The sequence below is a fragment of the Haliotis asinina genome, chromosome 11 (genome assembly GCF_037392515.1).
Source record: "Haliotis asinina isolate JCU_RB_2024 chromosome 11, JCU_Hal_asi_v2, whole genome shotgun sequence".
In the NCBI taxonomy this organism is placed as follows: Eukaryota; Metazoa; Mollusca; class Gastropoda; order Lepetellida; family Haliotidae; genus Haliotis; species Haliotis asinina.
This window is the reverse complement of record NC_090290.1, coordinates 41,912,876-41,984,964: the sequence shown is the minus strand read 5'-3', so window position 1 is coordinate 41,984,964 and position 72,089 is coordinate 41,912,876. Positions and strand designations below refer to the sequence as shown.

At 38.9% G+C, this 72,089-nt stretch overlaps 1 protein-coding gene across 1 annotated transcript; it reads left to right on the top strand.

Moving 5' to 3' along the window:
- Nucleotides 1–30,741: 30,741 nt before the first annotated feature.
- LOC137256263 (sodium- and chloride-dependent glycine transporter 1-like) lies at nucleotides 30,742–71,629 on the top strand. Its single transcript, XM_067793993.1, has 13 exons — nucleotides 30,742–30,856; nucleotides 34,923–35,054; nucleotides 47,283–47,604; nucleotides 47,883–48,015; nucleotides 48,145–48,279; nucleotides 61,929–62,032; nucleotides 63,185–63,309; nucleotides 65,678–65,790; nucleotides 67,520–67,648; nucleotides 68,044–68,143; nucleotides 69,802–69,902; nucleotides 70,364–70,534; nucleotides 71,085–71,629. The coding sequence occupies exons 1-13, from the start codon at nucleotides 30,742–30,744 to the stop codon at nucleotides 71,163–71,165; spliced, it is 1,761 nt and encodes a 586-aa protein (XP_067650094.1). The 3' UTR covers nucleotides 71,166–71,629.
- Nucleotides 71,630–72,089: the final 460 nt, after the last annotated feature.

Sequence of the window (72,089 nt, the reverse complement as noted above, 5' to 3'; positions counted from 1 at the left end):
TTAACATGTTCATATGCAACTGCGATATTTGTCCCAGCATATTGAATATTGAACATCACAGAAACTAAAGCACATGTTGCAGTACATGTACATGTGTCGTTGGCTTCGTGTGATCTTCTAACAATTGGAGCCGTTAAGGTCCCAGGGCAAAATAGGCCTTCAGCAAACCATGCTTGCCATAAAAGGCGACTATGCTTGTCGTAAGAGGCGACTAACGGGATGAAGTGGTCAGGCTTGCTGACTTGGTTGACACATGTCATCGGTTCCCAATTGCGCAGATCGATGCTCATGTTGTTGATCACTGGATTGTCTGGTCCAGACTCTATTATTTACAGACCGCCGCCATATAGCTGTAATACTGCTGAGTGCGGCGTAAAACTAAACTCGCTCACTAACTCTGATGCAGATCAATTTCATCGAAGTTCCTCATCATTAGATGACAGCTCAAGTATACAAATATATCTGGTTTTCTGCTTGGTGATGTTGCAATTTCCACACACACATGTGACTGACAGGGAGATATTAATCACAATGGATACAAATGAGACGTGCATCCTCATCTGTTCAAGCATAAAACCCAATGTGGCCAATATGACCACGTTGTAAAATGACCTCATAATGTCTTAGCGGACAGCCTCAGTATGAAGCAATGTAGGCCGTGGAATTCAGTAGGTGTCGCGCTTACTTACATATATCAGACTTTGATATGAAACAATAAAGAATATGCTGCATTTTAACAGACCGCCACAACGAGGTCACTGCTCTCTGGTGCCAAATCTCATCAATGAGTTGGTTAAACATAATACTGCCGTATTATCTGAAGGAAAGCCGCATGTCACTCAGTTCACAGATTTATTCTTCTAGTCGACTTAATCTTAGACAACAGAGAATGATGGTAATCGAATGCTGTTTTCAGACTTCCACCCACCTTCCTAGCGGAGAAAGGCAACCGACATACACTGTACCTTAAATTTGCACAAGAACGGATCTACTTTAAATGAATCAATTACATTCGCAACTTGTGTTAGTTTTCAATACAACAACTTGTGTTAGTTAGTCTTAGGTCCTTTGCTATGGCCATTGTATTAGGTTAACATAATCAAATCAGATCATCCTTTTAGGTCTATAATCCTTCTAACGTCGTTTCATGCAATTTACATCTGTATATGGGATTATCGCATTGGTACAAAGTTTGATGCCAGCACCTAGCCCAACTGACAGATTTCACAAGAAACAGTTTTGCGATCGCGTCTGAAAGGTATCTGCAGCTCGAGAAGCATCTAAAAGTGACGCTATAAATTGTGTATTAAATAAAAAAATCAAGTATATATTGTGTAGTATTGCCGATTGTGTAAATGCATTCGCAGAAAAATACTGAAATGAACACGGAACAATTTATCAGCTAAAATCAGAATGTATGACATCAAGGGTGAAACACTTGCTCCCTATAAGCGTTAGAAATTACAACTTGGTGCCGAAAAGAGACGATGTTTCATCGCCTGCAAATATGTAGGATATATGGTATTTATGTAGCTCCAATATCCACGCACTATTGCATGCTCAAGGCGCTAGTATATTTTCCTCGATCACTGGATGTCAATCTCAACAGCACATCGTGTTATCAATCTCACCTCCATGGGGAGTACAAACTCTTGCACTAGGCGCCCCGAGTTATTGTGGCTTTCTCATCCTAACAAGGTATCCATTAACCGCTGGGTGGACTGGGACACATAGTCACAGTACTTTGTCCAAGTTTACCGCACGTTGCTGTAGGTGTATGCGTGTATTCTTGTGGCCATCTGGTCATATACCAACGGATTCGTTGGTTCTTTTAACCGCACAGGGATGTGACAACACTGAAAGAGTCTGCACACAAAGTTGACTCCAAAGCTTTTACACCCGGTCACAGGTGGGCTCGATTTCGACACCTCAGCCTCGCTGGATCACTGGCCTGGCGCCTTACCTAGCTCACCCACTGCGAGCAGCTGCATTCGTAACACATATAATGCACACATATTCGCTGTCTGTTTCATGCATATTCACTACCAGCAATACGCATCTGTGCACCTATAAATACATATGTTACTCTTGTGAGCCTTTCATTTCCAACAAAGATGGAGCACGAGAAATGGGGGTCCCATGTAGACTACATGATGACACTTATTGGTTACTCAGTCGGAGTGGGATGCGTGTGGAAATTCCCGTACATGTGTATGAGGAACGGTGGTGGTAGGTATGAATGTCACCAATCTAGTTAACTCGCTTGTTAGAATCGTTGTCTCGTGTGCAAGGCATGTTACATGAATATTCGTACATGAACATATAAGATGATACGCCATATGAACTACTTACTCGGTAGCAGAGACATTTTGATGAATAAGACAGTCTGAGAAGCCTACATTGTATATGTTAGTGTCAATCTGTGTAACCAGTCATTTCGCGTAACGACTCAATGCATCAGTCATTTCTTGAGTCCCCGTGAGCACTAGGCAATACGTGCAATGACTTCGTATTCCACTAATTACACGAAACGACTAACAGTCAGGAATTACGTCAAATGACTGAAATATTGCCAAGACCACAAAACTTCAATGCAAAACATTTATAGACGTTTTGTTAAAATATACATCAAGATAAAGTAGAAATGTTATTGAAATATTAAAATATACTGAGTATATTGTACTCATGCACCACCGAGTCAAATCAAAAGCTAAATCATACATAAACAGATAATATAGTCTTTCATCACACAAATTAATTACATGTCACAGAACTTTGTAAAACACTTACATCTATTGGTCCCAAATCTCCTTGAACCCACAGGGTGACATTGCGTTACTGTCTTTGTACAGTCTACATAAGAGCCAGTAACGCTAGATACATAAATCAAATTGAGTGAAAACTTCCCTTTCAGAACCCCCGCTTTAGCAAAATTTGTGTACATGCCATTCTCATCACGATCCATGATTATTCCCAGAATATTACGTGGAACACCACATTGCTTATCCACCGGAGGGATAGGTCGAGCTACATTGTCTCCCAGCTGGCTCGTTCAGCGTGACTCCTCTTGACCATAGGCTGCTATCTGAACAGACCATTTCTCTCACTTAGAATATTTTGTAAACTGGCATGGGCTATATCCGAGCAGGACCCATTGTTGGTGGATCTCTGGTGTCAGGTGTGGACTGTAAAATTGCTGTTAGCTTTGACATTGGCACCGTCAGTGTTCCCCTGATCAACTAAGGCTAGCCGGAGGCGCAAAGTCAAAATGCAGACTGGTATTTGCTGCTGCTTTAAGATCCTGTATATCCTCTGATCCATGGTGAAACACGCCTCCTTTGCATTAACATTTCATATTCCTCGTAATGTCATAAGATTCTGACGTGGTGATGTCACGCAATGATTTTAACAGTATGATTTGTGACAAAAGCCAGAAACAATGCTGGTTTTAAAAGAAACCTTCTTCGACAGGTTTTAGTATGGTATACATATCTTCCACTTAATGCCAAATATGTTCTCAAAACGATATGACTGACGTATTGCCGATGTGACGTTAACTCACTCACTTTAATATAGACATTCTCTGATCCTATGAGCACTTGCCATGACATCGAGGATTAAGAAGAAGAAGACGTCATTTCTTGGTAGTCACCTGTGGGAAGCCATGAGGGAACCATATGGTTGCACTTGTAGTAAGGTTTTAATAACCACAAAATGCACAAACAAAGATTTGCTATAAAACCACCCCCAGAAACAATGCTATAAACACACACAGTCACTCAGGCATGATGTTCTCAAAACGATATGACTGACGTATTGTGACGTTATATATTACCATTCTCTGATCCTCTGAGTACTTGCCATGACATCGTTGATTAAGAAGAATAAGAAGTAATTTTTTCGGAGTCACCTGTGGGAAGCCATGAGGGAACCATATGGTTGTACTTGTAGTAAGGTTTTGATAACCACAAAATGCACAAACAAAGAGTGAGTGAGTGAGTTAATATTTTACGTCACATCGGCAATATCTCAGCCATATCGTGACGATAACATTTAAATGAATTATATGCATGTGGAAAAATCTGTCAACGAAGGACAGTAAAACAACTAGAATAGCACAATTTTAATTACAACTAGCACGGAAAGTTAAAACTAATATCACTATTTAGACAATTAGACAATACAATATAAAAACAGACTATAGATCGGCAACAACAGAACGTAGATCACCACAATAGGGACCATGGGGACTTACAGTACCTTTGCTACCTACGTGGACCCAAGTTGGATTTACATCATCCCTTTAGCTGTTGGCGATTGTACGAAAGGTTAGCCAAAATCAAAACAACATGAATACTACGATTAAAAACCTGGTAGACTTAAATTTACTGTGAATGTTTGTGGACTTACGTACCCTCTCAGGAGGACAATACTTTTACAATACTTCCACCCCCTTTGAGGGTACAGCCACCAACAATTCAAGTTACTAATTCAAACTACCAATCATTAAAATACGTCTATTTACAGAAACATACTTTTCAAAATTCAACCAAAAAATCAATTTCTTTTAAAAAACCTATAATAAAATGAGAATTGACGTTGGTAAAAAGATCCGTCATTGTTTTAACTGTAAAATACTTATCCCTTGTGATGGAGAATATGCTTGACTGTGACTCTCTCATCACAAGGGATGCAAAATGGAGGATCCTCACCTTTCAACAGGTACGCATGAGTATATCTAGTGTGACCAATACGACATCGTCGTAAGATAACCTCTTCAAATCTGGACTCACAACCCAAGTGGGTATAACCAATGTAAGGTTTTATCTCATGTAATTTATTGATACCCACTTGGGTGTCCCACTTCTTTTGCATCAGATCACAGATATAAGATCTAATGGTGGCTTTGTAATCACTGTAGGGAATAAGAAGTGGTGTCACAGATTTGTTGAGTGCTGCCTTGGCAGCAAGATCGGCCATTGTGTTACCAGAAATGCCTACGTGGCTGGGTAATCAACAGAAGACGATGTCGTATTGGCTAGTAGCAAGATTATTATACAATTCAATAATATCAATTAAAAGTGGATGTTTACATGACAAACGTTTAATCGCCTGAAGACAACAAAGAGAATCTGAATAGATTATATATTCTTTACGTTTAGGGTGTCTTTGAATATATTTAAGAGCTGTTAATATGGCATTAGCTTCAGCTGTGAAAATAGAACTATTATCTGGTAATCTAGTCTTCCCCATTATCAGAACTGAAGTCAACAGGTTTCTTTTCTTCTTGTTTTTGGTATTGTTGGAATTTGGGTATATAATTAGAAGAGTGTTTAGCAAGGGTTTCACCCAGCTTATTTGTAATATCTGATTTATCTGTATGTCATTCCTCTCCATGTTTAAGATGATGGATAGTAGATTTAGTACCTTCACCTATATTTTTCTGGACCATGTTGCATACTTTGGACATGGGTGTCCGAGAATTTATTTTGGATACATACTTTTGCCAAGATTGGCGTTTGTTCTGTTTAAAAGTATGCCGCGCTTTAGCATTTAAAATTTAAAATTTGTTTAAATTATGCACTACAGGATGGCGACGGAAATAATGTTTTGCTTTTTTTCCTTGCCTTCCTAGCTTGTTTGCATTCATTGGTGAACCATGGTTTTCTTATGTGTGGAACTGCAGACGACCTTGGTATACTCATCAGCTATGGAATTCAGTTCATCAAAAAAAGCATTTAATAGCATCAGGAACGTCAATAAAATGTTCAGGTTTAAGTTTTGCAGGAGACAGTGTTTCATATAAAGCCCAGTTAGCCTTTTTTAAAAATTCCGCCTTGATGATGGAGGAACATCAGATGGAATCACAGAGTTTAGTATAGTAGGAAAATAGTCACTTCCACAGAGGTCATCGTGGACTGACCATTCGAATTCATTTAGTTGTTCTGAATTTGTGAGTGATAAGATAAGCAGAATAGGTTCATGAACCAGGGTGTAAATATGTGTTTTAACCATCATTATAAATACATAAATCATTATCAGGACAAAAGTCATATTGCTGAAGGTGCAAAATCTTGGACTAATAGCTGTAATTCATGTAAATTAGTCCTCACTCCTCTGCAGTTCCACTGTGCAATATTATTGGAATAAATCTTTTGGGGGGGATTTATTGGGAATCTACCCCGCACTCTTTTAGAGGGCGACAGGCTATGTGCCCTAGAATGGGCGTTGTCGATAAGTCCAAATAACATTTGTGCAATCACATACATATATAATCCATGCACAGGGTTTGGCGTGACTAGCCGATTGGTTGAATCGGGCCCATTCAACCACCCGTCTAGGTGAAGTATGGGCCGAAGTGATGTGTTAGGTAAACAGAACATGGTTAAAGGTCCAGTTACCCTCAACCACCAGGATCCCGTCCTCCACCGACACGGGACGCAACCCACGGCAAACAAGTTGCCCAATTCGGCCGCTCCTTGCGACCAGCAGTGGGATGCTATGGACCTTGCTGGCCCGGGTCCACACGGGGGTTGGCGAGCTCTTAGCGTTACCCAGCATCCACCACGAGGAGGTGGCTCGCCACGGGTGCCACAATGGTGAAGACTACAGCGAAGTATTTTCCCTACATGAGCTACAAACTGCTCTCGTGTAAGCTCACGAGATAATATTCACTATCAACTCCCGAAGCATTTACCTGATTCATGTCTTGAGGTACTTTTAGACTTATTTGATGAAATTTGGACTTCAGGAACATTCCCTCACTCTTGGCGGAATGCTGTTATGGTTCCTATACCTAAGCCTGGTAAAGACCATTCAGATGCATCTAATTATCGACCTATATCATTAATTAGCTGCGTTTGCTCAACGATGGAACGAATGGCAAATAATCGTTTAGTGTGGTATTTGGAGGCCAATAAACTGATTTCTAACATTCAGTGTGGTTTCCGTAAAAATAGAAGCACTACTGACCATTTGGTTCGACTGGAATAATTCATTACGAATTCTATTGTCAATAACCAGCATGCTGTATCTATATTTTTTCGATCTTGAAAAGGCTTATGATACCACATGGAAACATGGTAATTTAAAAGATTTACATGAATTTGGTCGTTTACCTCATTTCATATCACAGTTTTTAATGGGGTCTACCCTCTCTGATCATTACAAACAGGATCAGGGTGTTCCACAAGGGAGTATTTTGTCTGTGACTTTATTTAGTATTAAAATAAATAGTATTTCAAACGTTTTAACAGATTCAATCAATGGTTACCTTTTCGTGGATGACTTTAATATTTCCTGTCGTGGCACAAACATGCGAACCATTGAGAATTGAGAAACAGTTACAAATCTGTCTCAACAAAATTCATAAATGGTGTCTTGAGAACGGGTTCAAATGTTCGCAATCAAAAACAAACTGCAATCACTTCTGCCGAAAATACCAACCTCATAAAGACCCTGACTTTTAAATGGTGCACACATCAAAGCTGTCAAGGAAGCTAAGTTTGTTGGTCTTATCTTTGATTCACATTTAACCTTTCTGCCACATATTAAATACCTAAAAAACAAATACCTGAAGGCGCTCGATTTGTTGAAAGTCGTTTCAAATACAAAGTGGGGTGGAGACCAAACAACCCTCCTACATTTATACAGGTCACTCATCAGATCTAAACTGGGTTACGGCTCCATTGTCTATGGTGGAGCCTGTAAAAGCAACATCAAAATACTTGATTCTATCCATCACCATGGTCTAAGACTTTGCTTGGATCATTCCGAACGTCTCCTGTTGACACTCTATACGTTGAAGCAGACGAACCTTCTCGTGACCACCGTCGTATTAAATTATCTTTACAGTATCTCACAAAATTTTATTCAAATAAGTCCAATCCTGCATATAACTGTGTCTTCAATCCTCCGCATGGAGATTTGTACAATAAGAAGTCTTCTCTTGTTCCGCCTCTTGGATTAAGAGTAAAACATTTTCCTTCAGCTGCTGGCATTGAGCTAGATAAAATAGCTCCATCTCGCTTGTTTTATTCTCCTCCTTAGCAACTGGTTAGACCACAAGTTGACCTTACATTAAGTAAATATAAAAAGCCAGAAACTAATGAATTACAATACAAACAACAGGAGTATAAGCAATTAAAAAGTACGTATAGTACATATAAATCCATATTTACAGATGGGTCCAAGGATATCGGCGCAGTTGCTTGTGCCACTGTCATTGGATCCAGAACAATATACCAATATTACCAAATAGCAGTTCCATTTTTACAGCAGAAGCACATGCTATATTAACAGCCCTAAACTATATTGAAAAAAACTAAATATAAACAATATATCATTTATTCAGACTCTCTTTCTTGCCTCCAGGCTATTAAAATGTATCTTCTCAACATCCACTTTTAACCGACATTGTTGAATTGTATAATGATCTTGTTACTGGCCAATGTGACATCGTCTTTTGTTGGTTTCCCAGCCATGTTGGAATCTCTGGTAACACAATGGCCGCTGCCAAAGCGGCACTCAACAAATCTGTGACACCGCTCCTCATCCCCTATTCTGATTATAAGGACATCATAAGATCATATATCCAAGATCTAATGCAGAAGACGTGGGACACCCAAGTAGGTATCAATAAATTACATGGAATAAAGCCCTACATCGGTTATACCCACTTGGCTTGTCAGTCAAGATTTGAAGAGGTTGTTATGCGACGATGTCGCATTGGCCATACACGATATACTCACGAATACTTGTTAAAAGGTGAGGATCCCCCGTTTTGTATCCCTTGTGATGAGAGAATTACGGTTAAGCATGTCCTGCTTGACTGTGTTGATTTTGCCATCACAAGGGATAAATATTTCAATTTGTAAACTGTAAAGCATTTTTTATAATGTTAATTATCATTTAATAATTGAATTTTTAAAGGAAATAGAATAGCTACATAAATTTTGAATACGTTTTTACATAGATTATATATCTTTCAAGCATGGTATTGTAAATTAGCAACTGCGATCGTTAGTGGCTGTGCCCTCGAGGGTGGTTGAAGTAGCGTAAAATTATTGTCCTCTCAAGAGGTACGTAAGTCCCAACAACTTTCAAAGTCAATTTTGCTGAACCATACATTTAAGTCGTAGTATGTTTGTTCTTTTAAATACTGGCTACATCTGCTTATCATCGCCAGTGTCTGAAGCGATGCTGTAAATACAGCCAGGGTCCATGCAGGTAGGCAAGGTACTGTAAGTCCCCATGGACCCTGGCATGGTGATCTACCTGCTGGTGATGTATATAGCCCGTGTTTTATCTTGTCTTGTCCAAATAGTTCTATCACTTTTACCGTTCCGGACTAGTTTTATCCGTAACTGTGATATTTTAGTTGTTTTACTGTCCTTTGACGACAGGTATTTTATAATATGCACATATCCCATTTCAATTTCAAATCTGTTCTCGTCACGATATGGCTGGAATATTGCCGATGTGACGTTAACTATTAACTCACTCACTCACAATTACCGATAGTTCTTTTTCCATAATATCCACTGTCTTCCCATGCAACACGATGCTAGTTGATAAACGAATGGGGAGATTGAGCCTACTGGACCGACTTAAAGTCTCCATGTCTCGACTGTGCTGAAACCCTGCACGTATGGGTGAATGAGTGCATGTTGTCCCTGTTTTGAGACGGGAATTGTATGTGTACGTTATCCTTATAAGTGTATTATGTGGTTGATTGTATAATGTAAGTTCAAATATTTTCCGCCCCATTGTAAACACACACCAACGCACACAGCTATATACACACTACCTCATACCTGTATATATGTGTGTGAAAAGGTACTTTACCCAAAAAAACGTGTATATTAACAAATCTTAAAATCTGCAAAGACAGCATTATCCAAAACATTTGAAGGCAAGAAAAAGCCTACACTTTTATATGGAGCTGAAACTTTCTTTATGGGAAAAGTGTAAACCAATAATAACAGTCCATTTCTACACTACATATTGATTCAGTGGAATCAAGTAAAGCAGCTCTGGCATGGAGGTGCATTCGGTACTGACTTTGAATCGTGAAAAAACACACAAGTTGATATTTCAAATCTTCACGATCACCAATAATTTCTATACCACACATTCCAGCTCCATACACGTATGGACTTCTTTACGGTTAACAATTTACAGTGACAAAAGGTATAAGAATTCCTCTGAGAACCAGCAAATTATAGCACACACGTCTAAAAACATCAATAAAATGTATTGAGCAGACAAGAGCAAGATACAAAGATTCACAAAGGAGGTTTCCAGTACAATGCAGCTGAGGCAAACCTAAAATAAAGGGTCACAAGTATAATATCAATTCACCAAAGTCTTGATTTTCAGTAGGAAACAGTTCAACTAAATCTTTAACAGAGAGTGATCTTGAATGTAGGTCAGCTTTGGCGAAGAGGCAGGCAGATGTAGATGGCACGAATGATGACACTCTGGATGTAAGTCCGTGACTGTGTCCCGTCAAGACAACAACCTGCCTTATATATGCCTAGTCACTGATTCTTGCGCATTCCAGCAAGGTATGGAACCTTCGCAATCGGCCTCGTTTACCAAGTCAAAACACACACCCAAGGGAGGCGCTACCGCGTGCCACTGGCACACAATTACCGTGTTACGAAATATTACCCATAATAACTATCACTCACAACTCTAAACATATATTGTGACCCAATAACAACTATCACTGAATGGACAATGTACACAAATTACTGTAAACACAATCTTGTAACACCATAGTTTTGTTTGAAATTCAGGTGTTTGTTCTCAAATGAGCAGTTACAATCATAAAATCTACATGGATTCCAATCACTGTATGTACGTGTTGAAAACCTACCATTGCAAAACTAGGGGAGTGCATAATTAAGTGTTTGTGTATATATACGATGTCGATAATACACTGTGTGGATGTCCCGTAATTTTATCACATACTACACGCATGGGTTAAAATCGTCTTCATATATGAAACTAAATAATTTTAATGACCGACCACCTCCTCGTGTTGCTTTCCAGACTTGTATTTCTTATTGTTATGTAGGACATCTCCACCGTAACGTGTGACTGGGATACAAACTGTCTTGCAGGAGCATTCGTTATACCGTTCACCTTATTCATGATCATTGGCGCAGTTTCCTGTGTGTTTCTTGAAATGGCGATCGGTCAGTTCTCACAGAGAGGACCAGTTAAAGTCTGGAACCTTTGTCCACCGTTCAAAGGTACTGTAGATCAGTGAGCATCAATAATTGATACTCCCGTCACTACATTATTCTGTGTATATAAACTAAAATACATGTTCGGTTCCCGGAAGCTAAAGTGGTCACATCTAAACTACAGATGTGCCGTTGACATAGTGGTGTCCATCCATAAACAAATAACTTAATTTCTGTTCATGATTTACCCAAATCCTGCATCCTTCTCGGGGATTGGTTTAATTAACTCATTAAGGCCGAGAGACGCGTATGTGAGGCAACGTAATAAACTTCTCACAGCCAGAGCCGCGTATGGGTGGTAATAAGAAGCATCTCGTATTCAGCGCGAGCCGCAAATGTACGTCAGCAGAAAGTACCTCTCATTCAGCGAGAGACTCACATATGCGTTTCACGTTTTAAATTCGTACTGCACCAATTATTTCAATCAGTTTAGCAGTACTGATCAAAGATTAGCTTTTCTTTTGAGAGAGATTACCCTTTGTGTTAATCAGAAGAAGTATTAAAGTGTTTTGATAACAACTGCTAGCAATGTCGGGGGCTTATACAGGTAAATGAACACATATCTGCTAGAAGGGGGATTATGAGATGTTGTTACAGGAGGTAAGTGTTTGTTACTCGTCATTGGAAGTGAATACTAAAATAGTGTTTTTTGCACATTTTTTTTTAATTTGTTTTGTGACAAAGTTACAAAACCTTCTTCTAAATGCAAATACTACCCAATGAATATATAAGAAGATGCGAAATGACAAGGACATACAAAGCGTTCACTATTGATTTTTCTAAAGTTACATAACTGAATATATAAATTACATAAACCATACAGTTTTTTTCATGCTGTTGAAAGTTTGTGTTGTTGAATGTTGATTTTAAACGTGATCTTTCAATGCAATTTACATGAGCATTGTGTTAGTATTTGATGTCTGTAATTATCTGATCCAGTGTAATTACCACGTGTATCAAGTTTCTATTGGACGCATCGTCAATAAAAGCAGGATAATACATCAGCCACTCATGCGTATAATCATTCAATAAGACAACAGTAATGAGATAATTGAACAGCCTGTGGCGGAATGCATGTCCAGTACGCCCTTGTTGAAAGTTTTGTCCCGTGACAAGTGTAAAACAAACTAATGCGTTGTTATATCATCAATCTTCTGAACCTCGTTTGCATTCAAAATAAATATAGGCATGTCCATGTTCATAAATATTTGAGGGGATTCAACTGCAAGTGTATGCATTATAATAAATCAGTATCGTGTCACTTGTTGAATTCTTTAATACACGTATTTCAGTTAGGATATTCATTCGTAACAATGTGCAGATTATATTTAAATGTTCAGCAAGCCATTATGTTTGATGTACTTCTGAATGGTTGGATTGGGTTAGCCTAGTTCATATGAATAATCTCGTATTCCAGCCAAGGCCTACATCGAGTTTATACGGCGAGTACATGTTCTTTGACGCACATTTCCGCAAGATATTTGAGCGGAACAGTTTAAGGCAAAATCAAGACTGAAAACTCTACCTGTCGACTGATATTTTTGCAGGTTTTGCTAAAACAAACATCCATCGTAAAAGCGGGACACTTACCTCCAACAAAATACACTCATTTTATTTCTGACAGGTCTTGAAACATATATACCTCCCTTGACTCCCGGCCATTGTGGATATGTAAATGATTTTTTTCAGACACATTATCATTGTGTCACATGTCTCATGCTACTACATGTGCCTTGAAAGAGACTAAAGTTCCTATAACGTTTGAAGCCTAGGGATTAAGTCGGTGGTGAAAATCAGGGTTCGAATACCAATTTGTGAAGTTCATTTCTGGTGTCGCCCGTCTCGATAGTCCTGGAATATCGCAGAACACCGGGGAGTAAAAGTGAACTCTATCACTCACTCTAATACCCACTTGCAATACGTAAGGTACACACGTGTGTTATTGATGATCTATTAGAATGTGTGCCATTTACACATGTTGGACACATATTTTCGGAAAGTTATTCGAAAACTGCCAAGGTTTCTAATATGCGACACTTTAGGAAGACTTCTGTCACTTGTACGGGGAAGAGCCGTATTATTTCAGTTGACTTTGTTACATTTTTGGTGGACGTCCTGCCCTAACGTCTATAATGTCCCTCCCCTCTAGCGATAACCTAGCCCCAAGTTAAGTGTAAATATACAACCCTTCCTCCATCAAACAGTGATGCGTATAATTAGTTATTATGTTTATATAGTTATCTGTATGGATATTGATCTAAGAATGTAGAGTAATGCGTAATTAGTGCTCAAATGATTCTCAGTACTTGATGTTATGTTTTATATAGAGCTATATGTATGGATGTGAACGTATGATGTTTACGTCGTTTCGTGAAACTGTAGGTGTGGTTTCTAGGAGACATCTTGCATGTAACCATGTCCCCGCTTAAGCACCTCCGAATTGTATTTACTGAAGCGTAATTAAAAACATTTTTCGCTGTGTTAATTTTGTTAAGTCAATTGTTGGGCCTCCCCTGTTAACCTTCTGGGAGAGGGACGTGAAGTGAATGTGCCCGCATATGAAACACTATCACATTATTCTTCAAGAAATACAATCCCAAGAGCGTTTTTCTTATCTTGGAAATACATACACCGATTTGTTGAATATGTCTTCTTTCGGCGTCATGTAACTTGCGCAATGACGCCACTTTATTACTGAATGATAGGAATTGTATGGAGTAGAAATGTAGAACGTAGGGGAAAGGAAACATTGAATGAATCAGTGAAAAAATCCTAATTTGTCAACTTTACAAAGTGCATGAAAGTGAAAACTGTCATCTCGATACTACATGCACACTGCCATTATGATAATGGTGTAGAATTATAATTACTTACAGTGATTCATTGAATGGTGCGATGACATATGGGATCCAGAAATGTCTACAAATGATGAAAAATGCCTTAAGTTCGTTTCCCCGCAACCACAGTCAATTTGTCGCTAACCGTTTTAGTGCGATTCCACATTTTAGTTAACCAATCAAAATGTCCGTCAACTGGTGATAAACGAGGGTGGTTCTGTATAAGGGCTGATATATAATAAAGTGAATAGATGTTAGTGGATGTAATTATGCCGTTTTGAAAATGAGTGTTTGTTTTAGTAATCCATGCACCTGTTCTAGTCGATAGGTTGGATTTTTGCCTTAAACCGCTGTACATCTCTGTACAGCGCACAGTGCGTCAAAGAAAATTCACTCGCCGGCTAGACGTCGAGCACACCTTGGTATAGCGCGAAGTCGTCTAGTTATATGCTGGACTACATCGATGGTGCACTTTCCCAGGATGACATTACTGGACGATCTGACATGCAGACAATTATTAGAGAGGTGGGTAAAACAAGGTCTTTCCGCTTTCATTGAAGACGACCGATTGTGACTAGAGACAAGGAATCAGACCACTTGCGTTTCGGCTGTTGGAATGTGGGTGAATAATAGTGAATTCCGGCAAAATATTATCAGTGAACTTAAATACGATGTATTCGGTGTATGTCAAACATTCTTGAGAGAAAAGTCCATTTTATCAGTCAAGGGGTACAAGTGGTATGGCCACAATCGATGTAATTTGGATAAAAACGTAAAACGTGTCTGCGGAGGTGTCGGTGCCTTTTTCAAGGATATTTTTTAAATTGAGTTTACTGTAACTATTTTAGATTGTGAGGATGAAGACATTATCTGGTTTAAACTTACTTCAGTTCTCGATGAAACTTTAAACATTCTCCTGTGTGTATGCTATTTACCCCATCGTGTTCCACTAGACCTAATGATGCTGAACACCTTTTCAGTAGACTACTAGAAAAATATTATGTTTTTTCAGAATGAAGAATCTTGTGTTTATGTGGCGATTTCAATGCCCATGTGGGTGAGGAAAATGATTACATCCAAGGTGTCGACTGTGTTCCCGAGAGGGAGGTAATCGACTTGAAGGAAAACTCTCACTGCAATCCATTCATAGACTTTTTAGTTGATGGTAATCTTTGCATACTAAACGGTCGTTTGGGTACACACGCCTATACTTATGTAAAATACGGAGCATCATTTGTAGACTATGTGATTACGGCCCATGAACATTTGAGCTACTTTACAGATTTTAATATTACCACTTTGTCATCCATTGTTGATGGCTGCAATATGCCGGACAGTCTACCGGACCACTCCATCTTGTCTTGGGAGATGTGTATTCCTGAATATGTGAAGCTCGACGTGGATAAAGTTGTCGATTGTGATAATAACGGCGTTTTTACACACAAGCAGTATATTCCTAATAAAATTACAAGTACTTTCTTGCAGGATTCAAATATAACCAACATGTTAAACCAGGTACTAGTCAAAATTGAAACTCAGCTGAATTCGCAACAAGACATTAACGGGACATTCGATGATTTTGTTAAGTTTATGCACAAAGAAATTGATAAATGTGCTCTGGCTAAACCTTTAAGACAAGGGGGTTAAAATGTAAACAAAATGCTAAACCTTATTGGTGCCCAGAACTACAAACTTTGTGGGATAATGCTTGTTCAACTGAGCGGCAATGGTTGAATTGTAGGTCCCCATGTAAACGCTATAACATGCGACTTTCCTATGTTTCCGAAAGAAACTGTTTTGGTAGAAAACTACGTAAATATAAACGCTCTTATCAATTGGATAGGGAACGACTGCTATTGGATAAATGTAATGATAAGGATTCGCGCAGTTTTTGGAAAACAATCGGTAAATTAGGCATTGCTTCAGTACTATCCCATGGGAGGTAACTGTAAATGGTGTCGTGTCCAGAGAAAAACTAACTGTTCTCAACACGTGGAGACGTGACTACTGTTCGCTGACAACTCCTCTTACTTTGATAATGCTCACTTGCAACGACTTCGAGACGAAATGGACAACGGTCACGTGATGGGACGTGCGACCTAGACAGACCCATAATATTGACGGAGGTCGAGTGTGCGGTCGCCCGTGCTAAACGTGGTCAGGCCACCGGTCCAGATTGTCTCCCTGCTGAAGATAAATAAAGTGGAACATGTGTTGATTTATTATTTAGACTGTCCACATTTTTTTGAAAACAATAAATGCCCGGATATTTGGCGTTTCAGCATTATAGACCCGATCAATAAACCAGAGGAGTGGGTGATCCACGAGACCCACTGGACTACCGCGGTATTTCTTTGCTTTCAGTACCATGTAAAATATATTCAGACATTCTTAATACTAGACTTACAAAAAGCTTAGAATTGCACGACGTGCTGTTTGAGGAACAGAATGGCTTCCGTTCCAAGCGTAGTACACTGGAACATATTTATAGCCTATATTCAGTAATCAATAACAGAAAGCTAACTAAGAAATCCACTTTTGTGTGCTTCATCGATGCAATGAAAGCGTTTTATAAGGTAGATAGAGATTGTTTATGGTATAAGCTGTTAAAACTTGGAATCAACTTAATTTTTTTTATGCTGTTCAATCGATGTAGAATAATATTCTAACGCTCGTGTACGAATAGACAACCGTTTCACCGATATATTTGATGTAAATGCCGGTGTTAGACAGGGCTGCGTAATGTCACCGACCCTGTTCTCTATTTATGTTTATGACCTGGCCGAAGATATTAACAACCTGAATCGTGGTGTTAATATTGATGGAGCTATGTTGAGTACACTACTGTATGCTGATGATATTGCTTTGACAGCAGGAGACGAGTTGTCCCTCCAGCAAATGTTAGATTGCGTTGATAACTGGTGTAAACATTGGCGTTTAACTATTAATAAGAAGAAAACTAATGTCGTTCATTACCGACTCCACTGTTTCAGTAGGTCACAAGTTCAATTCCAAATTGGTGGTAATACTATTGACTATGCCAGTGCGTATAAATATCTTGGTGTTTGGTTACAGGAAAATATTGATATGAACTTTACGGCTAAAGAAATTGGTAAATCTGCAAGCCGTGCACTTGGTGTTATGTGTAAATTTAAATGAGGTGGTTTGGCTTATAACGTCTTTAATACGCTATACAATAATCTTGTCCAGCCTATCTTATCCTATGGGTCAGCCAATTGGGGTACAAAACAATTCAGTTGTATAGATGCAGTACAAAATAAGGCCTGTAGATTCTTCCTAGGTGTCGGCAGTCAGAGGAGAAATGGGTTGGACGACTCCTTTCTCTAAACAACAAAAAAAAATGAAATTTTTGGCGTAAGCTCTGCTGCACTGAAAAGTCAAGAATACCGGAAGTCATATGTAGAACGCTTTTTCGAAATCCTGGAATAAAATTGCAATTACTATTCTTAACAATTTAGACCTCCCTGTAGTGGACTTGTATATATAAAACGGAAGCTTATTATGTCTCATAGTGGGTACGATCTTTAGATTGTCAGAATTGGAATAAGAACTTTGGAACGACCGAGGGAACCCTAACGGGAATAAACTCCGTACTTACAGAAAGTTTAAGAAATTGTTAACAGCCGAACCATATGTCACTGAAATTTTGCCTAGATCTCACCGTAGTATCCTTAATAAACTACGCTGTGGCATCCTACCTCTGGAAATAGAGGTGGGTAGATTTACACGCCCCCAAACACCCCTCGAGGACAGAATTTGTAAATTTTGTAAAAGCAATACGATTGAGGACGAAGTCCACTTTTTGATTAGCTGTCCCTTATATTCGGACTTACGATATAACTTGTGGGAAATTGTACTAAATATTAATCCTCTTTTTTCTCTCTTGGAGCCTACCGACCAGGCCGCATTGATACTAAGTAATGCTAAGCTAATTAAACCTCTAGCTGCATTGGTTATTAAAATGTTTAATAGACGTAAACGCATATTGTAGTCCTGTAACTAAATATCTTTACTGGTGAACATGCAACTTTCGATACTTATCACTGGTGCTTGTAGATTGATTATTCACTTCACGCACCACTATACGTTCTACAGTGTCTTGTGTCTCGTAGACATATGTCATATTTTAGCAACGTTTTAGACTATGTATGTATATTTTAGATATGTATAACGTGTGTGTGTGTGTGTGTGTGTGTGTATATGTGTGTACAAGGAATAGTATTATACAATATGATAATGTATGTTTTCTGCACTAAATCTAGATGAACCAAAGCGACATTCTGTGAATCTGCTCCATGTAAGTCACCGACTAGCATGTTAGTACTTTCCTTAAAATATTCAGTATACACTAGCAATGCATCAACGAAATTTCTTCTTTCATAGAAAGCATGTAAGTAAATTCTTTACGGCCACTGACAGATGTTTTGTACAATTTACCCTCACACAATTTAGAGGGACAATTTGTTTAAGTATGTCTCATGTCTTACATACAAAGAATACAAAAAAGTCATACATATGACAAGAAAATATATCTGTACACGCCACCAAAGTTCTACAAGAGAAAGTGCAATAAAATTGAGTGATATATGATATGTATTCACACCTGCGTTCCTTCAACATATATCGTTACAACATAATTAAACAATTAAACAATCAGGACTTGCTAGTATGACTAGACAGTTTCCTGTAATCTCGGAAACCTGCCAGGGATATCTGGCGTGAATAGCCTAATTAGTCTCGCCACAGCCAGCCAGGCAATCACCATGGGGTTCCAGGTGTTGAGCAGTGAAGTGGCTCTCGGGCTTATTGAGGTAACTGAAATACTGAAGATGTTTACTGTAACAGTGACCCCTAAGGGTGTGACCATGTGTTGCATATTTAAGGTTGATTTTTCACACGAGTAGAACATTTGATGCCTGCCAAAAATATGTGAACAGGGTGTGCGGTGAAAAGATTCCTTCACGTAGAGGACATCTGTAAATGTTATGTCATACAGATAACTTGACGTTCCATCGACCACTTCATACGCATGGAATCTTTCAATAAAAAATTCGTGATAAATATACAACATGTCTTGTCCTTTATTCCCATCATGAAAACGCTTACCATTTGACATGGATGTATGGCATTTGAAAGATCGCCATGATTTTGGTTTGAGGGGTCCTTTTACTTCAAGTTATATCCCAGTTTTTAGTAGACAGACAAGTTTCAAGTAACAGTGGGTTATACCCTTTACGACGATTGCAGCCAGGATCGGCGTGTCCCTGAAAGCAAAATTTTGTCTGTAACCTTACTTACTATCAAAATCAACAGTCTTTCGAAGGTACTAATAACTGGATTGATGTGTCCCATTTTTGTGGATATTAACAGGAATGTCGACATTGTAATGAATTCAGACAGACTGTCCAACACCTCGTCAGTGGATGTTCTTCCTTGTCACAATCAGCATACCTTAACCATGCAACTAAATATTACCCATGCACATGTAAAACTAGCATGCCAATTTAAAGCTATAAATAATGCAAGGCATAAAACGCTATAGATCGAGATCAATAGATGGTACATCACCATCCTTCGATGACCATTCCGTCTAAAGGGACGCTAGACTCCCGCGTGAACATGGTATTCCAGTTTAGCCACCCATTAACACAATATACCTTACTTCCGGTCTCAGTCACCCTATACAACACTTGCATTGTGATTTCAAGACTCACATTGAAATTTCAGTTGCCCTGTCTACTGTTATTAAAGTATGAATGCGGTTATTAACTGTTCAAATTCACTACAGATTGGGGCATTTGTGGTTCTAAATATTCCAAGAAGAAAGATCAGGTAAATATGATTGTCATCATTTCCCTGGAGTGCTGAGTCACACCGTAGCATCACGTGACCATACTGTGCGCCTAAAAAGTGTCTTGAGCGGAGGTTTCGTACAGTGTCTTCGGTTTCGGTGGGTTTTTCTGCACGTGGGGCCCCCATGATACTGAATTTTACCACACAGTTAAGTAGTTGTTTAATAATACTGTAATTGTTAAGATTTTAGAGTTACCCTGTCCACAAAACACTTAATGGTTTAGTCAGTAATGTCCACTCCTGATGATAAATCCGTACTATATCCTATGCGGTTATCATACTACATAGCATTTGCGACTGAGATCCTCATCTTGAACAGTTAATGTCTGAAATTACATAAAACTTGACAGTGGATTCACTTGATCATTATTCTGGCATCTACTGGTGAAAATATCAGCTCGTTTCAGTAGTTATGTCACGAGATGTAACCTGTAAAGTTTCAAGCCCCATAATGTAAATTTGTATATGTGTAGATGTTCAAGCGTGTCTTGCTGTACACACTACAGTGTCTGCACTGGTAACTTTGCACTTGTTTTCGGTTTCCAGATGAAATGGACCCTAATCGGTGCTGTGCATGACTTATTTGATTGCATTTCTTCAGAATAAGTGGAATAAACACCCGTGCGTAAATAAGCACATGTTGAAAACTTTGGAATCAAAATTTTGTCGTGGTGGGGAGGTTTGCGTTTCTCAATGACCATTTGGGTTATGTCAGCTGGAACACAGGTTCCTGGCGGGGCTTTTCACCTTCTTTGATTTAGAATGTCGTGAAGCTGCAGTCAATGATAATATGTATCTCGTACATTTTAACTTATAGATGCCCTTCAAAGATTTTGTTTGACACCATTCGGATACATACGCCAGAATGCAAATGCATGGATCACATATATTTGGCCTATCGATGAAACTTTGCTTGTGCAGTTAGGAAATTATGAGTCATATTCTGATCATCCACAGGTTCAAGGAGTGGTCTACATGACTGGAGATGTAAACCTAGAGCTGTAAACTCCAGCTTAGACACAACATATAAGTGTATGTTCAAGTAAAATGATGAAATATTCGCTTTAGCTTATTTGATGTTCCAGACGTCAAATCAGTGTAATACCCAACTGAGCTGAAGCCCATCGTTAATAATATCGCTTCATGAATCTTGGATTCAACACTTCTGCTTTGTTTGGTCTGAGACGTCTTCAAGTCAAGATATTAGTTAACACCATTCTCTTCCCACAGAGGTTACTTGTCATATCTTCCTACGAACGTGTTACGTAGGAAGATGTGACAAGTAACCACTGTGGGAAGAGAATGCGTTCACACAGACATATTGTAAGTGAGTGAGTGAGTGAGCTAATATTTAACGCCACATCGGTAACATTTCAGCCATATCGTGCAAGGACATTTTGATAATGAAATGAAACATGCATACATTATAAACACCTGTCGTCAAAGGTCAGTAAAACAACTAGAATATCACAGTTACAACTAAAAGTAGTGTGGAGAGTTAAAACTAATACCACTTGAACAAAACAATATAAAACACGGGCTGTAGATCGCCAGCAAATGAAGGTAGATCACCATACTAGGGACCATGGGGACATACAGTACCTTTGCCACCTGCATGGACCCTAGCTGGATTTACAACATCCCATCAGCTGCTGACGAGTGTAAGAAATTTTAGCCAAAATTAAAAGTACACAATTACTACGCTCCAAAATCCTGGAAAGTATAAATATACTTTGAAAATTTTGGGACTTACGTACCCTCGCAGGAGGACAATAATTTTACAATACTTCAACCCCCTTTAAGGGTACAGCCACTAATGATCAATGTTCCTAATCTATACTACCAACCCTTAAAATACAACTATCTACAGAACATAGCAATTATAATTCAACAAGGAAATCAATTTTACTTTAAAAGTCCAATAATTAAATGATTATTTTCTGTGCTAAAAAGATCCGAAAGTGTTTTTACAATAAACTATTTATCCCTTACGATGGAGATTTCAACGCAGTCAAGCAGGATATGCTTGACCGTGGTTCTCTCATCAAAAGGGATGCAAAACGGAGGATCTTCTCCTTTCAACAGGTATGCATGTGTATACCTCGTATGACCAATACGACATCGTCGTAGTATGACCTTTTCAAATCTGGACTGACAACCCAAGTGGGTATAACCAATGTAATCTCATGTAATTTATTGATAACCACCTGGGTGTCCCACTTCTTTTGCATCAGATCACGGATATAAGATCTAATGGTGGCTTTGTAATCAGAGTATATATGGAATAAGAAGTGGTGTCACAGATTTGTTGAGTGCTGCTTTAGCAGCAAGGTCAGCCAATGTGTTACCAGAGATTCCTACATGGCTGGGTAACCAACAGAAGACGATGTCGTATTGGCCAGTATCAAGGTCATTATACAATTCAATAATTTCAATTCAATCAAAAGTGGATGTTTACATGAAATATTTTTATAGCCTGAAGGCAAGAAAGAGGGTCGGTGGAATATATACTGTTTATGTACCTTATGCACCCTCCTTGGACCCATCTGTAACTAAGGATATATAATTGCTATATTTATGTTTCAATTGATTATATTCTTGTTTATACTGTAATTCATTCGTTTCTGATTTCTTAAATGTAGTTAATGTTAGGTCAACTTGTGGCCTAACCAACTGCCAAGGAGGAGAAGAAACAAGACGGGAAGGAGCTATGTTTTCCAGCTCAATGCTGGCAACAAAAATAAATGGTTTTATTCTTAAACCAAGAGGCGGAACCAGAGAAGATTTCGTACTGTATAAATCCTCATACAGAGGATTGAAAACACAGTTGTATGCGACTCATTTGAATATAGTTTTGTTACATACTGTAAAGCTAATTTTATACGTCGCTGCTCAGGAGATGATGGTTCATCAGCCTCGACATACAGGCTGTCAAGAGGTGAAGTTCTAAAGGAGCCAAGACAAAGTCTTAGACCTTGATGATGGACTGAATCTAATAGTTTTAAGTTGCTTTTGCAGGCTCCACCATAGACGATGGAGCCATAATCAAGTTTAGAACGCACGAGAGATCGATATAGATGGAGAAGGGTACCTTGATCCCCTCCCCATTTCGAATTTGAAACCACTTTCAAAAAGTCAAGTGATTTCAGGCATTTGGTTTTAAGTGGCTTAATATACGGTAAAAAACGTTAAGTGTGAGTCAAAAATGAGACCCAAGAACTTAGCTTCCTTCACAACTTTAATTGGTGTGTCATCTAGAGATAATTCAGGGTCTTTATGTGGTTTATATTTACGACAAAAATGTATGCAGTTAGTTTTCGATTTAGAAAATTTAAAGCCGTTCTCAAGACACCGCTTATTAATCTTGTTTAAACACAACTGCAGTTACCACTGAAAGGTATGCACATTTTTACCACGATAAGAAGTATTAAAATCATCCACAAATAACGATCCATCTATTGAATCGTTTAAAACTTTGGATAAACTGTTTATCTTTATACTAAAAAGTGTGACAGACAAAATACTGCCTTGTGGAACACCCTGATCCTGATTGTAATGATCAGACAGGGTAGAACCAATGCGGACTTGAAATGGTCTGTTATTTATGAATTTATCTATAAATTCAGGCAAACGACCTCGCAAACCGAAGTCATGTAAATCTCTCAGAATGCCATATTTCCAGGTTGTGTCATATGCCTTCTCAAGATCGAAAAAGATAGACACAGCATGTTGTTTATTAATCAGCGCGTTTTTCACAAATGATTCTAGACGCACTAAGTGTTCGACAGTACTTCTGTTTTTCCGGAAACCACATTGTATATCTGTTATAAGGTTATTTGTTTCCAAGTACCAAAGTCGATTATTTATCACGCGTTCCATGGTCTTGCAAACACAGCTAGTTAGTGAAATTGGTAGGTTTAGGTATTGGTACTAATATGGCGTCACGCCATGAGGGAGGAAAGTTACCCGATGTCCAAATATCATCAACAATATTTAGAAGAGTTTCTAGGCAGGATTTTGGTAAATGCTTCAGGAGTTGATAATGTATGTTATCAGCTCCAGTAGCAGTATCATGAGCTTGATCAAGAGCAATATGGAGCTCATGAATAGAAAAAGTTTCATTATAATCTTCCCCATTATCTGAGTTGAAATTAATAGTTTTCTTTTCTTGTTGTTTTTGATACTGCTGGAACTTAGGTAAATAATTAGAGGAGGAAGAGTGTTTAGCGAGTTTGCCAAGATTGGCGTTTGTTTTGTTTAAATGTACGCTGTGCTTTAGCATTTAAAATTTTAAATTTATTTGAATTATGCACCATAGGATGGCGACGGAAATAATTTTCTGGTTTTTCCCTTGCCTTCCTAGCTTGTTTGCATTCATCGTTGAACCATGGTTTTCTTATGTGTGGAACTGCAGATGACTTTGGTATACACTCATCAGCTATGGAGTTCAATTCATCAAAAAAGCACTTAATAGCATCAGGAACGTCAGTAAAACGTTCAGGTTTAAGTTTTTCAGCACTCAGTGTTTCATATAAAGCCCAGTTAGCCTTTTTAAAATTCCACCTTGATGATGGGGAAACATCAGATGGAGTTACAGATTTTAGTATAGTAGGAAAATGGTCAATTCCACAGAGATCATCGTGGACTGACCATTCAAATTCATTTAGTAGTTCTGAATTTGTGAGTGACAAGTCGAGAGCAGAATAGGTATCTGTACCGGGGTGTAAATATGTGTTGGAACCATCATTATAAATACATAAATCATTATCAGAACAAAAGTCCTCCAACAACTTACCTTTAGTGTTTGTAGTTACACTACCCCAGAGTGGATTATGCCCATTTAAATCTCCCATTATTATACAGGGCTTCAGGAGTTGGTCATATACAGCTTGAAGATCGATTTTGGCAATCGCCGAAGACGGCGAAATATAAAGAGAGCATACAGTAAACGCTACATGTAAAGTAATTCTCACTGCAACAACCTGCATATTAGTAATAAATGGAACAGGGCTTTGAATAACGCTTTGTCTGACTAGAATGGATGATCCACCAGTGGATCTATCACCTGGAGGTGGAAAACAATAATGCATTAAAATAACGAAGGTCAAATGTATCTGTTTGTTTTAAATATGTCTCTTGGAGACATAACGCTGAAGGTGTAAAATCTTGGACTAATAGCTGTAATTCATATAAATTAGTCCTCAATCCTCTGCAGTTCCACTGAAGGCTGAGAACTATTCATCTCTTTGATCTTGCTCGCCCACTACGTTTCGGCGACAAACCTCTTGTTCTCTGAGGGATGCTCTCTGAAACATCAATCTCTTCAAGTGATCCAAACTTGTTATAAAGGTTGATGGGATAATCAGAGCCTTTTGATACTCTACCCGTTTCATTGTTTCGAGAAGAGTCAGTTTTACATCTGGATAACGTAGTTTTTCCTTTCTTAGGTTGTGAACTTTGTGACGAATGATTCTGTGTCCCTGTTCGTTGAATTGGAGTTACAGAAACAGTAGATGATGATACAGGAGTCTGTTTACCTGAAGAAGGCTCAGTAGTAGTTTGTGTGCAGGAATCCGAAATGCAGGATGGTTCAGGATTGATGGAATTCATCCATGTCAGATCTGTTGACAGCCAATGGAAGATGTTACCACAGCTGGTCTTTTAGGTACAGAAGCATATGAACCATTTGGATCGCAGGAAGGTACGAGTTTTCTAGCCTCATTGTAACTAATGTTCTGATTAGTTTTGATTTTATTTATCTGCATCTCTCTTTCCCACATGGGACAATCTTTTGAAGAGGATGAATGTTGACCAGAACAATTGACACATTTCTTAAAGTCGCTATCGCAATCTTCGGTGACGTGTGTTTTCTCACCACTGTGTACACAAGTAATAGTATTTTTGCAAGAATTTACCCCATGGCCAAACTTTTGGCATTTAAAACACCTCATTGGGTTTGGGATATATTGTTCAACTGCAAGGCTGCAATATCCTGCTTTGATAGTTGTTGGTGGAGATGGAGAGATGATAGAAAAAAAATAAGTATTTGTTTGAATTACTTCTGAGTGCTGACGCCGAGTAAAACGTTTCACATATGTTACCCCTTGATCTTTTAATTCACAAACAATGTCAAGCTCAGACATATCATCTAGGAGGTGATCACGGTCCTTCACAATGCCTCTGCTTGAATTAAGTGACCTGTGGACTGACACTGAAACAGGGAGTCCAGCCAAGGTATCAACAGACAGTAAATTGGTGGCTTGCTGTCTTTTGGCACATCCAATTAGAAGTGATCCAGATCTCATACGCTTGATATTCTTAACATCTCCTGCTATACCATACACTCCTTTTGAAATCGCAAATCTATTCCATTTGATTGGTTGCCTGTCCGGAGATTCTAAAATCAGAAATCTTGGCCAGTATACAACTTGATTAAGAGGTAGACAGCCTTCATTAGCATCATGATCATTGTCAAGTTGACGCTTCTTTTTCATTGGGGTTTCCAGAGCCATGTTGAAGTATTATAGATTCATCATCCCAGCTCCCCACCCACCACGGAGTATCATAAAGACAATGCTATATACAAGTGGATCTCCGACTTGCAGCACCAAGGATACTGGGATGATATACTCCAGCAGAAGGATTAAACAAGTAATCAGTCTACCAGATTGGCCCATGAGCCATCGCCTTCTGGCATCTAGGCAAATTTTATCAAGTTAGAAAATTCATGTATCATACAATATATACTCGAAACCAATTATGTCAATATTGTGTACAGTGAAACCAAGCCAAATAGTTATTGAGCAATGAAATTTAGTGCTCAGGGCTCGGCATGACCAGCCGATTGGTTGAACCGGGCCCATCTAGGTGAAGTAAGGGTCCAAGGGGTGTGTTGAGCAAAGGAAACGCAGTTACAGGCTCCCAGTGCCCTCAACCCCCAGACTCCCGTCCTCCACCGACATAGGGCCGCAACCCACGGCGAACAGGCTGGTGGACCAAATATGCCTCCGGATCCACACGGAGGTGTTGGCTCTTAGCATTACCCAGCATCCACCACGAAGGGATGGCTTGCCACGGGTGCCAGACATATTGTAAAATGAGAAGGATATATTATTAACACCAAATTGTACATACTGAGCCTTGTATGAAGAATAACGACACGTCGTTTAGTTTCGAAAACTAAGGCGTGTAATCCTTAAAAACATAAAACAAGAAAACGTTGGCACTCTGGAATTCCGTGATTATAACGAAGAATATCACGGATAATAATGTCTCTAAAATTACACTAAGAACTGAAGTAAAACAATGCTGACTTCCATCGCAATTCAAATACAATACATAAACAGGATTCATTCGACTTTCATAAATCTCATGCAGACATAATATCCGCTCAGTTGAGTGGACAAGCATTTTTACGGTGGTAAGAGAGACCAGACCGCCATTTGTACCTACAGGCGCATTCACAGATAAGTCATCTTCATGTGCAGCCTTGTCGTGCTCTTGCATTGTCTTAGCTGAGATGTAGCGCCTGTTGCACACTGGACATGGTACATGGGCCTTGTTTTGTGCATACTTTCGCATGGACTTTAACGGTGGAGGGACTAATGAAGTTTTTATCACATTTATTACATTTGTGCGTCTTAACAATCAGCGTCTTACCAAGCAAATACCTGTGGAAGAGACTAATTACCCACCGAATTACTACAAAATACAGCGCTGAATGGAGAAAACGCACTAACTATGACCCAGACTTTGCACGATTCAGAATCTAATCATGTTCCGGGACAGTAGGGATCCGAGCCCGAAACCGAGAGTACATAAGGCAATATACTCACCTGCCTTCTGTATGGGTAGCAGTTTTACAACAAACCGAGTCACGATGTAGCCAGTGCAACACCGTGTATACTGACCTACTGAGACACGTGATGTTATCATGTAGCCATCTCAGGCACCATTATGACAACTTTTGGTCTGTAATCACCGACAAATTCCCACGTCAGATCACAGTAACTTTAAGTAGCATTGATGGCGAGTCTCTTCTTCAGCACCCAATCGGACGACCCTGCGATCCAATATCCGACTCTGATTACAGTGAACCTTTCGATGACCTAAGCGCATCATTTGTACTGAAAATCATGACCATCTACCAAAGGGAACTTTCCATTCATAATTACGAACAGTGACAGGCGTTATGCAGATGTCATACACGTATTAACTATAATAGATACATGTATCATATACATATGTGTCACTGTGCTCCGCAATTCCTAGTCAAACCCAATCTTCAATTATTACTACCTCTTTTGAAAACATGTAAATGTCTATCGTCTCTCCAAATCTGTAAATATCTGCGCTGTAATCTCCTAATGGAGGAAATTAAGATGAGGATGCGCTGGTGGTACCACAAGCCCAAGAAACTCTTCAGGGAGATCCCACATGAGCTGCACAGAAACGTTTTTTCCATCAATGCCTTGAATTCGCGAGAGGTAACATAAGGGATATCTCACCATCAAAATTCGAAATTCCGCTTACATCCATCTTCTGTAAAAAGCGTAATGATTTTTAGTAATTAACATTCTTTCTGAAGTCAAGACATCGTACAGAAAACGTTAGGTGTTACTGAAGACATCATACAAAATTATCTTGACATCGTACACACATAGAATTACTTGATGTTTATTTCATCGTAGATTGCGCAACTATTATGTGCACTATCTGGATGAGACTTTGACAGTGCCTTCGGTAACTGTTCTTCGTGCGATATTTAGTCGAAGCGAACATTCAATATTGTAACATTAAGTGTTTTGTGGACAGAGTACATCTAAAATATAAACAGTTACAATATTATTAAAAAAACTAATTAACTGTGTGGTAAAAAACAGTATTATGGGGGCCCCACGTGCAGAAACACCCACCGAAATTGAAGACACCGTACGAGACGTGCGCACAAGACACTTTTTAGGCGCACAGTATGGACACATGATGCTACGGTGTGTGAGTGGTATCCATTAACGTCTTGAAAGCAACCGAATTGTATCTGTTTTACAAGAGTAATCCTTTCTGTTGCCAAACACACAAAAAAACCCAAGTTATACTTAAATCACGTATATATTTACAGTTGCTGATACAGATCAATTTCTTCGAAGTTCCTCATCATTAGATGACAGCTCAAGTATACAAATATTTCTGGTTTTCTGCTTAATCATGTTGCAAATTCCACACACAGATGTGGCTGACAGGGAGATATTAATCACAAGGGATACAAATGAGACGTTCATCCTCATGTGTTCAAGCATAAAACCATGAGAAAGCCAATGTGGCCAAGATGACAACGTTGTAAATTGACCTCATAATGTCTTGATGGACAACCTCAGTATGAAGCAATGTAGGTGGAATTCAGTAGGTGTCGCACTTACTTACATATTTCAGACTTTGATGTGAAACAATAAAGAAATTTCTGCAAAACAGAAACCAAATATTTTTATGTTGCCGACAAATGGCCCTCACAACGACGCCACTGCACTGTGGTGCCAAATCTCACCCTTGATTTGGTTAAATATAATGCTGCTGTATTATGTGAAAGAAAGCCGCATAGCACTCAGATGACAGATATTTTTACCTAGTCGACTTAATCTTAGACAACTTAGAATGATGGTAAAAGGCTGCTGTTTTCAGACTTCCACCCACTTTTCTGGCGGAGAAAGGCAACCGACATACTCTGTACCTTAAATTTGCACAAGAACGGATCTACTTTATATAAATCAATTGTATTCGCAACTTGTGTTAGTTGTGTACTTGATGCCAGCACCTAACCCAAATGACATATTTCATAATAAACAGTTTTGCGATCGCGGCTGAAAGATATCTGCTGCTCGAGAAGCGTCTAAAACAGTGACGCTATATACATGGTGTATTAAATAAAAAAATCAAGTATAATGCAGTATTGCCGATTGTGTGAAAGCATTCGCAGAAAAATACTGAAATGAACACAGAACAATTTATTAGCTAAAATCAGAATGCATGACATCAAGGATGAAACACTTCCTCCCGATAAGCGTTAGAAAATACAACGTGGTCCCGATTAGAGAAAATGTTTCATCGACTGCAAAATATGTAGGATATGGGATAGGATATGGGACATATATATAACTCACATATCCACGCACTAGTGCATGCTCAAGGCGCTGGCATATTTTCTTTGATCACTTGATGTCAATCTTAACAGCACATCGTATTATCAATCTCACCTCTCTGGGGAGTATACAACTCTTGCAGACACCATTCGCCCCGAGTTATTGTGGCTTTTCATCCTAACAAGGTATCCATCAACATCTGGGTGGACTGGTCCCAGTACTTTGTCCAAGTTTAATGCACGTTGCTGTACCCGCAAGTAGGTGTTCACACGTATTCTTGTGGCCACCATCTGGTCATATACCAACCGATTCGTTGGTTCTTTGAAGTGCACATGGTTGTGTACTGCACGCTAGGGTTGTGACAACACTGAAAGAGTCTGCACGCAAAGTTGACTCCAAGGTTTTTACACCCGGTCACAGGTGGGCTCGATCCCGACACATCAACCTCGCTGGATCACTGGACTGGCGCCTTAGCCAGCTCACCCACTGCGAGCAGCTGCAATGTGGGCGTTGCAGCTTCATTCGTAATTCATGTAATGCACAAATATTCTGTCTGTTCATACATATTCACTTCCAGCAATACGCATCTGTGCACCTATAAATACATCGGTTACTCTTGTGAACCTTTCATTTCCAACAAAGATGGAGCACGAGAAATGGGGGTCCCATGTAGACTACATGATGACACTTATTGGCTACTCAATTGGAGTGGGGAGCATGTGGAAATTCCCGTACTTGTGTATGAGGAACGGTGGTGGTAGGTATGAATGTCACCAATCTAGTTAGCTCGCTTGTTAGAATCGTTGTCTCGTGTGCAAGGCATGTTACATGAATATTCGTACATGAACATATTAGATAATACGCCATATGAACCACTTGCTCGTTAAGAGAGCCGTTTTGATGTATAAGACAGTCTGAGAACCCTACATTGTATATGTTAGTGTCAATCTGTGTAACCACTCATTTCGCGTAACGACTCAATGCATCAGTCATTTCTTGAGTGCCCGTGAGCACTAGGCAATACGTGCAATGACTTCGCATTCCACTAGTTACACGAAACAACTAACAATCATAGTCAGGAATTACGTCAAATGACTGAAATGTTGCCAAGACCACAAAACTTCAATGCAAAACATTTATAGACGTTTTGTTAAAATATGTTTCAAGCTGCACATCAAGATAAAGTAGAAATGTTATTGAAATATTAAAATATACTGAGTATGTTGTACTCATGCACCACCGAGTCAAATCAAAAGCTAAATCATAGGTAAACAGATCATATAGTCTTTCATCACACAAATTAATTACATGTCACAGAACTTTGTAAAACACTTACATCTATTGGTCCCAAATCTCCTGGAACCCGCAGGGTTGACATGGCGGTACTGTCTTTGTACTGTCTACGTCAGAGCCTGTAAGTAACCGCTAGAGACATAAATCAAATTGAGTGAAAACTTCCCTTTCTGAATCTCCGCTTTAGCAAAAGTTGCGTACATGCCATTCTCATCACAATCCATGATTATTCCCAGAATATTACGTGGAACACCACATTGCTTATCCACCGGAGGGATAGGTCGAGCTACGTTGTCTCCCAGCTGGGAACTGGCTCTTTCAGCGTGACTCCTCTTGACCATAGGCTGAGCTTGAGCAATCTGAACAGACCTGTTCTCTCACTAAGAATATTTTGTAAACTGGCATTGGCTATATCCGAGCAGGACCCGTTGTTGGTGGATCTCTGGAGTCAGGTGTGGACTGTAAAATTGCTGTTAGCTTTGACATTGTCACCGTCACTGTTCCTCTGATCAACTAGGGCTAGAGGGAGGCGCAAAGTCAAAATGCAGACTAGTATTTGCTGCTGCTTTAAGATCCTGTATATCCTCTGATCCATGGTGAAACACGGCTCCTTTAAATTAGCATTTCATATTCCTTGTAATGCTCTGCTTTGATTTTCATAAGATTCTACCATGATGATGTCACGCAATGATTGTAACGGTATGATTTGTGACAAATGCCAGAAACAATGCTGGTTTAATAAAAGAAACCTTCTTTGACAGGTTTTTGTATACTATACATATCTTCCATTTAATGCCAAATATGTTCTCAAAACGATATGACTGACGTATTGCCGATGTAACGTTAACTCACTCACTTTAATATAGACATTCTCTTATCCAATGAGCACTTGCCATGACATCGAGGATTAAGAAGAAGAAGACGTCATTTCTTGGTAGTCACCTGTGGGAGGCCATGAGGGAACCATATGGTTGCACTTGTAGTAAGGTTTTGATAACCACAAAATGCAGAAACAAAGATTTGCTATAAAACCTACGCAGAAACAATGCTATAAACACACACAGTCAGTCAGCCATAATGTCTAAAAAAAAGGATATGATTTAAAATTTTAGTCCCTATCCTCCCAGACACTTTACGAAATGATTACACAGATTGACTGTAACAGGTACACGTGTGATGTTGCGCACGAGCCCGTTAAACGAGAATCTCAAGCAAACAAATGTCCATATTTACTGCACTTATGAACGAGCGACTTTTTATCCTTGCCAGCACAGATGTTACAAGCATCTAACATATATGCATTAGAAATTGTTTTCACAATTACCGATAGTTCTTTTTCCATAATATCCACTGTGTTCCTTGTATCCCTTGCAACAAGATGCTAGTTGATAAACGCATGGAGAGATTGAGCCTACTGGACTGACTTAAAGTCTCGATGTGCTGCCTACTGTGCTGAAACTGTGCCTACAGTGCTGTGCATGTCAGACGTATGAGTAAATGACTGCATATAGTCCCGGTTTTGAGAAGGGAATTGTACGTGTACATTCTCCTTATGAGTGGTTAATTGTATCATGTAAGTTCAAACATTTTCCGCCCCATTGTAAACACACACTACCTCATACCTGTATAATGTGTGTGAAAAGGTACTTTACCCAAATAAACGTGTATATTAACAAATCTTAAAATCTGCAAATTCAGCATCATCAAAAACATTTGATGCGAAGAAAAAGCCTACACTTTTATATGGAGCTTAACTTTCTGTATGGAAAAAGGTTAAACCAATAATAACAGTTCATTTATGTATTACAGGTGCATTCGGTACTGACTTTGAATTGTGAAAAACACACAAGTTGATATTTCATATGTTCACATTCACCAAAAATTTCTATACCAAACATTCCAGTTCCATACAGGTATGGACTTCTTTACGGTAACAATTTGCAGTGACAAAAGGTATAAGAATACCTCTGAGAACCAGCAAAATATGGCACACACGTCTAAAAACATCAATAAAATGTATTGAGCAGACAAGAGCAAGATTCAAAGATTCACAATAGAGGTTTCTAGTACAATGCAGCTGAGGCAACCCTAAAATAAAGGGTCACAAGTATAATATCAATTTCAGTAGTTAAAAGTTCTACTAAATCTTTCACAGAGTGATCTTGAACGTAGGTCAACTTTGGCGAAGAGGCAGGCAGATGTAGATGGCATGAATGATGACACAACTCTTGGTCTAAGTCCGTGACTGTGTCCCGTCAAAACAACCTGCCTTATATATGCCTAATCACTGATTCTTGCGCATTCCAGCAAGGTATGGAATCTTCGCCATCGGCCTCATTTACCAAGTCAAAACACATACCCAAGGGAGGCAACTCTCAAGCGCTACCTTAACCGCGTGCCACTAAAACACTATTACTGTGTTACGAAATATTATAACAATCACTCACAACTCTAAACATTGTGACCCAATAACAACTATCACTTATGTTACGAGTGTGTATTTTCTGTATATTTTGTTATTTATTAAGTAATGATTATTATTGAGTCATTTAGTGTTTTGAATAATAATCATGATGGATCTCATTTCATTTTAGTAGATGGTCAACGCTTTTAGGATTCTGGTTTTCTGGAATTTATCTGCTCCTAGTTTACTATGTGTTTACTTCCGGGAGACTTATTCGAGGGCATTCTAGAGTGTTGACGATATTCGTAAGAGCCCGAACTTTCGGGAAATGACCGAGTATGTATATAAAAAGGCTGGTTGCTGTGTGGCTGGGGCACACTCATTCATATTTACTGGAATTACATCGCCAACAATCATCAACGCCTGACCTACATCATCCGCTGTCGGACTGATCACTGTGTTTACATTCTGCATAGTTGATTCTCTCCCGCACTAAAACTTTGGTGAGTTAGCTATGTTGTATTTTGTGACCCATTGACTTAGATTTTCTCTCTCTTGAATTGTATTTGTAATCAGCATTGAGAAATTGACTTGTGACTTTGTATACCTTGCTCTCGTTGCATAATAATGCATAATTTGAATGTCTATGACTTGTCTTTGTTCTGTCTTGCTGGTTCTCAAGGGGATTTCTTACATCGTTTGTCATGGTAAATTCTTTACCATAACACTTAATGAACAATAACACAAATTACAGAAAACAAACTCTTGTAACACCATAGTTTCGTATGACATTCAGGTTTTTGTTCTCAAATTAGCAGTTATAATGATAAAATCCACATGGATTCCAATTACTGTATGTACATGTTGAAAACCTACCATTGCAAAAGTAGGGGAGTGCATAATTAAGTGTTTGTGTATATATACATACGATGTCGATAATACACTGTGTGGATGTCCCGTAATTATATGACATACTACACGTGTGGCTTAAAATCGTGTTCATATATGAAACTAAATTATTTCATGACTGCCCACCTCCTCGTGTTGCTTGCCAGACTTGTATTTCTCATTGTTATGTAGGACATCTCCACCGCAACGTGTTATTGGGGTACAAATTGTCTTGCAGGAGCATTCGTGATACCGTTCACCTTATTCATGATCATCGGCGCAGTTCCCTGTGTGTTCCTTGAAATGGCGATCGGTCAGTTCTCACAGAGAGGACCAGTTAAAGTCTGGAACCTTTGTCCACCGTTCAAAGGTACTGTAGATCTCCAATGAGCAGCAGTAATTGATACTCCCGTCACTACATTTTTCTGTGTATATAAACTAAAATACATGTTCGGTTTCCGGAAGCTAAACTGGTTACATCTAAACTACAGATATGTCGATGACACAGTGGTGTCCACCCATAAACAAATAACTTAATTTCTGTTCATGATTTACCCAAATCCTGTATCCTCCTCGCGGATTGGTTTAACTGAAATACTGGAGATGTTTACTGTAACCATGATCCCTAAAAGTGTGACCATGCGCTCCAAATTTAAAGTTGTTTTTTTCTTAAAACATGTAATGTAGAACATGTGATGCCTGCCAAAAATATGTGAAAAGACTGTGTGGTAAAAACATTCCTTCACGTAGAAGACATCTGTAAATGTTATGTCATATAGATAACTTGACGTTCCATCGACCACTTAATACGCATGGAATCTTTCAATAGAAATTCCGTGATAAATATACAACAGGTTTTGTCCTTTATTGCGATTATGAAAACGCTTACCATTTGACATGGAGGCATGGCATTTTGAAAGAGCACCATGATTTTGGTTTGAGGGGTCCTTTTACTTCAAGTTAGATCCCAATTTTTTGAAGACAGACGGTTCAAGCAACGGTGGGTTTATACCCTTTGCGACGATTGCAGCCAGGATCGGCGGGTCACTGAAGGCAATATTTTCTCTGTTTCCTTATTTACTATCAAAATCGACAGTCTTTCAAAGGTACTAATGATTTGATTGATGTGTCCCATTTTTGTGGATGATGTTATTTTCTTATCGTGGGGAAATATGCATGCTATAGAAAGGCAACTCTAATTTAGTTGAAATAAAATTAATTAAAAATAGGATCCAGACTTATATTTATACAACACACCCATTTCAGTGGTAAAGAAACCAATTTCTTAGGCTGAATTTTAATGATCATATGGCATTTCGACCCCTCATTAAATTAGCGCCAGACGGCCCTTGATTTTCCGAAAGTAGCCTCAAAGTGGGGAGGGACAAAAAATCTCCTTCAGCTGTATCGAGCATGTTCAAAAGTGGATTTTTTCTCAATTCTTTATGTTGGAGCGTGTTACAGAAATGTTAGCTCCAATCAAACATCAAAGTCTCAAACTTTGTCTTGGATCATTCTGCACTTCTCCTGTGAGCTCTCTTTAAAACATCGCCGTGGTGAATTATCCACAGGGACTTGTATCGCTTAGAAACGGCGTTCGAAAGACATATAGGTGTATAGACCCTACCATAGTACTATATCAAAGGAAAGGGATGTAACGAAGAAAACACCCCCTCCTCGATCAAAGGTACAGGTCACTGCGTAACATATTTTTTAAGGCCCCGTCGAGGCCAACGGATCAAAAGCCAGGTGATTTCCCTACAAGAAGAGCCATAAATGGTCACAATCGGATCATTACGTAATAAGTTATACGCCACGAATCATCGAAAACAGCTACCTCTGCAAATTCACGCCAAAATCATGGATCACCCAATACGGTGAAAATTCACCTTATAAATTCGTTTACTAATTCCAGCCACGTTGACAGCACCAGCACTGGCTTGGATTCGATAGGATTCCGTGGGTCGGAAAACTTATTGCAACATCTACATGTCCTTTTTTCGACAGTAAGCAAGCATTTTCACCAAAATCGCCGGCAATCCTACTCACTTGTCGGCCATAAGTGACCTTGACATTCAAGAGACCTGAGCAGATCCGCACAAATAGACTCAGGCCATCCGATTGGTGGACAAGGGAGATAACTCATCGAGATAAACAAATCGCACATGGGCGAAGACCGGTCAAGATGACACTCAACGCAACAAGAAGCTTTGAGAATCGCTACTTCAGGCCACAATTTAGCCATTCTTGGTCAGGCTGGTGTAGGGAAGAGCTTTGCCGTGAATAAAATACAATTATCGTTGGAGAGAGATGGAATGATTGTAGCTGTCACTTGCACGACAGTCGTAGCTTGCACTGCCAATGAGGTACGTACTCGAATCGTCGTAGTTTCACTTACGTTATGTGAGACTTTGAGACTTTTTAATTTAATCGTATTTGTGGAGGCGTGATTGGTTTCCTAGTTTTGTAAAATTATCATGCCATTGATGATTGTCAATAACTAAGCAATAACTCGCCGACCACTAAACATTGTCATGACGAACCAACCACAGCACGTGACAGGGGATGAAAACACTGAAGTTCATGTATAGTCTTACCATCACAGAAGCATTTTTCTGTGGAAAGTAAACTTACATCTACTGATTTTTATTGAAGCTAGGCAGATAACATAACACTCATGTCCTAATAAACTTTCAAGTAAAGAAGGGACATGAAGAATGTGTTGGCCAACTTAGGTGTCCCTATGAGGCTATTATCGGGGTGACTTGGAAGTTGATAGGTAAATGATTCCTTTCCAGTTCTGAGTAAAACACACTTAAATCTTTAGATGTCATTGCTGTTATGATGATGTATGACACAAAACAAAGTATATGAAATTTAAAGATATCAATGTTTCTTGTTTGAGTTTTCTCAAGAGAGATCATATAAAGTTTAGATACGTACCTGGTAATCATACACTAGTTCAATATCAGGTGTTCTCTTTTGCACAGAATGCTATGACGCACTTCCTCACCATGTGATCCTGAATGAAGTTGTTCGCCAAAAGGAACCTGAAAAAACTCATCAGTGCTGTCAGAGACACAAGTATGGGGCACTTGACACAACACACCATAGACTTCCTAGAAAGTCATGACAGACCTACTGCAGGCCAAGATGACATTGTGAACACAAATACTGTACCCATTATACCAAATGCTTACATCATAGCAGGACTCATTTCTTCACATCATAATAATGTATGAAGACATCATGCCTTGAGTTGATTTTTATACTCGGGAGCAAGTCATTCTACTATGCTGATGTAGAGTTGGTTTCACAGTATAGATACCAAACATCTGGTATATTCATACATTGCAAATAATTATTATAAGATGCACAAGTGTGCAAAGCCCATAGCTTATCATTTTCAACAAATTGCTTACTTGAATAGTCAATGGATGAGCAGCTAACATTACATGTTCAGTAAACAGAACAAGAAGGGATGTGTTTGAACAAAATTATTGTTATGATCAAACTATATAATATGCTTAAAGCGTGTATCATTTTCATCTTCAAAAGTTTTTTGTATTAACATACCAATGTTTGTCTGTTTTAATAGGTTTTGTTTCTCACATCTGATATGTTATTTTTAGGAGCATTGAAGACTTTCCATAGTGATGAATGGGGAGAGAAAAAATACCTTGACAGACTTCAAGCTCCAAAATGTTTGTGGCTTAAAGATGGATGTCAAGTGATGCTTCTGCGTAACTTGACGGATGATCTTGTGAATGGCAGTATGGGCAGAGTTTGTCAGATTGGTGAAGACTTTGTAGATGTGGATTTAAAGTGAGTGAGTGAGTTAATATTTAACGTCACATCGGCAGTATTGCAGCCATATCGTGACGAGAGTAGTCTTAAAAAGGAATCTGTGTATATGATAAAAACCTGTCGACGACGGACAGTAAAACAACTAGAATATCGCAATAAGAAATAAAACTAGCGTGAGAAGTTAAAATTATTATCCCTATTCAGACACTACAATATAAAAACAGGCTATATAGATCACCAACAACTGAAGGTAGATCACCATACTAGGGGCCACGGGGACTTACAGTGCTTCTGCTACCTGCATGGTCCCTAGCTGGATTTATATCATCCCCTCAGCTGCTGGTGATTGTATGCAAGATTAGCCACAAATTAAAATGACTGAAATACTAAGGAAAAATGGAAGATCAAATTTGACTTAAAATATTTTGGGGCCTACGTATCGTGGATGTAAAGCACAGATCAGCAAGAATAGAGAATCACACATTTGGAGGTAAAGTCCTGACAGTTTCACAATTCAAATTCACTAAAAGGTAGAGTGACAACACAGGTGTTTGGCTGCAGATGAGTCAATCAATGATATCAAATCACATCAGATAGCACATGGTTATCTGTATTTGTACTCAATGAATTGCAAAGCTTACATCATTCTGTTTCAGATAGTTTTATCTTCTTGTGTCAGAGTGATCCATTTGTTCCTAAGGTAAATAGTTCGGCAGCAGTTCTCTGACCATGGCAGTTACTTTTCTTTGACACAAGAGGTTGTCCAAGAATAATACTGTAATTGGTTCTCTGGTACGTGAAATAGTTTGGATTGGTGGCGTTGCCATTTTGTACTCCTCTTTGCTGAAAAAAAAAGTTTTCAATAGGGTCACTATTGACACATGACGGTTTTACCCCACATCCACTATTGTGTGAAAGATAATCTTTGACCATTCTATCAAATCCTTTGATACAGGCAGTGAGGTCTTCCCTGCAGTGTACTGACATCAGTTGTTTGTTCTTCTCTGATGGGATGCCGGTTGTATTCTTTTCCCAGTACCTGAACCACCGCAACACTTGCTGATTGTCGGTCAGTCTCTTGTCACCAATGTGAGTGATGGGCCTAGTGTCCCTGAAGTTAGCAATGAATGAACTTGTCTGCTTCAATAGCTCGATGACTCCATTTAGTTTTTCCCTCTCTGACCCCAAGGCTACTATGTAGTGTAAGAACAGTTCCAGCATGTTCTTATCAAGAACATCCTCAGCAAAATGGTTTCTCATCTTCTGAGCTGTGTCAGGATTCATATGGTCCTCTGTCAGCTTCCGATGGAACTGAATTGGGTTACAATTGTCTCATCTGTAGGCTTCCTGCCAGAAAGACCAGAAAATCTCATATCCTGAAGGTAACACAAGTGTCCGGATCTTGCTGTTTTTGGCTTTTCATTATGTTATTCCGGATTTTCTTGACACAGTGCGAAAAGTCCATGATGAAGTGGAGAGTTTGGTTCATGTTGCTTTCAGATGGAACGGAGAACACTGAATTTTCGCGGTCCACATTCATTCTCATGAACGACGTATTTGCCCCAGCTCAATCCATACAAACAAACAGCACTCCGAAATCCCACATAGCTAGTTCATGAACAGCTCTGTGAAACATACAGTGAATTTCAGGTCCATTGGCTGCAGTGACAGGAAAGTGGGCAAACGGAAAACGAAAACCACTGATGCCCAAAAACATCATCTGAAAACATGTGTTGCTAATACCTGTGTTGTTTTTCCTGTTTGGATGGTTCTTGGATGGTTAGATACTGAATGCCCCTCTACAAATCCCACAAACTCTACCTTTACGTACCATCTGTACATCAGGTTGAATCGACATCTCGTCGGTGAGTATCCCTCCTCATTTTCTTGACTCTGGTAGTTTCAAACGTTTGGCCTCATTGTACATCCAGTGAAATATATCATCTGAGAACCCAGTTGCTTGTTCTACTGAGTTCGTACACAGGAGTAGTAGGGATTCTGAGGGCAAAGACAGCATGCCACTTTCCCTCAAGTCTCTGTAACTCCCCGGGCTCCGAGTCCAAATAGTTAGGCATGTCTGGAGAACTGACTTTGGCCATCTGTTATTTCTGGCATCTTTCTTTGTTGAATTTAGTATTTGACTGGATACAACTGCAATGACAGCATCAGTGGCATTGGGCATAAGCTTCCTTAAGTATTTGTTAGTTGCAGAAATGCTTGCCCCATGATTCACCTTGTTCCAGTGTTTCCTTGTTTCACTGTCTTTTTTATTGGCCTTAGGAATCAATGCAATGTTTCTGCATATTCGACAATACTTTGTTGTTAACATGAACGTTATTATCCTTTTGCAGTTGGGTGACATAATAGATTTCCTGATAAATTGTTCATGTCTATGTGTCCTTTCAACAACATTCTGTTTACCTTTTTGCTTCAGTTTTCCCTTTAGAACTCCCACACATAATTGTATTTTCCGCACTATATCACACACAAGGTTCACATTTTGTGGAGAGCATATGAAAGCATTGTTGATGAAATGAGAGCTTAAATCCACATAGGTAATTGAAACGTGTAATTGCCAGATTTTAGGTTGGAAAAGAATTTCCTTTTGTACAGCATTTCCATTGGCACAATAGTCAGAATCAAATGCAATTCTGACAAATCTAATGGACACATCGCCCTCACATTGTCTAAAATCTGAAGGAATGTTTTTGATAATAATGTCTATATCAAAGTCCTTTTCTTCATCAAGTTTATGTATAGGTTGGTCTTGCAATGAAATGCCTTGATTGATTCTTTTGCTTGTACCAGTTCGAGGCCTTATACATTTCATTGTAGGAAACAATGTCTTATGTAGTCTACAAAATATGTTTGATGAGCATGGTTTGGTGCCTCCCTCCAAACATTCTAAGTCATAATGTTGAAACAGCTTCTCTACTTGAATAGTCTTTTTGCTATCAGCCTGTAAGCTCTGTAGTAACCTGTTGTAAATATGAAAATATATGTTGATTATATCATATGTGAATTATTTTATGAATTTTGATATGGCAATATCAGATGCAAAAAGAATCACAAATGACCACAAACAACTATAAATGTCACTTTCAAGGTTGATGGAACCACAATGCATTTCATATAATGGATTTTGAGCTTTCAGTTTATGATCCAAGTTTGAAGACTGATGTTGCGAAAAGATTGCAGATTTCCCTTACACTGTGTTATGCTTTGACTGTGCATAAGTCTCAAGGAATGACTATTAATAACTGACAGGTGAGAAGAATTAATCATTGAAATTAATAGAATGATTATTATCACTTGTAATAAAATAAACCTGAGAAATGGCTGTTTTCATTTTCTGTTTATATTATTACTCTTCACCACTGACAGGGGCAGAGTAGGGGGTATATTGTTATACTCTTACTTATGAAGTAGTGGGGGTATTTAGCGTTCTGTGGTTTGCATTGCCTATCTCAAGCAGTTTCTATCAGAAAGTTTCAGTAAACTAAAGGTACATGCACTGGATAACTTGGGTTTGCCCTTTGAATAATGTTTCTTGTTTGTGCTACTTTGATGGGGGAAGACTGTAAGGATATTAAATACAAGTGATGGATCTATATTTTTTTGTGTCCTTTATATGCTCTATCAAAAAGGGTTTTAAAGGTCGGAGGGTTCTTGTGGATATTTGACAAACCAGAATACAAATGTTTTCCTTGCCTGTTTACAGGTTGCAGATTGATTGTGAAGGGATTTTTCGAGCAGGACAGTTTGGTGTTGCCATTGGTCGAGCAAGTCCATCGAGGGGCTTAGACTTATTAATTTTGACCAGCGTGTTGTCATCCCCCAAGAGGAAATACTATTCTAATTCTATGAGAGGGACACACATCCACTTCTTGATGACAAAGAATGTTGTCAACATGAAAGGTAAATAGTCATTTTTGGCAAGCATGGGCCTATTCTACTAACATTTTGACATCATGTTTGTAGCGGTATTTACTCTTGAGTAATATTGCAGTACAAGTATCCTCATACAAATATTACATTGTTTTATCTTCCTCTGACTTTAACACTTGTTTTGTTTGATTTCAGCACCAGTGAGGCAGATGAAATGACTCCGATTGCTGATGGGCTGACAACTGCATTTGACCCATCTGATGATATAGATCTCAGTGAGGCCTACGATGAGATTGTTGACGCGGATGAAGAAGACATGGATGATGAAAATCAACAGAGTTATGGAGTGGAGGAATCCATGTTGGTCCTGCAAACCTCTTTACACATTAACTGATTTGCAGAAGAATGTGTGCTCTAAAACTGAAGAAGCCACAAGCAAGAAAGATGTCGTGGACAGGTTTTGTGCTCAAACAAACCATGCCATTTAGAAAATGTATGCACAAACAGTTTGTATAACATGAACAACAGAAAATATAGCAAAGTTTTACAAACTGTCAATGTAGGCTTATTTGTGTTATAATTCTGTTATGGCTCTTGTTATTATGAAATATGTATATGCACATCGTTCTTCTTTATGTTGGATACATGGACAATATTTTGTGAAAGAGATTGTTAAATGGCATTGATTTACCCACGTTAGAAGTGCTGTGCACATTTTTGGTCATTATTCTTCAAAGAATATAGTTGATGTTTCATACACATCTACTATTTAAACAATAAAACTTTATTTAATTGAAATACCTTTGTTTGTCATTTTGTAATTTTTACACTAATTTGGGAAAAGACCTGTGTATTGAAGTATATTGTAATTTGTCATTTGTGAACCAGATAGCTCCTACTTACACTTGACAAATGTTTTCACAGGAACTTGTCCACGAATCATCAGCAAACATATTTCAGAAGTTGTTAAGTAAATAAAACTAGCCTTGAAAGTTCCAAACAGTGAACTAAACTAATGTTAAGTATATATATATATAAATATGTTACAATCAATAACAATTTTCGTTTTAGATATGTGAAAAAAAACCCAGATTATTTGTAAATTACTTGTTTGATTAAAATTTATTTGTTTATAATAACTTTAAGTTTGACATTCCATATGTATAACTTTTCTAGAAACGACGTGAATAGTTGGTCTGCAGCATAAAATATATAAAAATGCTTCTGATATTGATTTATGAGTGGGAAATTATGTTTATAACTATTTCACCTCAAAAATATTCTTACCAATTTACTGTGCCGTACATTATTCAAACTGTAAGAAATATTGCCAAGTTCATATTTCGCGTTCATAAGCAAACAGAAAAGAAAACCCACTATATATATTATTTTCCACCAAACGGATGGCCTGAGTCTGTTTCTGCGGATCTGCTCAGGTCACTTGAATGTCAAAGTCACATATGGCCAAGTGAGTAGGATTGCCGGCGATTTTGGTGAAAATGTTTGCTTACTGTCGAGAAACTGACGTAGATGCTGCAATAAGTTTTCCGACCCACGGAATTCCGCAGCCGATCGAATCCAGCCCAAGGCTGGTGCTGTCAACGTGGCTGGAATTAATAAACGAATTTAAAAGGTGAGTTTTCGCCGAATTGGGTGATCCATGATTTGGGCGTGAAATTGCAGAGCTAGCTGTTTTCGATGATTACATAATGATCCGATTGTGACCATTTATGGCTCTTCTTGTAGGGACATCATCTGGCTTTCGACCCGTTGGAATCGACGGGGCCGTAAAACTATTTTACGCGGTGACCTATACCTTTGATCGGGGAGGGGATGGTATCTTTGTTACATCCCTTTCCTTTGATATAGTACTAGGGTAGGGTCTATACACCTATATGCCTTTCGAACACCGTTTCTAAGCGATACAAGTCCCTGTGGCATTATCCTTATGGGTTTTGTGAGTATTGATTAAGACAAGAGAAGTATTATATTGAGAATAAAAAAAACCCATTATACTACTAATCTGTAAACAAAATCATCAGTTGCGGCACAATATACTGGCTATATCTGCATGTAATTCTGATCCTAGTACCGTCCTTCATTTGTATCAGCTCAAGACTATCCTTGTATTTATATAAGGTCCATCAAATTTGTGACAGCAGTAATAAGTAATCTGTATAATTATTTCATGGTTTTATAATGAAGTGTGTACAGTGCGCAGAATGTAAATGTATTTTGGGCCAGTGGATTTAATACTGAACAAATATCTCTCTGTCTGTCTGTCTGTCCGAAGTATCTTTGCAATAGTCCACACAATTTACACAGCTCTCACTAAAATAATTCCTTTCCTCCCGGCTCCTGGCAATGTGCAAGAAAATATATCGTATTCCCGTTTGTAATTTTTCTCCTATTTGACAAACAGTGAGGTCAAAGATTGACCAAACACTGACAAAATTTTAATAATCAGAAGGTTTTACAATATAAACAAGAATGTGATAAATCAAAGAGTAAATATAATACTTACATGTGGATCTAAGGATGGTCGCGCTGGTGGTTATGTTACTGTCATTGGGCCCAGAGCAATCTCTTGATCACCGCACTGGTATCGTCAGCCAACAATCAACATCCCAAATATAGACAGTGTATGTTTTTTCGGACTCCGTCTCGTGGATTCAGGCTATTTGGTTTATCCTGTAAACATCCTCATTCATGACTGAACTGGATAATGATCTTGATACTGGCCAGTGCGACATTGTCCTCTTAGGCTACCCAACCATGTTCGAATCTCTGAGAACACAATGGCTGTGACACCACGTCGTATCCGATATCCCTATTACATCCGGACAGGTTTTATAATGTGCCATTATTTAATATCTGTTTTTGTAATTAATCGTTCTCGTCACGATATGGCCAAAATATTGCCTATGTGACGATACAATGTAACTCATTATTACATCCGTGATCTGAAACAGATGGAGTGGAACATCCAAGTACGCGTGAATAAACGGGTGACAGGTTGGTCAGTCAAGATGTTAGGTGGTCATTTATGCTCCATTTGCCGATGTTGCAGTAGTATTGAGGTAAAGGTAAAGGTAAAGAGGAGACTGGATTGATAGTTCAGTGTGAAAACAAATAAGGGCCTTTTTCATAATTTAATTATCATTTCAAAATTAGTTTCAAAGGAAATTGCGTGAACATCCATAAATGTTGATGTATATATGCCTCTTATTTATTAGAAGTGATTATAGATAACTTGTAGTAAAGTAGCATAATTGTCCATAAGAAGGTATTTGAGTTCCACACGTTTCGATGAAATTTTAGACACACGAGACATGGTATATATATATATATAAATTTAATGTTTGGCTAATCTCACTCACTATCGTTCTCTTACTATTTAATGTATAGCGAGATTTGTGTACACTGCAAACAAGTGAAGGGTTGGTCTAAATCCAGTACAGGAATACAGGAAATAAATGTACGGTAAACCCCCATGGTCTCTAGTATGGTAATCTACTTTCAGTTGTTTGCGACATGGAGCTTCTATTTATATTGTATTGTCTTCATAGATAAAACTTTGCATGCTAGATTTGGACACCATCAGTGATACTCTTGTCATTTTTTCAGCCTTACATTGACAGATTATTAATGACAAGTTTTATTTATTGAGCATGCAAAACATTTCTCGTCACTATATAGCTGAAATATTGCCGAGGTGACGTTAAATTTTAACACTCTCTACAAATAACCTAGTGCATCTACCACGGCCTAAGTTGAATTTCCACATTGTGACTTGTTCCTAGTATTCGATAACTCAAGTGGCATTTTTGTTTGCATCAGAAGGCATGACGCAATGAAAAAGCAACAAATTTACGATGTAACAACTTTAGCTTTCGAATCCAAAACATGGCAACATAATTGGTGATTACACAATGTCATTTACAAAGTGGTGAAATGTAACAACATATGTTATAGTTAAGATTATATGTTCTTGGTAAAGTACAGAAACTACTATTTTTGTTGGGTGGAGTCCACTCTGGGATTCGGACCCATACCCTCAGAGTCAGGCACGTAATCGTAAACACACAAAGTATGTCAAGACTTGGTGATTATCACACACCTATATTGGATATTAGTTCATATTGAATGAAACTGCATATAATACACTATTACTTCTGTAAACTGAAAGCGACAGTGACTCTAGTGAAAACGAAAAGGTGTATTTCTGTTATAAAGGGAGAAATAGGTAAGGAAGTTAGTATAGATATACGTACTTTGACATACATTTTAGCAACTGAGTGGTCGGAAGTGTTTGTTTGTTTTACAATCCAAGCAGGAAAACAAAGGATACATTGCCGTGAGTTAATTTAACTTGATACAAATAAATTGCACTTGCACTTCCTTATTTCAATAGTTTTTTGTACAGAAATCATTCTTGAATGATGTGTATGACGTGAGAAATTCATGTGTATGAGTTTTTATTTTTAAACAAAAAGAGGACTAGGAACAAACTAACAACGATGTGAAGCAAAATGTTTGTCCAAATTAGTCTACAGTGATTTATCGACCTTCTGGAAGGTGGTTAATGGAAGTATGACACCCCATACGTATATGGGCCTCTGCGTTGTGGATCCCATGCATTATTTTGGCGCGTTCATGAGATGTCTATCTTTGAAAAAGCTTGCTAATGCATATGCTTCCTACCTAAATAAAAAGTTTACGTTCAGCTGCTTTTTCAACAGTATATACTGATTAAACTACATCGAAAGCTATTCACTGACAAAAACAATATCTATATCTATATACATACACCGAATTGAAAATATTCAGTATGGAAATGTACAGGGACGAATATACAAACTGAGTCCAGTGTTTATGACCTAATATACTGTTTTGCCTCCAGGTATGGGAATAGGGAGCGTCCTTATCGGCCTATTCTACAGCACCTACTACTCTGCCCTGTTTGCCTGGTTATTCTACTACTTCTACTACTCATTCTCTTCCAACATTCCCTGGAGTAACTGTGACAACCCATGGAACACACCGGCGTGTGTAACGTTTATCAACGTCGGCGATGACGCGCCTGTTAACTCTACAAATGTTTCCACCACCGTTGCCAGAACCGTGGATATGCTTCACGACTCCTCTGCCACGGCGAATCGTTCTGCCTTGACTAATGGGACTATGCACTCAATCGCAATCACATCGGCAGAAGAATTCTGGACGTAAGATCGGATGCAAATGTGTTCTCTGGGTGTTATTTATTGAAAGCGTTGTAAATATTTCATGAAAGTAAAATACAGTCTTCAGCCATTATGCGCTCTATTTATCTCAAGATGTAACTTCGTGTTTATGTTTAATAATCACAATATGTTTACAAATTACAAACTATTCCATGTCATTACATCTGGAAGGTTGTTCCTCACCCCCCAGCCAAATATCGTATGACATGTAAACTGTGATGAGCATTGATGTACCCGTACAATACCTTTATTTTGAACAGGTTAAGGGTCTTACAGATTAGCGACGGTCTGGAACATCTCGGCAGTATGCGGTGGCCTCTGGTTGGATGTCTTGCTATCACATACATCCTGGCGTTCTTGTGTCTGTTTCGTGGGATCAAGGTTTCAGGAAAGGTAAAGACGATCAACGACGGAGTGTTTGTCGTTTGTGACATTGTTCATAATAATGATTGTTCCTTTCATAGTGCATACACGCGCTTCTGCTTTCTAAAATATTTCCATAATGTGTTTCTGTGACAACAGGTGGTGTACATTACCGTCGGCGTTCCATATATCATCATCACTATGTTCCTCATCCGGGGCTGCTTACTTCCGGGTTCAGCTGAGGGGATATATTACTACATGAACCCACATTTTGAGAGGTTGCTGGATCCAAAGGTGACGTAAAGGTCCGATGAAACACTTTATTGGTAGAGGGATCATTCACGCCCTTTTACTATTTTAAGCATTTCGGTTAGCGAAGGTAGTTAACGCTACATATAGATTTGAGAACAGCTGTTTATTTACTTTGATATATGCAATGTACACAACACATCGCCAATTCATTAAAACTACACGTTATTCTATTTTCATCGATACAACTAGCAAAATATTGCGAAAGGGTTGTTTGAGGAGCTGTTATTATTGAATTGTGGATCGCGTACTAGCAGTTTTCATAACTACAAACAATGTGTCAGCACAATATGTCATAACGATTGTGTTGATAGGTATATATTTCAAGAGACATCTTTGATTTCACGATGATGTCGTTAGTGTCGATTTTGAGCCATATTTGGCCATACGATGTTGGTTGGCTGGTTTCATAGTTTTAGGACGAAGTGGACCAGTAAAAAGCCTATTTGCACCTAACACATTAATGTGACTTCATAGGTAATCATAGGTAATTTCATCGTCAGTTGGAATCGCATAGTTAAGAGTCATCAGAAGATGACATATCCCCCCGGCCCCCACGTATTTGGAAGGACAAATCCTCTGACAGTTATTTAATGTTTTTTTAGGCTAAGTTTGAATTGTTTCCATGGAAATCATGAAAACAAATGAATGCCATATATGTGTATACAGCATAAGGCACCACTTCCAGATGTGTCATATATATCTGTCAAGATCTGTTGAAAGATATTAAGTAGTTTTCGAGTTGTGCTCTGGAAACGAGGCCCTTTCCTCCAGTCCTCAAAGTCCGAATTGTTTCCATAGAAACACAGAAAATGATGAATCACAAAAGGCTGTACATGTAAATAGCCAAAGGCTCCACTTTGGAGTATGCCACACATCTCTGCCAAGGTTTGCCGAAAGACATTCAGAAGTTTTTGAGTTATGGTCCGGAAACTACGCCCATCCCTTCATATTCAGACAAAGTCCGAATTAATTCCATGGAACCCGAGAACATGATAAATCACAAAAAGCTGTAAATAGCAAAACGTACCACTTTGGGATCTGGTAGACATATCTGCCAAGTACTGCTGGCAGATATTAGGAAGTTTTTGATGTCTGCACCAGAAACGAAACACATCTGTCAATTTGAGACTAAGTCCGAAACGTCTCCATGAAAACCAAGAAAATCATAAATCACAAAAAAACTGTACATAGCAAAAGGCACCACTTTCGGTTCTGAATGATATATGTACCAAGTATTGCAGAAAAAAAAACTAAACAGTTCTTGAGTTCTGCTCCGGAAACGAATCCCATCCCTCGATTTTGAGACGAAGTCCTAAACGTTTCCATGGAAACCGAGAAAATGATAGTGAGTGAGTGAGTGAGTAATTATGTAACGTCAAATCGGCAATATTGCAACCATTTAAGGATTGACTGTGTATTTCATTCGTTGCATTAAAGTATGAAACTAAACACCAATGTATTTCTTTCGTTGCATTGAAGTATGAAACTAAAAACCAATGCGCAAACTGTATGAATCCGCGTAGCGGATTCTTACAAAAGTATGCACGTTGGTTTTTAGCGGATTCATACAGTTTGCACATTGGTTTTTAGTTTCATACTTCAATGCAACGAAAGAAATACACAGTCAATCCTTATAATTAAATTCAGCAACAAATACTATACCTTTTCAACAATATTTTCTTTAAACATAATCACATTCATCGAAACAGATGTCTTTGTTACCACCGATTAAAATTTTCGGTGTAAGAATTCGATAATGGCGTGACATGACTCAGGTGACTCATTTACATAAAATGACACGCCTACCAAACCATTAGCCAATCAGCATACAGCACCACCAAACAGCCGTCAGTCAACCAAGCTAACATCGGTCGGCGAATCAGGGTGGAACAACTCAACGTGACGCGTCCCGGTATCGGCAAAGTTTTTAGTTCAAATGTTTGAATTACTACCTGCGAACTGAAAGAGACAGTTTGAAAAGTGAGAATTGGAAATGAAGCCCGATGATATGAAGTTAGTGGAACTGAGATTGTAGTATTTGCGCAAGTAGAAAGAGGATGTGATGTGACTGGGATTGCGATGCCATGAACTGATGTTCCAACGTGCGCATGCTCTTGTCGAGGCGTTGCAACGTTATTAACGTTCACAGATAATTTTGTGTTGTTTGTTTATGTTAATCACAATGTATCACTTCAATGTTTACCCAAAGTTCATTAAGGTACCCGAGTGCAAGCGAATTCACTCGCTGTGTAAAGGTATTCCTCGACATTCCTCAGGTCCGAAAGAAGTCCGGTTAGGTGGGCGTGGCTTATTTTTTCAGATTCATTAGGAAATGAACTCAAAAGAAATGTTCCCAGTTAACCAATCAGATTGCCACAATTTTAATGAACACAATACAAACTTAATTATATCGTGATTAATCATAAAAATACAAATAAACTAATAGCACATACATTGTAAAACCCTGTCAACGTAGGACAGTAAAACTAACTAGTGTATCACAGAATAGAATGTAAAACTAGTGATTAGACCTAAAACAATGTATGTTTAGATGACAGCGCAATATAAACATGAGCTATAGGTTGTCAACAACTGAAGGTAGATCACCATACTAAGGACCATGGGGACTTACAGTACATTTGCGTCCTACATGGACCCTAGTTGGATTTACATCATCCCTTCAGGGGTTAGCAATTTAAACAAATCTAGCCATACAGTAAAATAACACTTACTCTTCGATTAAAAACCTGGAAAACTTAAATTTACTTAAATGTTTTGGGACGTAAGTAACCCCCCAGGAGAACAATTATGTTACAGTACTTCAACCCCCTTTGAGGGTACAGCCACTAACTATTTGAGTTACTAATTTAATCTTCCAATTATAAAATACTTATCTATTTATAATTCAGTTATCAAATCTAATTCCTTTAAAATGAAATAATTAAACGAGGACTAATATTGCTAGAATCTTCCTTCATAGTTCGTGGATTAAAATACTGATCAGGATATGCTTGACTGTGATTCTTTCATCACAAGGGATACAAAACGGAGGATCCTCACATTTAAGCAAATATTTATGTGTATTATCGCATGTGGCCAATACGACATCTTCGTAAAATAGCCTCTTCAAATCAGGACTGACAACCCAAGTAGGTGTAACCAATATACCTTTTATTTCATGTAATTCTTGTATACCTACCTGGGTGTTGACTTGTTCTGCATCAGATCATGGATGTAAGTTCTAATGCTAGCTTTGTAATCAGAGTATTGAATATGAAGGGGCGCCACAGATCTGCTGAGTGCTTGCCTTGGCAGCAAGATCGGCCATTGTGTTACCAGAAGTGCCTACGTGGCTGGATGACAAACAAAAGACGATGTCGTACTGGCCAGTAGCAAGATCATTATACAGTTCAATAATTTATATTAAAAGTGGATGTTTACATCATAAATTTTTAATCGCCTAAAGACAAGAGAGAGAATCCGAATAGATAATGTATAATTGTTTATGTTTAAGGTGTCTTTGAATATATTTAAGAGCCGTTAATATGGCGTTAGCTTCCGTTGTGAAAATAGAGCTGCTATCCGCGGCCGGTAGTCTAGAAGATATTGTTCTGGGTCCAATGACCGTGGCACAAGCTACTGCGCGACCGTCCTTACACCCATCTGTGAATAAGGATTTGTAATTGTTATATTTGTTTTTTGATTGATGATATTCTAGGTAATTTGTTTCTGATTTTGTAAATGATGTTAATGTTAGGTCAACTTGTGGCCTGATCAATCGCCAATGATGAGAAGAAAGAAGATGGGAAGGCGACATACTTTCCAGCTCAATGCCGAGGAAGAAATACATGGTTTAATTCTGTGACCTAGAGGCGGAACAAGAAAAGAGTTTTTATACAAATGCTCATAAAGCGGATTGAACACACAGTTATAGGCAGGGTAGATTCATCAGAATATAATTCAGTAATGTATTGTAAGGACAATGTTATACGACGTTGTGTAAGAGATGGTTCGTCGGCCTCAAGGTAGAGACTGTGAATAGGTGAAGTTCGGAGAGACCCAAGACAAAGTCTTACGCCTTGATGGTGGACAGAATCAAGAAGTTTAAGGTTGCTTTTGCAGGCTCCACCATATACGATGGAGCCATAATCGAGTTTTGAACGGACCAGTGATCGATGAAGGTATAAAAAAGGTAGTTTGATCCCGTCCCAACTTTGAGTTGGAAACAACTTTCAACAAATCTAGCTTTAAGAGATTTAATGTGCGGTAAAAAGGTTAAATGAGAATCGAAAATTAAACCAAAGAACTTGGCCTCCTTTACACCTTTGATGGGAGTGCCATTTAAATATAGTTCAGGGTCCTTATGCGGCTTATATTTTCTACAAACGTGTATACAATGAGTTTTTGTTTGAGTAAATGTAAGGCCGTTTTCAAGGCACCATTTATTTATTTTATTTGAAAACAACTGTATTTGCTGTTCAATAGTATGCATACTTGTACCGCGAGAACAGATATTAAAATCATCCCAAAAAAGTGACCCGTCAATGGAATCGTTTAAAACCTTGGATAAACTGTTGATCATATAATACTAACTAAAGTGAGGAACAAAATACTGCCTTGTGGAACACCCTGATCCTGATTGTAATGGCCAGACAGGTTTGAACCCACTCGGACTTGAAACTGTCTGTCGGTTAAAAACTGTGATATAAAATGAGGTAAACGATCTCTAAACCCAAAAGTAAATCCTTTAAAATATCATGCTTCCAGGAGATATCGTACTCTTTCTCAAGGTGAAAGAATATCGATACTGCATATTGTTTATTTACCATAGCATTTTTGGCAAAGGATTCTAAACGTACTAAATTATCAGTGGTACTTCTATTCTTCCGAAAACCGCATTGAATGTTTGTAATGAGGTTATTTGGTTTGTTTTCAGATACCAAATTAATCTGTTATTTACCATTCGCTCCGTGGTTTTACAGACACAGTAATTGGAAGGATCAGTATGATCCTTACCAGGTTTGGGTATAGGGATTAAGATGGCATCACGCAATGAAGGAGAAAAGTTTCCAGATGTCCATATTTTGTCAAATATATCTAAAAGTGTGACCAGACATGGTTCAGGCAAGTGTTTCAGCCGCTGATAATGAATATTGTCATCACCAGCTGCTGTGTCAAGAGCTTGCTCAAGAGCAGTATATAGCTCATGTAATGAAAACAGTTTATTACGGTCTTCACCGTTATCTGATTCAGATTTAAGTCTTGTCTTCTCCTGTTGTTCCTGATATCTCTGAAACTCATGGATGTAATTTGCCGGTGAAGACTTTTTGGCAAGAGTTTCGCCAATTTAATTGCAATTGACATTTGTCAGTAATTAAATTATCACCAACTTTGAGATGGTGAACGGCAGATTGTGAACCTTTGCCTTTAATTCTTTGAACCATGTTCCATACTTTAGATATAGTCGTGCGTGAATTAATTTTGGAGATATAGTTCCTCCAAGATTGTCGCTTCCTTTGTTTAAAGGTACGACGCGCCTTTGCATTCAGTATTTGAAATCTGTTTCAGTTATGGCCAGTTAGGTGATGGTGGAAATATTTCTCTGCCTTTGCCCTTGCTTTTCTAGCATTTTTACAGTCTGTCGTAAACCATGACTTTCGTACATGTGGAGGTGTAGAGGATCTTGGTATGCACTCATCAGCTATTACATTTAAAACGCCAGAAAATACCTGAGTAGATCAGCAATATCACTGAAAGATTCAGGTCTAGTTTAAACTGAGTTTGAAATAAGGACCAGTCCGCCTTGGAAAAAAATCGATCTTGTATAAGATGAAGAATCAGTCGCAGAAGATGCAGATAATATCGTTGGAAAGTGATCACCTCCACAGAGAGCGTTGTGAACGAACCAATCACATTCATGAAGTAGATTAGAGTCTGCAAGAGAAATCTAGAGAAGAGTAGGTGCCGGTTCCAGGATGTAGACAAATGCAGCATCATTAAAAATACACAGGTCATTATTTGAGATCAAATCTTCCAACATTTTACCTTTAGTGTTAGTATTTGTACCACCCTAGAGTGAACTGTGGCCATTAAGATCACCCATTATATATAATGGATGGTTTCGGAAGTTGATCACAGAGAGCTTGGAGATCAGTCAGGTGAAGTGTTGAAGAAAGTGGAACATACAGTGAGCATAATGTAAGGACAACATAAAGTGTAAGTCTCACTGCAACTGCTTGAAGATTATTTGTAAGTGGTACATGGCTGTGGATAACATTCTCCTTAACTAGGATTGAGGATCCACCAGTGGCCCTATCACCCGACGGTGAGAAATAATGATATGCATCGTACTGATGTAAATTATAAGTATATGTCAGTTTCAGATGCGTTTCCTGCAGACAGAACGATGATTATGCCAGATCTTGGAAAAATAGATGTAACTCATTATAATTAGTCTTCAGTCTTCTACAGTTCCATTGTACTATATGTTTGGAAGACATTATCTTTTTGGTTGATTGATTGGGGATCTACCCCTCGCTTTCTTGGAGGGCGACAAACTATGTGCCCTGTGGTGGATGTTTTCTGACACATCCATGTCCTCGAGTGGACCATATTTATTGAACAATTTTATGCGATTTTCTGAACCCTTGGGTGGTCTACCAGTCTTTCCCCCCCCATTATCTGTTCTCGGTTTAATAGTACTTTTAGACTTTGAATTTGTTTCAGAAGGAGTCTGTTCTGTAGATTGTGACAATTGTGACACGGGCGTTCTCATTTGTTGCTGAAGTCTGAGTAGTTTGTTCAGGCGTGAAACGTTTTGGGTTATCAGTTTTAACCCAAGTCAGGTCTGTTTGACACACAATCATTGAAGTGGATACTTTAGGCATGGTTTCAGAAGGTAATCTGACGACTGATGCGTAAGTTGCATTAGGCAATTTTGATTCCACAATCCCTTTAGCATCAGCAAAGCTAACGTTTTGAGCGAATTTTACTTTCTATATTTCCATTTGCTTTTCCCATATTTTACATTCTTTGGAAAAAGATGAATGATTGCCTGAACAGTTTGTGCATTTTTTGAAAGTGCTAGTGCAGTCTTCCGTTACATTGAGCACGTGTCACTGGCTGTGCACAGGTGATAACTCCAGGACCATATTTTTGGCATCGAAAACACCTCAAAGGATTTGGGATGGAGACTGTAACTGCGATATTACAGTAACCAACTTTAACAGACTTGTCGATGAGAATGAAAGAGGGCATGTGTTTGTGTTCATCAGTTAGTTGTTTTTCCGGGTAGTAAATCGTCTGACATATGTCACACCTTGATCTTTCATTTCGGACACAATGTCCAGCTCTGACATGTCAGCTAACAAACGGTCTCTGTCTCTTATGATGCCTTTAGAAGTGTTCAAGGTTCTGTGGGCAGTGACTGATACAGGAATGCCAGCCAGTGTTTGCAGTGTCGATAGGTTGGAGGCATGCTGTTTTCAACGTCGCCTGCAATGCTATATATTCCTTAGAAATAATAAAAGGATCCAAGTTGAGTGGAGTCTTGTCAACAGTGTCAAGAACAAGGAAACGTGGCCAGTTGTCTGTTACAGTGGATTCATTCTCTTCATTGTCATTGTCAAGCTGTCGTTTGGTCTTTTTCGAGGGAGTTTGGTAAGCCATAGTGAGCTTATAATTGTTTCATCATCCGGGCTCCCCACCCACCACGGAGTATCACAAGGACAATGCTTAAAACAAACGAATCTCCAGCTTGCAGCACCAAGGATACCCGGATGATATACTCCAGCAGAAACATTAAAGTGTAATCATTTCACCAGATTGGCCCATGAGCCACCGCCTTCTGGGCATACGACTCTAGGCAAAAACGTGAAAGTGTATAGTTGACATAAAAAAGGTAAAAAAAATTCGCCAAGACTTAAAAAGATACAATTTTCAAATTTTCAACATTACATGATGTAATGCTCAGGCCTTGGCGTGACCAGCCAGCTGGTTGAGCCGGGCCCATTCAACCACCCGTCTAGGTGAAGTCATGACCGAAGTGGTGTATTAGGCAACAGGAACACGGTTGCAGGCCCCCATTGCCCTCAAGCACCAGGAACCCTTCCACCACCGACACAGGGCACGGCAAACGGGTTGGTGGACCAAATATCCACTGGTCCACAACGGGGGTGAACGGCCGTTAGCGTCACCCAGCACCCATCACGAGGATAAATCACACTGATAGATCACAAAAACATGTGCATAGCAAAATGTACCTCTTTGGGGTCTGCCACACATATCTACCAAGTTTTGCAGAAAATACTGAACAGTTTATGAGTTCTGCTCCGGAAACGAAGCCCATCCCTCCATTTTCAGAAGACGTCCGAAACGTTTCCAAGGAAACCGAGAAAATGATAAATTACTAAAACCTGCATATAACAAAAGGCACCACTTAAGGTTCTAATTGATGTATCTACCAAGTGTTGCAGACAAATATTGAACGGTTTCTGAGGTATGCTCCGGAAACGAAACACAACTCTCACTTTTCAGACTATGTCCGAAACGTTTATAAAGGAAACCGAGAAAATAATAAATCCCAAAAACCATTAAATAGCAAAAGGAAACACTTTAGGTATTGACTGATATATCTACTACGTTTTGCAGAATAATATTGAACGGTTTTTCAGTTCTGCTAAAAATGCCATAAATCTGTAAATAGAATTAGGCTCAACCATAGGTTATTATATCTATCAAGTTGGGTCTAAAGATGTTGAACGGTTTCTGCTCCGGAAACGAAAGTGATTACGAACTGAAGGACGAGGTGTCGACTATATTCCCCCGCATTACATGCCGGGGGGATCATAAAAGAAACAACACTATTAGTATTAATTTGGATAGATGTATACACATGCTGAATAAACTGTGTTAACTGTTGCAGATTAGAACACCCCTTAAATAACCACTGGTTTTGAGTTAAGGAAGGACTCAACAAATCTGTCACACCATTTCTCATTCCATATTCCGATTACACAGCAACCATTAGATCGTATATTCGTGATCTAGTGCAGAAGAAGTGGGATTGATAAATTACAATTTATAGAACCCTATACTGGTTACGGCGCCCGTGGCGAGCCACCTCCTCGTGGTGGGTAACGCTAAGAGCTCGCCAACACCCCCGTGTGGATCCGGGGGCATATTTGGTCCACCAACCAGTTTGTCGTGGGTTGCGGCCCTTTGTCGGTGGAGGACGGGAGTCTGGGGGGTTGAAGGCACTGGGAGCCTGTAACCGCGTTTTCTTTGCTCAAGACACCCCTTCGACCCTTACTTCACCTAGACGGAGGGTAATAATGTCCCGGTTCTATCAATCGGCTCGTCACGCCAAGCACTGTGCATGGTAGATATATTATTTGCACATGTTCTTATTTTTGGGGCCTTGGATAATTTGATCTTGTAAAATAAATTATTGACTACTTTGAATTGCCTAAATTACTTTAGTCCTATGCCAGACAACGGTGGCCCATGGGCCAATCTGGCAATATTGACCTCCAAATTCAGTATGTGTCCAGTTACTTTTCACGGGCAGAACCACCCTGGTATTTAATTTGGTATACAAGTATTGCTATTTGCGTCATAATTGCTGGAGTATAACATCCCTATATCCCTGGTGTTGGCATCTTGGAGATCCGGTGCTATTTGACACCGTCCTTGTCGACACTCCATGGTAGGTAGGGAGCAGGGGTACTGAATACTTTTCCTTTCATGAGGTCTTCCCAACAACCTGGTTCATCTCGCTATAGAAAAAAGAGACGTCTGGTTTTAAACAGATTGTACACCTGAAACTATTTCTGTGAATGTTGATTCTTGGGCTCGAATTTTAGTGACTGAGTCTAAGGACTGTCTACCGATCAAACTCAATCCATTCGCAATTTCAAAAGCTGGAATCTGTGGAATTTGTGGTGAGGTAAAGAACGTCACCCGTCTCCGTAGTGGCTCGCTTCTGGTTGAGTGTGCACGGAGACAGCAATATCGAGGTTGCTGTGTCTGTGCACAGGACATTGAATTCTTGCCGTTGCATCAAACAAAACAAAGCTCGTTGTCTGTGGGATATGTCAGAGGAGGATATAACTCTATAACTTGAGGACCAAGGAGTTACAGCATTGAAACGTTTTACTTTCAAGAAAGATGGTAATATCACTCCAACTAATACTCACCTCTTAACCTTTTCGCGATCTTCTCTTCCACAGTCAATAAAAGCAGGGTATGTTAACATCGGGGTAGATGTGTATATCCCCAATCCACTACGGTGTTATAAGTGTCAGCATTTCGGTCATGGTTCTAACTCATGTCGAAACTCTGTGGTGTGTCATCGCCGTGGTGACCATCATGAGGGTGCAGACTGTGAGCAAGACTTTAAATGCGCAAATTGTGAAAGCCAACATGCAGCTTCATCCAGGTCCTACCCTGTTTATATACAGGAATCATAAACAATGAAAATCAAATGCGAAAAAAAGCATTCAACCCTTGATGCCAAGAATCTGTTTACAAGTGAAACTTCAACTACGTTGAATATCTCTTATTGTGCGACAGTCACCCGCACTGTATCTACATCCTCGACTGCTTGTTAGACTGACTTGACCCGGGTTCAGTCAGACAAACCTGTTAATTCAGCAAAACCACCTACTTCAGCAGTCACTCAATCTACTTCTGGGTCTCAGACTGAAATTCAGCCTTCGACATCACAGACGTCTGCTTCACAGCCAGCTAATTCAAAAACAGCTACTGACCAAACAGGAAAGACGAAAGGACAAATGTTAAATAGAAACTATCCTCTTATTGCCCCATCACCTTCCGAGGTCCCTCTACAAAACTCTGGACATGGAGGTTACTCCTTCCTCACAAGACAGACGGAGGAACAGCTCCTCCTCAAATACCCGTGAACGATCACCAGTTGGGCCACCATGACTCAGATGGATAATATAACTCAGCGGAATTGCAGAGGACTTAATAATAACTTCAATGAAATACAGTTACTCATTCAAGACCTTCAACCGTCAGCATTATGTCTTCAAGACACTTATCTTAAAAATACTGATAATTCTAACTTAAGACGATACACTGATTATCATTCTTTCTCTCCTCCAGGCGATAAGGCTACTGGAGGCTCTCCTATTTTAGTTCATCAGAGCGTCATTCATAGCCATCTTACTCTAAATACGGATCTTCAAGCTGTTGCCGTTCGTCTGACTCTGATCAACTTCCGAAGCCATGTCTTATCAAGGGTGATCTTAGCGGGAACAACCTGCTTTGGGGAGGTGTCCACACTAATACCAAAGTTAAAGTCCTGGAGGAATTCATTTCAAATAACAATTTATGTATTTTCAATGATGATTCAGCCACCTATTTACATCCAGCTACGTGAACATATTCTTATCTATCACTTGCTGACCCCAGTTAATATAATGAATTTGAATGGATGGTCCATGATGACATATGTGGGAGTGACCACTTACCCACCATTCTGAAAACACCCTGGTGATCATCAACCTATATCTAGACGGAACTTTGCCAAGGCCATGGTCGTTATATAATATATTGTGTTATGATAACTTAAAACCTGATCTTTTTGTGAACAGCAAAGACCCGATACAGCTATTTTCCTATTTATTGAATGACATTGCTGACCAAACTATACCCAAGTCTTCTGCAGTTACACACATCCGTATGCCATGGTTCAACAATGAATGTAAACAGGCCAGGAAGTTAAGGAAGAAAGCTGAAAAGTACATAAGTACTACCGTACATAATCTAGACAAAGTTAAAATTTTAAATGCCAAGGCCTGACGTTCTTTTAAGCAAGCAAAATAAGCGTCAGTCTTGGCGAAATTATGTTTCGAAAATCAATTCACGCACGCCTATCAAAGATGTGGAAAATGATTCAAAGAATAAAGGGCAAAGGTTCCAAATCTATTGTTCACCATCTGAAAGATGGTGAAATTTATTTACTCATAAATCTGACATTGTCAATAAACTTGGTGAAACTCTCGCCAAGCATTCATCCAAGCATTCATCTTATGTCCGTGTTTTAACCAATATATCATATTTTCAGATTCTCTTTCTTACTTTCAGGCGATTAAACATTTATCATGTAAACATCCACTACTAATTGAAATTATTGAAATGTATAATGATCTTGCTACTGGCCAATATGACATCTTGTTTTGTTGGTTACCCAGCCACATAGGCATTTCTGGTAACACATTGGCTGATCAGTGTTTCAGTGTTAAAACAGTGTTAAAACAGTGAAGCATCGTTTTAAAGTAAATTATCATTTAATCATTGAACTTGAAAAGAAATAGAATTGTTAGATACATTTATAAACCTGGTTTGTAAACATTTCAGTGTTTTATTATTGGTAGCATGAATTAGAAACTGGGTTAGTTTGTGGTTGTACATGCAAAGGGGGGTTGAGATATTGTAAAACAAATATTGTCCTTCTGAAAGGGTACGTATTTTCCAAAACCTTTGAAGTCAGTTTACACCTACCAGTACTTTCAAATATAATATTCTTGTAATTTTAATTTTGTCCAACAAGGGCATGTGTAAATTAAACTAGGGTCCATGCAGGTAGCGAAGGTAGTGTGAGTCCCATGGTCCCTGGTATGGTAATCAACCTTCAGTTGTTGGCGATATATTCTATCTTGTATTCATAGTAATATTAGTTTGAACTGTCCACACTAACTGTGATGCCTTTTGTGATGTTCTAGCTGTTTTACTGTCCTCTGATGATGGGTTTATATATCATCCACGTTCTAATTCAATATAAAACATATCTTGTCACGATATTGCTGAAATATTGCCGATGTGAGGTTAAACATTAACTCACTGTGAAACTTGAAATACTCATTCATTAAAAATGCATTAGGTTCAGATGACATTTAAAAATCACACAACTAATTCTGTCTAAGCCTTTTGAAAGCTTATCTAGATTACATTACATTTTCCAGATGCCGAGACAAAATCTACAAATGCCCGTTGCATAATCATTCTTGATATATTATGATAAAACTGTTTCTAAAGAAAATACATCATCACCCAGAAGTACAGCACTTCTGATAATGTTCGATATTTTCTCCAAGTTGCAATGACCACATTTCGAAGAGACCATCTTATCTATGATCATCCTGTATCGTCCGTTTGGCTCAAAAGCGGACCGATCAATTGCAGTGTAGCTTGCAAACTAATAACCATAACATACTCAATGAAACGCTGATCACAATCAGAACATCATACCAACCCTGTGAGGCTTTTGCAGAATATTTTTCCTTAAAATAAAAAAACCAAAAAAACAAACAAACAAACTATCATTAAACTATTGACACAGTTCACTATTTGTTACGAGGGAGAAGAAAGGCAGCAGAGGAAGGACAGCCAGGTGTGCGAGAAAACATGGAGTTTTGCCATATTAAATGGTAGGAAGATTTGGAGAAATACGAATCTTGGCCCTGTTCCCAAACTGACTGACTACTATAGAGTTCAGTGAAAATTTATTTCTTTTTATTCCACAACGCCTTTCTCTGAAAATTGCTTTTTAGTTTGTTCTCAACATATATGCAGTTGGCATAATTCAGTTTGCGTTGCAATTGCAGATTTGGATTGAGGGATGCAATGCTGCTTTGCTCACATCCGGAATAGGATTTGGATGCCTTCCAACAATGGCAGGGCACAACAAACGTAACAACAGCTGCTTTGGGTACATTTGTAGACTAACTTTGTTCATTTAGGTTGTAATATTTGTTTCCCAGAAGAGATAATCTTCGTTTTTATTACACATCTGAGGGTGAGAGCCCCATGTGGAAAAAAATGCATCAAACAAGTTTGTGGGATCGATTTCAAAGTTCCTCTTTGGTTACTCCATGGTGGGACCTAAATTCAGATTTTGATAAAGAATCCGTGATACCTTATCCGTACCAAAAACAGGTGAATGCTTAACTCATATTTTCAACATGTATTTATGCAATAAATAAACGCACTATTAATATATAAGTGGACTTCCTAATGGCTACCAAGTCATTGCATCATTCGTCTTTTTTATGGGAAATCAAACCCGACTAACTAGACACACATCAACGTAATGTTTTAGGGGAGACTGTAAGTTACGTTATCACGAGGAATACATTTACTTTTCATTGGGGTGGTTGGACCTAACCGACACCAGATCTCTGTCAAAATGGTATTTTCGTCTGTCTCATTAGAGCTTATGACCTACCAACTCACTGCCCAGTTAAGACACTTGCGACGTCTTAAACATCTATTAATTTTGTCGTCATCTATTGGTAATCATGTTGCATATCTGCTACAATGAGTAATGCTCACCATCGTGCAGGCGGTGCCGATATTAAATGATCGTGAGATGTATCGCAGTGTTTGATCAACCACAAATATTTTGTCTTGCCCGTAACTTTTCTTCTTTTAAAAGAACGGTTTCGGAAAAGGATTTTCCAAATTTAATCAGTAGGGACTGAGTTAAACAGCTCAGAGCAAAGATCATAAACTATTGCGTTTTCAAACCTTGGTGGATGAATACGAGAGGAAATGCTTGGTCTTTTAGAAAATAACACAAACATCTGCATTCCCTATTCCCATGTCCTGTGCGATGTTTTGAAGAAAACAGTGTCTCATACACTGTAGTTTTAAATTCATTAGCACGTTTTAAGAATCGTTTTAAGATCGGATTCAGAAGATGTTCCAAAGAATGGTTTCTAAGTGGTGGATTAACACTCTGCCCCTAAACGTTCAAACTGGTGAATGTAGTTGGTGCTCATTCCTTATCCGCTGTGTGAGCCATGAAAATTACGCGCAGCGTAAAACATAAAATAACTCTTTTGTTGTTTATTTTATATAGGGACTCTTTCATCCTAGCTACCTCGATTACACTGACATGTATATACGTCGGGTTTGCCTTCTTTGCTATCATGGGCCACGTTGCTTACCTACGTGGTGTGACTGTAGATTCGTTCAAGTATTCAGGTAATTCTTTGATTCCATGCATGCATTGAATAATGCTTGCTAAATATATTTTGATCAATACTACAATGACAACATCAACCTTGTATATATCAGTTACACTTAAAACAAATAAAAATTAATATCCCTCCCCAAAAGTACCAGTTGCAATGATTTCAGTCTCACAATTTCACACCAGCCTTGTGCGAACAATCACATACCAATGTAAATAAGTTTAGCCTTTGAGGTCCAGTGCCCCGTTGTTCAAAACAACCTTAGCTAAGATCAACCTTAAGCACTAAGGTTAGAGTTACGATCACCTTAAGAAAAAGATACGCCTGTTGCACAAAACAACCTTAGGGCAACCTTAACTTGGGCTCCAACCTTAGCCGTAACCTTAACCTGTGGATGCCGATTTTCTTTTTCAGGCGCACATTTTCATAATGTTTGAAAAGTGAACGTTGTGCGAGAATTGCGCTAGCGTGGTCCTGGATCTGTGTACGGCTATAAAATTAAACAGAAATGTAGAATATTTAATTTCCCATCCGTTGGTATAAATATAACTGCGACAACCTCAGGGATTTGAAAAATAGATACTGCTAAATGTTGTCCAAAACTTTTGTGTGCGTTAAAAATCATTAAATTTCTCCGTTTTTATCGTGTACCTTATTTAATAAAAGCACTCTGCTACGATTTTTTAAATTTATCATCTTTACGAAAAGTGTGAGGGAAGAAAATACAGCCTAATGTCAGAACGACATAAGTGTATATGAAATGGATTTATGTGTTAATGCACAACGTTATACGCTCAATATTAAAAATGGCCCGTAATAAATGTCAAAAATGGATTCTCTTCTATGCCGTGTACAGGGAGATGATGCACGCATAAAGATAAGGGGACATAACCCCGCTATGCTTTACATCAGGTCAGTGTAACTAAGATCACATGGAGAGAATTTGCTGTGAATACGGACTGTATATTTTCGTAATGTTTTGTACACAGTGAACAAACCTATTCCAATACAAAGTTCCCCAATGTGAGCAGAGACGTTTTGGTAGTTTCACAGTTTGTAAGGAAAGATACCAATGTACAAACTCGCACCTGGTCAAAATACGCAAAATATACATCACAATACTGAAAGTGCAATCGGAATGATATGAACATTGTGTTTACTCTTGTTCAACCGACCTTCACCTCAAAGAAATTGCCTAATATGTGCAACAATGTTGACGTGTGACATCACTACCCATGACCGATTTCTTTCAAAATGGCGGCTTTGCTGACAAAGGTACATCGGATTTTGCGAGGACTCTTGCCTTGATTCAGGGATCTTTTGAACATAAATGTGAGATGTAAGTAATCAGAATTATTCTGAGTATCTGTGTTTTGTTATATGTTTTTATCGTTTTCAATGTAAATGACGGGAGAAGCCAGAAATGCCGATAAGTACCGTTGTCGTTCTGCTTGGTTTTACGTCAGTCATGGCGTCACGTTGCACGGAAACTTTGACAGTTGCCTATGATTCATTAAATGATTGCATTGTATATTTTTTTAAGCTGCTATTTCTTGCTGCGATACTCTTTAACTTAATATTCTAGGGGTACTTAACCATTGTAAGCAATGATTACACGCTGGGTGCTGGAAAATTTCCGAAAATGCCACGTAGTGTAAAATCGGATTTTTTCTTTGTTTACATTTTAAACGCACAGTCTTTCGAGCACCGCGTTCGTTCCCGTGCGTTTTATGTAGACAGTTGGTGTTGGTGACAAAGACCATTTGTAATTTTATTCTATGATGTGTGGAGAATTCAATGATGCATTTGTCGCAGCAGACTATGAAGTATACGTGATATAATAGGCCTCTCAATATCGGCCTTGTCGAAACGTGATTTCGTTAACACTATCCAATATGGCGGAAAGAGCACTAAGTGTTTTTTCGAAAACATCCCAACCAATCCTTGGTTCATCGGCGACGTTTCAGAATTATCATAACTGGTTTTCATGAAAACTTGATATCAGTGATCATCAATATGCTATTTTTGACATTCCCATTTCTGTACACTCTCTGCTTCCTCAAAATAAAAGCAGCCGCCATAAACCCTTTCCAACCTTAGAGACGCTAAGGTTGGGTCGAACCAACCTTAGTTATCAACCGTAACTTAAGGTTAACCTTAGCTGAGGTTGTTTCGTGCAACGGGAGGCTAACCTTAGTAAAGGTCTAAGGTTGAAATCTTAGAGATAAGGTTGACCTTAGAGATAAGGTTGTTTTGAACAACGGGGCACAGGCTGTTATACGTACATCGGCACTTGTGCGCGGTGGCAGGCCACACAGGATTAATGTACGAATATAATGTCCTGTGTGGCTTTATAATTTGCGGTTTCATTTGAGCAGGATACAACCTTGGATTCATCACATATCCAGAAGCCGTGGCTGCACTCCCCTTGCCTCAGTTGTGGTCTGCCTTTACCTTCTTGAATTTGCTGACACTCGGACTCGACACACTGGTAACGTGTAAATTTCAAATTACGGTGGTAACGCTTTTAGACCCACAAGATAACTAAGTCCAAGAAATCAGTAAAATCTATAAGGAAAAAAGACTATTCAGTGTCCTAATCAGTGCCTGCATGTTTGGGATGTAAGATTAGACATGCCAAAACTCCGGGATGTGTTTTCTCCAAAACATAAAATATGTTTGTATCAATATGCCAAATAGTATTGTGCCCCTGCCGTTGGATCCAGAAGAATATCCTCTAGATTACCAGATGACAACACATTATTCACATCAGAAGCAAACGCAAAACCGACATTTCTTTATCAATAAACACCCTAAATATGCACAATATATCATCTTCTCGTACTCTCAATTGTGTCATCAGTTTCGTAAAATGTATGCTGTAAACACCCAAATCTCATTGAAATCATTCAGATATAAAAGAATATATAAATACCTTACTACTGGTGAATCTAACATCGTTTCTGTTGGTTATCCAGCCATGTTTGAATTTCTGGTAAGACAGCACTCGACAAATCTGTGACACCGCTGCTAATGCCATAATTCGATTATACAGCTGTGATTTGATCTTACGTCCGTGATCTAATGCAGGAGAATAAGTAGGTATGACTCGGTTACATGCAGTTCAAGCAACTATCGGTTATACCAGTGTGTGCTGTCAGTCCAGATTTGAAGAGGTCAGTTTGCGACGATGACGCAGTGGCCACACAAGATATGCTCTTGAATATCTCTTAAACGGCGAGGATCAACCGAGGTCTGTTTCCCTAGTGATTAAATGATCACCGTCGAGCATTCTTGAACATGTTGGATATCCACGGTGAGTGAGTGAGTTTAGTTTTACGCCGCACTCAGCAGTATCCCAGCTATATGACGGCGGTCTGTCACTAATCGAGTCTGGACCAGACAATCCAGTGATCAACAACATCAGCATCAATCTGCGTAATTGGGAACCGATGACATGTGTCAACCAAGTCAGCAAGCCTGACGACCCGATCCCGTTAGTCACCTCTTACGACAAGCGGAGTCGCCTCTTATGGCAAGCATGGGTTGCTGAAGGCCTATTTTATCCCGGGACCTTCACGGGTCTCCATCTCCACGGATATGAAATTCAATGTAAAAACCGTTCAGGATCTGTGTGACTATGCTAATTACCGTTTAGTAATTGATGAATTTGGGGATAATGTTTAATGCAGGTGTTGTAAATTGAGAGTGTGATAGTGGCAGTATCCTAACACAGGGTGTAAGTATTGTAAAATTATTGTATCCTGTATGTATACGCAGGTCCCAAACCACTCGAAACATAATTTTAAGCTTACCAGACTGAGTATATTTATGATTTTACACAATGGCGAAAGTTGACTACAATCTCCAGTGGCTGAAGGAATGAAGTAGATCCAACTAGGGTCCATGAAGGTAGCAAATGTCGGTGGGTGGTGACCTAACTTCAGTTACCAGGGATCTGCAGCCCGTATTCATATTGTCTTGTTCTGTTCAGAAATCCACTTTCAGAGTTGGATGCTAGGTTTATAGTCTGTCATATGCTACTGGTGTTTTTTACTGCCCTTTGTCAATGATTTATTCACAATGTGGCTGAAATACTGCCTATGTGCCTTTAACTTATAATTCACTCAATCCCTCACAATAGTGAAAAATGGATATATCATACATGTATCAGACTGACGTTAATAACGTTAATATGTTGAAATTCCGTTTCCATACAGTTGCCATGCTTTGAGATCGCCGTAACTGCATTGTTATATCAGTTTCCAAGCCTATCTCGCCGACGTTGGGTGATCATCCTCGTTGTCCTGGTGCCATGCTTCCTCCTGGGTCTCCTGTACATGACACAGGTGAATGAATAATGATCACAACCTGTCCCACCAAGCTTAAATGACGTGTAAACGTCAAACATGTGATACTTCAGCCAAATAACATTACACATATTGGTTGGTTTTCTGTCCCCCTGTGGCGTCTAAACATTTTAGATGGCCTCACTGAATCAAAAGCAATGATCACTCTGCTGATTGATATCACCTGTACGGGGTTCTGTTCAAAGTTTTAATAGGGCTGAAATCAAGTGACAAATACAGAATGGAAACGATCAACGAGTCTTACCATTCGTATATGTCATTTAGGGTCGATTACTTAGCGTAAGATCCAGAGGAACTATTGACGGTACGAAGGTAAGTGTGATTCAGTAATGAAATTCCAGATAAAATCACAACACGACCGCCTTGTTTTACAGGGAGGAATGTACATGCTCACATTGGTGGACTGGTATGCCTTCTTCCCCTCCATAGCTATTTTTGGCATGCTGGAATGCATTGTGGTCTGCTGGATTTATGGTAAGTATTTTTGTTACATACATGTACTAGAAACGAACATAAATCAGTATGAAAACAGAAAACTCACAAGGACAGTAATCATTCCGTTTCCAAGAATTCAACCGAATGATAGTGTTACGAGAGTTTATTTTCTGTTAATTGTATTATTAATTAAGTAATAATTATTATTGGGTCACAATGTTTATTGTTTTGAAGGTCCCGGGGTAGACTAGGCCTTCAGCAACCCATGCTTGCCATAACAAGCGACAATGCTTGTCGTAAGAGGCGACTAACAGGATCGGGTCGTCAGGCTCGCTGACTTGGTTGATACATGTCATTGGTTCACAATTTGGCAGATCGATGCTCATGTTGTTGATCACTGGCTTGTCTAGTCCAGACTCGATTATTGACAGACCGCCGCCATATAGCTTGAATATTGCTGAGTGCGGTGTAAAACTAAACTCACTCACTAACGCTAATTAGTCACGTAGAATTTATACCTATCCCCGCCGTTTCTCATTCACATGTAATTTTCACATGCATCCACTCCAGTTGAGTAGCCAAGAATTGTTATCTTGTAATCCATGGGATTTTTCGTGCTCCGTTTCTGTTGAAAATGAAAGGTTCGCGAGAATAACAGGTATATCAATGGACGCACAGATATGTCACTGTGACGACCATCTATAGGTGTGAGTGTAGAGGTGCGTTGTGCGAGGTCAGTGTCCCATACATATCTGCAAACGTAAAGTGAAAACTAAACTCACTCACTCACAAATAATAATTATTATGCGTCACATAATCTTTTCCTTAAGGTGGAGGGTCTATTTTCTGTAAATTATATTATTAATTAAGTAATAATTATTACTGGGTCACAATGTTTATTGTTTTGAATAATAATTATTACGGGTCACATTCCGTATCATAAATGGTCAGTACCTATACTATTTTGGCAGCAGGCTTGCAGGAAGTGCATTAGAGTTACCTCCCATTTACCTTTTTGCTTTGATTATTTGTGTTACTTCCGAGAGACTGACCTAGAGCTTTCCACGTTGATGGTGATGGTCGTAGGTGCTTGGAAGTTCCAGAGTGAATGACTGTATACATAAAGGCTAGTTGCCGTTTTGACGAAAATACGCACAGACTACTGGAGTATACATCATCAATCTCAGTCAACGAATGATCTACATAACCGCTGCCTGACTGCTCGCCGTGTTACACTTTGCATATCTGTTTCTCACTCTTACATCAAGACTTCAGTGAGTTGACATTATAATTGTGACCCATTACTGCAGATTCGACTCATTTGCATTCTCTCTTGCGAATTTTTGTATCTTGGTTTTGTTTTGCTGAATACAATATTGAAAATATCAGACTTCTCAGTGTTGTGTTTTGCTGGTTTCTTACACCTTTTGTCACAACAAATTTTTAAACGTAACAACAGACTGGCACAGTCTTTTTAAGGTTACTCATACATACGGGATGTTTCAGGTTTTCAGGAACGTTCATTCAAGAGGTGTTTATGGAATACAATTGCCACCATCCTCACGACGTCCTATGTTAGTATGTTGTGAGGTTTCATATGTATTTGGGGGCAGTAGAAAGTGGGGTGCCAAACTCATGTACACTACCAATACTGTTGTACTTCAAGATAAGCACAAGAAGTTGGCTGTTTGTTCTAGGTACACATAGACTGCAGAGGGTCATCCAAGGAATGTGCGGGAAAACTGTGCCGTGGGTCATGACATTCAGCATGAAGTTCATCTGCCCAGGACTCCTTCTGGTTAGTGACGATGCTCCCATTCAGTGTCACCATGTCTGTGTTGGTGTGTGTATGCCTGAGTGCAAAATATCACTGGAGGGATGGAATATGTATGGTTTAACAGACCTATGGTTTAAAAGATGAAATAAAGGTCTAAGATAGCTATGGATTGATATATTTAACAGCGTTGTGTCCGTCTTTGAAGTGTGTAAGCTTGATTTGTGGGTCCGGTCTCTCTTTTGGTGTAATGCAGGAATGCGAATATAGTGCTGCAGAAAATAGAAACAAGGCACGGGATTTGAACACAACGTAGGTATTTGACGTGAAAAACTAATTCCACTTATTGTGGAATACTCCATGTTATGTACTGAATTACATTTCCAATTGAGTTGCATAACGTCCCATTAGACATCATGGCAAACTATTTAACGCGTACACCACTACGCTTGTTTTTCTTCCTCACAGAATCATTCTTTTCACAGATCATATTCTGCTACTCCCTGTACTCCTACCGACCCCCTAACTATGGAGACTACATCTACCCTACCTGGGCCACGGGACTTGGGTGGATGATATCCTTTGGTTCAATCTTACCATTGCTTGTTGTCTTCATCTGGACGGTGTACATATCGGAGGGAAATACAATCAAAGAGGTAAGGTCAAGTATACAAGGGAACTGTTTTGATTACATTCGGATTTAAAGTTTACATGCTTGATTTCAGAATACATCAAGTTGATTCCCAATAATCAGCAAGAGGCTCAGCTTACTTTAGCTCATGTGCAAATGATCCGTGTCTAGGTCAACTTCCCTTTTCACTCGGCTAAATGTTCCACGTCAGTTCCTGGAGAACTGCACACCCATCACCAAAGAATGACGGAATCGTAATACTGGTGACATCATATCTGGTTTTGGGTACTGGTTACATATCTCCAGTGAAGTTCCGAGTTAGAACTGATCTTCTGTATCCTATTCTTGTCATAGAGTTGCAAAGACCGATATTCATACTCTTGAGCACTGGATTTTCCGGTTCAGACTTGACTATGTACAAACTGCCACCATAGAGCTGAAATATGGGCGAATATAAAACTGAGTCACTGTTGCATCTATGTTCTTTGACTGGGTTTTGAATGCTATTCTAACTGTTTTTGTTACGTAACTTGATACAATAAAATAATACTTGTCCTTTTGTTTCTTCTCTGTAGAAAATAAAGAAGTCAATGGAGCCTGACATGCACTGGGAGCTATCTTCTTTACCCGAAAACTCCATGGAATTGATGCTCTAGTTCCAGCTCATTCATCTTTTTCATATATCGCAGTTGATGGAGTTCAGACTAACCTGAAGAACATGATGCGTTGTCCCGTGACATCCCATTGTGATTTGCACATGTAACAGTTATCGTAGTTCAAGTTTATAGACCAATACCCATCTGCAAACCTTACCTTGACTGAAGGTTTGAAGACTATGCCACAAGTTATGTACTGTATTAATTATCTGTAGATTTCTCTCCAGAAACTGGATCAAACAGAATCCATCCCAAGAGAAAAAAGAGACCTGAAAACATATTTAGATGGGAATACATCTTAGGGTGAGAAGTACAAGACGTCTCTTCCATAGACATTTACTACAGACACAGATTTACTAATATTGCATGCAGGAAACTGTTTAAAAGAGGCTGTGCTGAAGAAATATGACTTCTCCTTATGTCTTGGTAGCATGGAATCTGAATATATAAAGCGTTTTCGCTGATGCGTTGCTAGTGTATACTGAATATTTTAAGGTAAGTACTAATAAGCGAGTGGGTGACGTACATGGAACAGATTCACAGTTTGTCACTTTGGTTCATCTAGATTTAACGCAGCAAATATACGTTATCACACGAACATACATGTATACATATTGTATAATGCTATTCCTTGCATATACATAAGACAAAGGGTCATGGGATGGGCGTCATCAAAGTTCCCGAATAGGACGTTTTGTATCTCAACTGTTCAATATAGTCCCTGATTTGTTATCTATGACCAATCATATCATGAGATACCTGTCACATAGGAAATGACAGGTGATGGCGCGTGGGCTAAATTTCTGAAGAGCACGTTCGGTCACTAGACAGCTTGGATACAGATTGACTATGGGTTAGATCGCTGACCAATCGATATGCTAGATTTCGGCCTTCAACTCTAGCTATCATGAAAACGTTTGTGTA

Excerpts from the sequence above, each read along its gene's own strand:
- LOC137256263 (XM_067793993.1), top strand. The coding sequence starts at position 30,742 with ATGGAGCACGAGAAATGGGGGTCCCATGTAGACTACATGATGACACTT. Across the intron at positions 68,144-69,801 it reads TGTGGTCTGCTGGATTTATG|GTACACATAGACTGCAGAGG; the intron begins GTAAGTATTTTT and ends TGTTTGTTCTAG. Across the intron at positions 70,535-71,084 it reads AGGGAAATACAATCAAAGAG|AAAATAAAGAAGTCAATGGA; the intron begins GTAAGGTCAAGT and ends TCTTCTCTGTAG.